The 72,089-nt window shown below is 45.5% G+C and overlaps 1 protein-coding gene across 1 annotated transcript; it reads right to left on the reverse strand.

Annotated features, from left to right (window-relative positions):
• Positions 1-6,923: 6,923 nt before the first annotated feature.
• On the reverse strand, positions 6,924-44,093 carry RRAGC (Ras related GTP binding C). The gene is made up of 7 exons (XM_069757117.1): positions 43,667-44,093; positions 36,438-36,641; positions 31,081-31,280; positions 29,244-29,358; positions 10,640-10,782; positions 9,886-10,034; positions 6,924-9,125 (listed from the first exon to the last, which is right to left on the reverse strand). The coding sequence occupies exons 1-7, from the start codon at positions 43,850-43,852 to the stop codon at positions 8,974-8,976; spliced, it is 1,149 nt and encodes a 382-aa protein (XP_069613218.1). The 5' UTR covers positions 43,853-44,093; the 3' UTR covers positions 6,924-8,973.
• Positions 44,094-72,089: the final 27,996 nt, after the last annotated feature.

Below are 72,089 nucleotides of genomic sequence, written 5' to 3' on the forward strand. Positions count from 1 at the left end.
CTTATCCTTTTTAGGGGCAGGGACCTGGTCTCCTTAAAAAGAGAAAGGTAAACTAATATATATCATCCAGCGTGATTTGGTGCTCCTCCTCCCCATGGTCCGTAGGGGGCAATCCATAGAAGAAACGCTCGTTATGGCTGCTGCTGGAAAAAATGCCGGCCGGCGCGTAACGCATAGGAACAAAACCAGAATTTCAGAAACGTCACTTCCGGTGCGCACGCAGCTTCCGAACAGCAGCGAGGAGGAAGGAGAATGCCGGAGAGTGACAGGAGGACCCCTGTTTGCACTTCACCGCCCTGCTTTACCCCGTGAGGTGCAGAAAAGACGGGATAACGGGTGCCAAGTCACGCGGAGATGGGAGCAGTCACCGGAGGAGAGCTGAGCCCCAGAACTCGACTGCCCGGCCCATATAGGTAACAGCGCTCCAGATCGCCGGCCACGGCAGCACTATCTGGAACCTCTCCATGCCCCATAGGGGACAGGAAAAGCACTGGTAGTTGCAGGAAGGGAAGGGGTATTTAACTTCTTTCTTTCCTGTCCCCTATTAGGGCGGGGAGACATCCTCCGATACTGCTGTCGTGGAAGGTGACTGGAGAAAGATTTATTATTTTAAATATATTGCTTAGTGGGTTACCTTTTTTTGGTTCCTATATACCATATGAGCTCGCACACAGCCCCTCTATATACCGTATCAGCCCACATACTGCCCCCTTTATACCGTATAAGCCCACACACAGGCGCCTATATACCGTAAGAGACCACGCAATCTCCTATGTACAGTATGAGCCCCCACATAACCTCTCTATATACAATATGAGCCCTCACTTTGTATATAGGAGACTATGTAAGCCTTTAGTCTCCTATGTACAATATGAGCCCTCACAGTCTCCTATATAAAATATGAACCCTCAAATAGCCGCATAAATACAAGGAGCCCACACATAGCTTCACATATACAGTATGAGCCCTCATATAGCCGTATATATACAATGAGCATTTACATAGTCTCCTATATACAATATGAGCAATTACATATACAGAATGAGCCCCCACATAACCTCTCTATATACAATATGAGCCCTCACATTGCTGCATATATACAATATGAGCACTCACATAGCCTCATATATACAGTATAATAATAATCTTTATATAGCGCTAACATATTCCGCAGCGCTTTACAGGTTGCACACATTATCGTCGCTGTCCCCGATGGGGCTCACAATCTAAATTCTCTATCAGTATGTCTTTGGAATGTGGGAGGAAACCAGAGAACCCGGAAGAAACCCACGCAAACACAGAGAGAACATACAAACTCCTTGCAGATGTTGTCCAGGGTGGGATTAGAACCCAGGACTCCAGTGCTTCAAGGCTGCAGTGCTAACCACTGAGCCACCGTGCTGCCCAATGAGCCCTCACATAGCCGCATATATACAATATGAGCATTTACAGTATACTATATGCAATATGAGCCCTCACATAACCTCTCTATATACAGAATGAGCTTTACATAGCTGCATATATACAATGAGCCCTCACATATATAGTATGAGCCCCACAACCTCTTTATATGCAATATGAGCCCTCACATAGTCGCATATATACAATATGAGCCCTTAGTCTCCTATACACAATGAGCCGCCGCATATATACAATATGAGCCCTCACATAGCCGCATATTTACAGTAGGAACACTCACACATCCCCCTATATACAGTATGGGCCCCACATAGCCTCACTATATACAGCGTAGCCCCACATAGCCTCTTGTATACATCACCTCCTGTGCCGACACCATTCTAGCTGTGTTGACACTCACTCTCCTGGGGCTCAGGTAAGGTTGTTCCATCACATGAGTCCTGCACCCAATCTGCGCTGGCGTCAGTCTCCACCTCACCTCTCACCGCCTCTTGATTACATATATGTCCGAAGACTGTAACAGTGACGCCAGAACGGATTGGGGGGGGGGGGGATCAGGGCTCACGTAACAATCTCACGTGAGCCCCAGGAAAATGAATGCTGACACCGTCGGAACAGCGCAGGTGCGATAGGGGACTCTAAGTTTTTATTTTATGCTTTTAATTTTTATTTTAACTGGGCCAACCACTCAGATTGAGAAGGGATTGTCCTACTAGTGGGCAACCCCTTTATAGAAGCACCAAATTGTTGTTTTGAAAAATAAATTATGTACCTGCACCCTTATCTTTATGTGATAATATGGTAACTGTGTACAGATCATATACAGTATATAAATAATTTTTATACACAATTACATATATATGTTTAAAAAGTAATTGTGCATAAAAATTATGTATATATTATATTTCTTGCAGTCTTGTAACACCACATATAAAAAATAACTTGAGATCCATCTGATACATTTAAACATCTAAGATTGTGCATGTCTGTGGAATCCAGCATAAAAACACTACTACCAAGATTTCTACCACGGATTTGTATTTGGAAAATCCATACTTTGCGGACAAGGCCTAAGATTGAGAATTTAACAACTAATGCGGGAAACATGAGTCCATATCGGTGTCAGCTTATAGAGGAAGTTATTCAATTGGAAGGACAATAAAAACACTTCTCAAAAAACTGAAGTGTACACTTAAATCACACATCAGAGGCATCTTGATAAATGAATGTTTCAATACTTTACTGATAGTTATAGGTAATTTTTGTTCTCAATGAATTACACAAACGGTCAGTGGAAAACACAATCACCAATTGAGTGCTGGATTCCAAGCCACTGTGGAAATCAAAGTGAAAATAACTAAATTTACAGCAGCTCATAAAGTGGCTCATCAGGGTGTATGGCGCCCACCGGTCTGTATGTACTGCTCACGATGCATGCTGTGACCCCGAGGGTACTGCAACAAGCAAATCGCAAAAAATCAAAGTTCGACTATTTGCAACTTGCTTCTCGTGGTCGCAGTACGCACGAGGTCACAATGCGACCCCAGTCACTTGTATATGTGACACTCCGGAAACTTGACTGCGCAACATGTGTAATTGGAAAAGTTGCTGTGTAGCCCTGGAATCAAGGTTTGTGTTATCTTTCAAGGATATGCCACCCCAGACAAATACTGACCCACCGCCAAACGGCCATGCTGGATGATGTTGCAGGCGGTATGACATTAACCGCTGTCACGGCATTTTGCTAAGTAAACTACAGGCACTATCAGGTTGGCAGTGTTTGAACTGATAAAATGATACGTGGGATGAAGAAATCAGTCTTGTGGTAATTGTGTAATCAGTTAGAATTTTTCAGTTAATCAGTTGCCAGTGCTTCGGGGTGGGACTGTAGGCAGAGTCTCATCTTCCTGCTCTAAGCCAGAGAAACCCAAGGAAAGACCTGCCTACAGGCCGCCCCAAAGCACAGTTTGTCTTTTTCTGTCTCTATGACGAGTAACATGTTTGTGCTTTGGGCTGGCCAGTGGTCAGATCTTTCCTTGGTTCCCCTAGCTTACGGCACCAAGATAGGACTCTGCCTAGAGTCCACCACAAAGCTTGGGCAACTGATTAACTGAAAATGTCTAACACTGATTACCCAAGAACGATTTCTTCACCACAGGTATCATTTTAATCAAAATGAAAAAGGGGAGAAGCCAGTGCTGCTTATGGTCAAAACGCAATACATAAAGTGCACATGCACATATTAATTTCTAACTGTATATCAAAAAGAGACATTTAGCAAACAATTGATCAATTCTTTGAGCCACCCAGCCACGTCACGGCGTTCTCATAATGAGGCAGTCCTACTCTACGTTTTGTATATTCGCTGTGCCATTTTGGCCTCCTAAATGTATTTCTCCCCTTTTTCATTTTAGCATTTTAATCAGTTTAACAATGCCAACCTGACAATGACTGTTCTTTACTTACCAAAATACTGCTGGTCCGTTTACATGGACCGACCAGCAGTACTATAGAGCATCCAATAGGTAAACCTACCAAATTTGTGGTTGTTTGTATGCATGTTTACACAGGCAGACCAAAGCAAATAATGCACACCAAGTGATTTAAGTCTAGAGATCGCTTAGTGCATATAGACCGCCATGGTTCTCAGCAGTGTGAGTCCAGGTTACACAGAATAATACATCATCGAGAACGCTGACCTATTGTGCTGCACAAAAGATCAATTCACCCGATGAACGACCAATTAGCTTTTTCATTGGGTGATTGGCAGCCTGTAAATTGCCGTGTAATCGTGAACAGAGCTCTGTTTAATAATGCACTGTCACGATAATCTTGCAGCGTAAATGCTCCTTTATGTTCCCTCTTCCCTTTGGAAAGGGTACGTTTCACATGCTGTGAAGCAGATTGTTAATTTAGGTGCATGCAGGTAGCTGTAAAAACAATAGTGAGGGTGGAGATAAACCATGGAAAACGTGCCCCTTAATTTTCAATTCCACCTACAGCAAATGCTAGCAGCAAAAATAAGCTGTAGAGATGGGCAACAAAAGGAATAAACTACTTGTGAGCCAAGTGGCACCACCTGCCAAGCACTGCAGACACTTCTAGGTACTTCATAAAGTAGAGAAAAAAAACCCGTTAATGAAAAAATACACTGGCGCTATAACTATGAATGTAAGCTATACAAGTGCTGCTGGTACCTCCGTCGGATGATGTGCCCAATCCGACAACCAAGAATAAAAGACCAATACAAACAAATAGAGAGTACCGCGCTACAAGTGGTTAGGGTTAAGTGCCTTCCGCGATCCTGGAGTAACGATCCGGAACTCCCTATGATCGCAGGTGACAACTACTAATGACTGTCCAATTAGCCAATTTTACATATACTTAGGAAAGGAGAAATACATTAACCTTCCACATGCGTAATACAATCAGTTATAATATTACAAGCTCAGCAGGACAGTTATATCGCTAGACCGCAATAGTAGATAGGGACTAGTGATGTTATGTTACCTATTGAGTGCAGCCGTATGGAGATCCCGGAGCTGGTGGACTACTTGCGTCGGGTTCAGCTGGCTGGTCTGCGCATCTAGAGATCCCCTCTGTCAGGAAGCTGCTTCCGTCCGTTGGGAAGGTAAGTGTGCGGGTGCCAGCCTCAATCGATATCGGCGGTTTTGGGCACTGCAGGTGAGGGCTGTGGTGGTAACGTGTAGCGCCAGAGACGTCCCGGCCGGAGGCGTCCCTGGATACACGTGAAAGAATGGCCGACACTGCGAAGCAGTGAGTGACGTCACTGGCCTATGGGGCCTCAGTGGGATCAAATCTAACCTACGCGTTTCAAAGTGACACGCACTCCTTCGTCAGGGTTCCTGACGAAGGAGTGCGTGTCACTTTGAAACGCGTAGGTTAGATTTGATCCCACTGAGGCCCCATAGGCCAGTGACGTCACTCACTGCTTCGCAGTGTCGGCCATTCTTTCACGTGTATCCAGGGACGCCTGACGAAGGAGTGCGTGTCACTTTGAAACGCGTAGGTTAGATTTGATCCCACTGAGGCCCCATAGGCCAGTGACGTCACTCACTGCTTCGCAGTGTCGGCCATTCTTTCACGTGTATCCAGGGACGCCTCCGGCCGGGACGTCTCTGGCGCTACACGTTACCACCACAGCCCTCACCTGCAGTGCCCAAAACCGCCGATATCGATTGAGGCTGGCACCCGCACACTTACCTTCCCAACGGACGGAAGCAGCTTCCTGACAGAGTGGATCTCTAGATGCGCAGACCAGCCAGCTGAACCCGACGCAAGTAGTCCACCAGCTCCGGGATCTCCATACGGCTGCACTCAATAGGTAACATAACATCACTAGTCCCTATCTACTATTGCGGTCTAGCGATATAATATTACAAGCTCAGCAGGACAGTTATAACTGATTGTATTACGCATGTGGAAGGTTAATGTATTTCTCCTTTCCTAAGTATATGTAAAATTGGCTAATTGGACAGTCATTAGTAGTTGTCACCTGCGATCATAGGGAGTTCCGGATCGTTACTCCAGGATCGCGGACGGCACTTAACCCTAACCACTTGTAGAGAAAAAAAACCCCTTGGGCTCCACTCCCAGGATCCAGAAGTAGCAGCACTTTGGACGCAGTGTATGTTCGCGGTATTCTATTGAACGCAGGTGAATGTGCATGTGATCACTGAACCGTGTGGATTTACCGCATTCAATACATTCTATTGATTAAATCGCTGTTGCAGAGACTAGCGTTTCCACAAGAGAAATTGACATGCTGCGGTCCAGAAAGATGCGCCCAAGTCAGTGTGCACGGCTGATCCGCATGCACGCATAGTGGACATGGGATTTCTACAAATCCCATCCACTATACTGTCACATCTGGACGCTGCATAAATATGCTGTGCCAAAACTGCAGCAATTCCGGATTGTGAGCACATACCCTTAAGCAAATACTCCATTGTTGAAACTTGGCCTGAGTTTTTGATGTTGCATAATTCACGCATAAAACTCCACGTACCCATAAGAGACAAGTTGTGGATTTGAAGGCACAGTAGGCTTGAGATTTCTATAAATCCACTTTGCTGGAACTGTATGGCACCACAATTTTAGAGCAGTGAAACTTCATAGGGTCAAAAACCTCACCAAAATCTCATCATGGGAACTTAACCTTAAAAACGCTTCATTTATGCCCCAGCCCCTCACACCCCTGCAATGGGCATAACAAAAGTGCTCTTTTGCCTTGAGTGGCAGCCGTGAACATCTGTTAAAGGGACATTATCATGTAAAAGGCACAGGTTTATAATATTAGTAAGCCATTAGAAGGATTCACTGCTTAACCAGTTTTTCCACAACAAGTTAAACGGACTGAATGAGTCAACCAGACTGATCCCATTAATTTGTGTTTTGTATTTTTTTTTTTTTAAATCGATGATGGGTGAAGCACAAGTCTCGAAACATGGAAGTATCAAGTTGAAGATTGATTAAACAGACCATCAAAATTCCAATTTTATTATTTTTGTTTTACGTTAATATCTAAGATCAAAAATTTTAAAATATATATTATGATGGTGTCCCTTTAAGCGAGTCACTTAACCAAAGGGTGCCAAATGTACATATTGGTAGAGACACAAGGCAATGTGATTACCGGACTTCTTCACAAAAGATACTTGACCACAGATCTTGTTTCACTAAAAAGGGTGAAGGCTGGATGAGATCTGGGACTAGGAAATGCTTCCATGAGTAAATATGTTTATTAATAACCCTTATTATACATTATTCAATGAAACAATATAAATATATAAGCTTTCCCCCCCCCCCCAACATATTCTGTAGGCTTTCATTCCGGTCCATAGTCACCAAATCACTGATCATTTGCAGAATGCACTCTAGTCAAGCACACAGCGTAAAAGTTCATATACAGACATGTTACAGTGGCACTTTGTTACAGACTGATCCAGCAAGAAAGGGCCTTTGGTACAGCAAGAGGTGCAACGTGATGGAATAACCACCATACTAGAGTACACCAGTGGATTGAAGAAAGCAGAAGAGGAATCCGAAGTATAAGCTGCAACAAGTAGCAAGCAAAAAAAAAAAAAAAAAAAAACATAAAAATACATAAAAAGATGTGCAGGTTACCGTATTTGATTTGTGGTTAATGGAAGAGTAGTGTTACTGAATAAAGGGTTAACTTACCAATAAAGGTACAGGCAGGACATTTACAGCGCGAGTCCCATATACCACACCCAATTCAGTGCTTATGACAGGCAAACTAGCAGGAAGGAGCAGAGCAACCCATAATGGCGTACCACAAAAGCGGTTTTCCAAAAAGATTTATTTATTTCAAATAATTTGAGAAAACATGTTAATATTGCAATTTATAGAATAAGGAATGGCATAGCTTGACTGCTGATGCTCTGCACCTCCTGAGCAGTCACAGTGCCAACTTTCGCCCGACAGGCTGGTGGTTACAGGTCGCATCTGTACCAGCCAGCCTGGCATTATCAGGAGGATAGCTCATACACAAAGCCCTGGCATGGAGTTAACAGGTGCCAAGGATTCTGGTCAGTACTCAAGCCACACTTCTCTTTTAGGTAAAGAAACTCTTTAAACATCTCCATGTAGTTCAAGAATCAGTGCGGCCATTAGCAGCTCTCAATATAATCCGCTTACACCTCACTGTACATTATATAAATCACAGAAAGCAAACAAAAACTGTCAAATTCATGACCAATATGGCACCCTATGCTTACTGTGCGCTTTATTTCACAACAATCTATGTAATCAAATAAAGAAAAAAAAAAAACAAAAAAAATTATGTAGGCACCAGCCCAAAAAGGCATTTGGAATTAAGCTGAAGAACTGCAAGTTTAAAGATTATCTGACTTTGTGTATACAGGTGTGCACCTGACTAAGCAATACAGTGAAACACTACTGAAATAGAATCCTAGTTATTTCCAATTGTCTCCGGGAAGCAAAAAGTGCCGCTTCCCAGTGTATGAGCATTTCTTCAGAAGGTCCTCCTCCTATAGGATGATGCACTTCCCTGGATTTATGCCGGTCTACATCTCAAGCAGAGCAGGAGAACACCTCCTTCTGGAATGTTTTCAGGTTCGGAGGTTGCGTTTTGTGAACCAGGCAACCCCAGGTATTTTGTAATTCCCAAGTTTGATAATTATGGCAATAGAACTGCAATGAAGTCGTCATAAACCAAAAAAAAAAAAAAAAAAAAAAGTATATGAACCAGGTGAGATGGCATGCGGCTTCTCACATGCACACAGTTTTTTTACATTTAACAGAAGAAAACAAATCCAAACCAAAATGATCCTATTAAAATATAAAAGGGGTTGAATCATGGCGGCAATGCAAATATGTCACTATGATCAGACACTTAAAGGATGGTGAACAGCAGACCATGGAAATCCACAAGGTTCCTTCTGTCTGTAGTATCCGGTATCTCTTGCACTGGCCTTGTCACAAGTGACGCACTCCATTTGGTGGGAAGAGCACGTGGGCTACTGGTCGGAAAGTTCACAAGGTTGTCGTTCAGATGGCGTTTGCAGGTGTGCCATTGTGAGTCACTGCATTGAGATTTGGACTGCTGGCTTGCTGGCTGAAGGTCCGATGGGTGGAAGCACCCACCTCAAAAACTTCATGGATGGCTTTTCGAAAGCAGTGGAAATTGTAGTCTATTAATCCTGAAAAAGATATCAAAATATACATCACCTATTTATTGAAGAAGGCCTTTTTGGGGGCTTTATTATTACAAACTCTACTTACTAAAATTTTTCTCATGCTAAAAACTTAAACTTTAATGTTAGACACAAACTGAATTTTGAGATCACTTCTATATCTTTATGTCTGCATTTGATGACGCATCTACATTTAAGCTCGTCGATCATTAGCCCCACTGATCGGATAATTTTTGTTCCTTTAGTAGATGGGTATCAACAATTTGAATGGAGCATTGAGTGTAGCAGCCAATGCCAGCTAGTGCAATACAGCATTTATGTAGGAAAAAAGGAGCGCCGCAACAGATGTTACACCTACAAGGTTTTAAATTGCCAGAGCAAACACAGATTATTGGTGGACGTGTCAGGTGTTGGACCCCACTGATTTGATGATATGACCCATGGTCGGACTACCCTTTCAATGGAGGACAACTTCTAATATTATCACACCATCATGTCTATTGCAAGATGATGGTGATGGATCGGATTTATTAGCCCCCCGAAAATTAAATTAATACACTATACAGTGTATACTCTGGAGTATTCACACGGGGAGCACTACCACCATATCATCAGACCGGTTGGCATGTATGCTTATATACAACAGTCAGCGCCCATCTCCACCCAGAGAGGAGTGATGAATACACCAAAGTGGCGATTCAAGAGGTTAAGGTTTAGTTGTGCTGCAATATAGACCTGGATGTCTCCCGTACGGCAATATGCTTACCTTTCCTCTCAAAGCTTTCTTCCCTAAGAATACAGACAAGAGACAGAAATTTTGTAACTTCTTTTAAATAGAGAACAGTGGTGTTGTTGAGCTTGATAATCGCCATAGACTCCTTGTCATATGCAGTCCCGTTACACTCAGCATGCAAGCTGTAAGAAAAAAAAAAAAAAAACACACACACACACACACACATTAGACATGAAGGTAGAAATGCTTCACTTGTAGGAATAGGAGAGCGGAATATGGAGATTGTTCCACTGACCGTAAAGGAGACCTACCTTTCCTCCAAAATGCTAAGCATTCAATGCCATCCATCAACCTTTATACATATTGTATAGAACAAGACCCATAAGTATGGTCAGTCTACTGTAGGGCTATGCAAAAACCAATAGAAGGGTGTGTGGGCGAGAGGGCTGAAGCCAGGATAGTCATCAGTTACCAGGCCCTGCTGTAAATACCAATCTCGCACTATTCGGACTAGTAGAGAGAAGCACAAGCTTAGAGCCAGGCCCACACATAGCATTTAATGGTCTTTCTTCTGTGGACCTACTGACAAGCCGAGGCGTTGTAATCTGCACCTATACATCTTCTGACATTCTTATGGGGTGGTTTTTCAATAGGGCATCATCTATTTCAGAAAAGGGCCCTGTTGTATTTCCTCTACATATAAGAAAAGTTAAAGAAAACTAACATTGGTTGTTTTTCGCTCAGGGTTTTTTTATACCTGAAGGTTCTACCAGACATGGACATTTACCTGTATATACAAGATACATCTATCACCACATCAATCATATCACAGCACAGCTCGTAGGACTGCATGTCTACAGGAGAACTGTCCGTTGCAATATAGATCTTGCTGACCACATCAAATAAGAAAGCCTTTTCAATGCCAGAATTCTGAAAGAAAAAAAAAAGGAGACAGGTAAGCATTGCATTCGCACGCAAAATATACTAGAAAAATCACAATTAACATATGCCCCCACAAATGGCAAACAAATCTTCGTTTGCAGATAGAATGAAAAATTAAATGGCAAAGTATCGATATTCTAATGCGCATCAGCCATCGCTATGGTAAGCAATGGAGAAGGACTAATAAAACAAACAAAAAAAAAAAAATCATGACGCCCTTAAAAACATGTATGACATATCTATCAGAAAAAAGGGAACAGCACAATAAGTTCTGGCGGCTGCCAGGCCTCCCAGGCAAAAAGTCCAATACTTGCCCAATTTAGACAGAAGAAAAATGAAGGCAGCACTCCAAAACTTTCAAGACGAAAAAAAGTGAATCACTGGCCTTGGAGGATGTTCATTCAGTTGAATAATTTTGTAGGGGAAAAAAAAAAAAAGCAGATCACAGACATGGCACAAAATTAAAATCATTTCAAATGGCAACTTTCTGGCTTTAAGAAACACTAAAAGAAATCAAGAACAAAAAAAAAATGTGGTAGTCAGTAATGGTTAATTTTTTTAACCAACATAGGGGAAAAGTTATGGAAACACTCAATTCTGAGGGGAAAAAAAAAAAAATTATGGAATCGCCTTGTAAATTTTCATTCCCAAAACACCTGCATCAGATTAGATCTGCTCGTTAGTCTGAATCTAAAAAAAAAAAAAAAAAAAAAAAAAAAGAGTGATCACACCTTGGAGAGCTGTTGCACCAAGTGGACGGATATGAATCATGGCTCCAACACGAGAGATGTCAATTGAAACAAAGGAGAGGATTATCAAACTCTTAAAAGAGGGTAAATCATCAAGCAATGTTGTAAAAGATGTTGGTTATTCACAGTCAGCCATGTCTAAAATCTGTACCAATTACAAACAACATGGGAAGGTTGTTAAAGGCAAACATCCTGGTAGACCAAGGAAGACATCAAAGCGTCAAGACCGGAAACTTAAAGCAATATGTCTCCAAAACAGGAAATGCACAACAAAACAAATGAGGAGCGAATGGGTGGAAACTGGAGTCATCGTCTGTGACCAAACTGTAAGAAACCGCCTAAAGGAAATGGGATTTACATACAGAAAAGATAAATGAAAGCCATCATTAACACCTAAACAGAAAAAAACAAAGTTTACAATGGGGTAAGGAAAAGCAATCGTGGCCTGTGGATGACTGGATGAAAGTCATATTCAGTGATGAATCGCAAATCTGCATTGGGCAAGGTGATGATGCTGGAACTTTTGTTTGGAGCTGTTCCAATGAGATTTATAAAGATGATTGCCTGAAGAGAACATGCAAATTTCCACAGCCATTGATGATATTGGGCTGCATGTCAGGTAAAGGCACTGGGGAGATGGCTGTCATTACATTAAATGCACAAGTTTATGTTGATATTTTGGACACTTTTCTTATCCCATCAATTGAAAGGATGTTTGGGGATGATGAAATCATTTTTCAAGATGTTACTGCATCCTGCCATAGAGCAAAAACTGAAAATATTCCTTGACAAAAAGGCATATAAGGCCAATGTCATGGCTTGCAAATAGTCCAGATCTCAATCCAATTGAAAATCTTTGGTGGAAGTTGAAGAAAATGGTCCATGACAAGGCTCCAATCTGCAAAGCTGATCTGGCAACAGCAATCAGAGAAAGTTGGAGCCAGATTGATGAAGAGTACTGTGTGACACTCATTAAGTCCATGCCCCAGACACTGCAAGCTGTTATAAAAGCCAGAGGTGGTGCAACAAAATACTAGTGATGTGTTGGAGTGTTTTTTTGTTTGTTTTTCATGATTCCATAATTTTTTCCTCATAATTGAACGATTCCATAATTTTTTCCCCTATGCTTGGTTAAAAAAAAAAGTAACCATTACTGACTACCACATTTTTTTGTTCTTGATTTCTTTTAGTGTTTCTTAAAGATAGAAAGTTGCCATCACTTCATACGTAAATCAGCAACAATATTAATGCACGGCCTGGTAGAACTTTCCAACACAGAATTTTAACCATGTGCCTCATTTTCATGGGACATTTTCTGGTATCCTAAGTTTGCAACGCTTTCAGACTTGTATCACCATTCCAACAATGGGAATATAAACCATAAAAAAAGGTCCATTAATGCAGTTGCTGCAAAATAGGACTTGTAAGTGGCAGACAAAGCAGGACAGCAGCAGCAAACAACTGTCCGTCTATTGCATATTTTTATCATCATCAACCCTTTTAGTGATGGCCACAGTACAAGTGCAGCAATTGTGCCCTATCGCTATATGGAACAGGTATAGTGCAGGTGCTGGCTGCATTACATTAATTGATGCGATTGGAGCAGCCTCTGATCGCATCACTGTTACCTCTTGTAAGGAATGTGGCATCAGGAAAAGACCTTAATGTAAAAAATTTAAAAAAAAACAAAAACTTATTCCCCCCCCCCCCCTTATTTCTACCTATTTTTTCCTATATTACGAGCAGTATTAAAAATCTTGCAGTTTTCACACTTGCACATCTAATGAGCGTGTGTGAAGGTAGAGGGAGCAGTGACACCAACTAATGTGATTGGCGGATCCTGTGTTATCAGCTGTGTATAAAGGTACCTTCACACTGAGCGACTTAACAACGATATCACTACCGATTCGTGACGTTGCAGCGTCCTGGCTAGCGATATCATTGTGCTTGACACGCAGCAGCAATCTGGATCCTGCTGTGCCATCATTGGTCGGAGCAGAAAGGCCACAACTTTATTTCGTCGCTGGATCTCCCGCAGACATCGCTGAATCGGCGTGTGTGACGCCGATTCAGCAATGTCTTCACTGGTAACCAGGGTAAACATCGGGTTACTAAGCGCAGGGCCGCGCTTAGTAACCCAATGTTTACCCTGGTTACCATTGTAAATGTAAAAAAAAAAAAAAAAACACAAACACTACATACTTACATTCCGGTGTCTGTCCCCTCGCCGTCAGCTTCCCGCACTGACTGAGCGCCGGCCGTAAAGCACAGCGGTGACGTCACCGCTCTGCTTTACGGCCGGCCGGCGCTGAGACAGTGCAGGGAAGCTGAGGACGGGGGACAGACACCGGAATGTAAGTATGTACTGTGTTTTTTTTACATTTACAATGGTAACCAGGGTAAACATCAGGTTACCAAGCGCGGCCCTGCGCTTAGTAACCCGATGTTTACCCTGGTTACCCGGGGACTTCGGCATCGTTGGTCGCTGGAGAGCGGTCTGCGTGACAGCTCTCCAGCGACCAAACAGCGACGCTGCAGCGATCGGCATCGTTGTCTATATCGCTGCAGCGTCGCTTAATGTGACGGTACCTTAAAAGCTGTCACCTGACATTGTAATCTTCCTTCTACCTTTATCCCACTGTGCTACATAGGATCTTCCCCAGGGATCATTGAATAGCTGCATGGGAACTTGGATAGCTGGAGAGCTCCTGATAATCAGCGGTTCGGCTCCATAGCTCCATGTGTCTCGGCTGTGTGACAGTCCGAACACACAGGTACTCCATGCATGCGTGGTGACTGTCACACAGGTGTGACACATGCAGCTATTTAGGAAGCACTATAGCTATTCGGATAAGCTATTAGAAGCTATTCCATCAACCCTAACCTTCCCCTCTGTGTTTGACTTGTGCTGGTGGTGTAGCCAGGTCCATGTTACATGTATGGTGGGAATTCCCATCGTTTGTGGTTTATGGAATTCAATATGGTCACTGTACAACAGTGTCACTGATAGAGTCACACCTTCCCCCCCAAATAGGCCTACCTTCCATTACTCCAGATTCAATCTCAAAAGGCAAAAGATATTCTTAGGCACGTTCTAACAGCTGTTAAGCACATTTTTCCATGTCACTAGAAATCCACAAAAACTCCTTACTCTGGTCGAATGAGTGAAAGAGGTTAAAGGGCCAGTCCAATACTAGGACAGCCCCTTATTGTTCTAAATGCTTGGCCCCGAAAAAATAAAAAGAGCTTATACGCACCTCTCGTGCCAGCACCGTTCCAGCAGTGTCTGCATGCGTGTTTCCGGGGATCTCATGTGGTTGTTATGATACATGAGCCCAGCGTCCAATCAGTGCTGGCTGTCACTGGCCGGGCCTTCATACAAATAGAACAAGAAGGCGTGAGATCAGCCGCAGCCCTATCTGTTCATGGTCAAATTGTACTGATTGGGTGTCGGGCTCACGAGAGCCCCGAGAATGCGTCAGCATGTGAGGGGGAGTATAAGCTATTTAACTTAAATTGGGGCCAAGCGTGTGGTATGAGAAGGGGTTGTCCTAGTAGTGGAGAACCTCTAACAATACAGGGTGGGCCATGTATATGGATACACCTAAATAAAATGGGAATGGTTGGCGATATCAACTTCCTTCATTCTTTTCAAGATGGGTGGTGACCATGGCGGCCATCTTGAAGTCGACCATTTTGGATCCAACTTTATTTTTTCCAATGGGAAGAGGGTCATGTGACAAAAACTTATTGAGAATTTCACAAGAAAACAATGGTGTGCTTGGTTTTAACAGAACTTTATTCTTTTGTGAGGTATTTACAAGTTTCTCTTTGTTTACAGGCATTGACATGTCGCAGAGGTTAACACGTGAGGAACGGATAAAAACTGTTAATGTCTGGTGAAAGCAGTACCCGGGTCATTGCAGCAGATTTCAATGCAAGACTCCCTACGCAAGAAAACCGTCACCATTCTCATGTTATTTAAGTGTATCCATATAAATGGCCCACGCAAAAAAAGTTTGCCTCATCACTGAACATAATAATCTGTGTAAACTGAGGGTCCTGTTCCTCAGTTTACACATGTGTCATATGACCCTCTCCCCATTGAAAAAAATAAAGTTGGATCCAAAATGGCTGCCATGGTCACCACCCATCTTGAAAAGTTTCCCCCCCCCCCATATACTAATGTGCCACAAACAGGAAGTTGATATCACAAACCATTCCTATTTTATTTAGGTGTATCCATATAAATGGCCCACCTTGTATACTGAAAATGGAAAACATGATTGCACGTGATAATCACATCGAAGCTTTTCATTGCCAATGGACATGTTGGATATTATTCAGTGACGGGAATTACCTCACTGGTTTCAGTAAGTCATATTTTTCTTTTTTTTTTAACCCCTTTACCCCCAAGGGTGGTTTGCACGTTAATGACCAGGCCAATTTTTACAATTCTGACCACTGTCCCTTTATGAGGTTATAACTCCGAAACGCTTCAACGGATCCTGGTGATTCTGACATTGTTTTCTCGTGACATATTGTACTTCATGATAGTGGTAAAATTTCTTTGATAGTACCTGCGTTTAATTGTGAAAAAAACGGAAATTTGGCGAAAATTTTGAAAATTTCGCAATTTTCAAACTTTGAATTTTTATGCAATTAAATCACAGAGATATGTCACACAAAATACTTAATAAGTAACATTTCCCACATGTCTCCTTTACATCAGCATAATTTTGGAACCAATTTTTTTTTTGTTAGGGAGTTATAAGGGTTAAAAGTTGACCAGCAATTTCTCATTTTTACAACACCATTTTTTTTTAGGGACCACGTCTCATTTGAAGTCATTTTGAGGGGTCTATATGATAGAAAATGCCCAAGTGTGACACCATTCTAAAAACTGCACCCCTCAAGGTGCTCAAAACCACATTCAAGAAGTTTATTAACCCTTCAGGTGTTTAATAGGAATTTTTGGAATGTTTAAATAAAAATGAACATTTAACTTTTTTACACAAAAAATTTACTTCAGCTCCAATTTGTTTTATTTTACCAAGGGTAACAGGAGAAATTGGACCCAAAAAGTTGTTGTCCAATTTGTCCTGAGTACGCTGATACCCCATATGTGGCAGTAAACCACTGTTTGGGCGCATGGGAGAGCTCGGAAGGGAAGGAGCGCTATTTGACTTTTCAATGCAAAATTGACAGGAATTGAGATGGGACGCCATGTTGCGTTTGGAGAGCCACTGATGTGCCTAAACATTGAAACCCCCCACAAGTGACACCATTTTGGAAAGTAGACCCCCTAAGGAACTTATCTGGATGTGTGGTGAGCACTTTGACCCACCAAGTGCTTCACAGAAGTTTATAATGCAGAACCGTAAAAATAAAAAATCATATTTTTTCACAAAAATTATATTTTTGCCCCCAATTTTTTATTTTTCCAAGGGTAAGAGAAGAAATTGGACCTCAAAAGTTGTTGTCCAATTTGTCCTGAGTACGCTGATACCCCATATGTGGCAGTAAACCACTGTTTGGGCGCATGGGAGAGCTCGGAAGGGAAGGAGCGCAGTTTGACTTTTCAATGCAAAATTGACAGAAATTGAGATGGGACGCCATGTTGCGTTTGGAGAGCCACTGATGTGCCTAAACATTGAAACCCCCCACAAGTGACACCATTTTGGAAAGTAGACCCCCTAAGGAACTTATCTAGAGGTGTGGTGAGCACTTTGACCCACCAAGTGCTTCACAGAAGTTTATAATGCAGAACCGTAAAAATAAAAAATCATATTTTTTCACAAAAATTATATTTTTGCCCCCAATTTTTTATTTTTCCAAGGGTAAGAGAAGAAATTGGACTTCAAAAGTTGTTGTCCAATTTGTCCCGAGTACGCTGATACCCCATATGTGGCAGTAAACCACTGTTTGGGCGCATGGGAGAGCTCGGAAGGGAAGGAGCGCCGTTTGACTTTTCAATGCAAAATTGACAGGAATTGAGATGGGACGCCATGTTGCGTTTGGAGAGCCACTGATGTGCCTAAACATTGAAACCCCCCACAAGTGACACCATTTTGGAAAGTAGACCCCCTAAGGAACTTATCTGGATGTGTGGTGAGCACTTTGACCCACCAAGGGCTTCACAGAAGTTTATAATGCAGAGCCATAAAAATAAAACAAAATTTTTTTCCCACAAAAATTATTTTTTAGCCCCCAGTTTTGTATTTTCCCTAGGGTAACAGGAGAAATTGGACCCCAAAAGTTGTTGTCCAATTTGTCCTGAGTACGCTGACACCCCATATGTGGGGGGGAACCACCGTTTGGGCGCATGGGAGGGCTCGGAAGGGAAGGAGCGGCATTTGGAATGCAGACTTAGATGGAATGGTCTGCAGGCGTCACATTGCGTTTGCAGAGCCCCTAATGTACCTAAACAGTAGAAACCCCCCACAAGTGACACCATTTTGGAAAGTAGACCCCCTAAGGAACTCATCTTGATGTGTTGTGAGAGCTTTGAACCCCCAAGTATTTCACTACAGTTTATAACGCAGAGCCATGCAAATAAAAAATATTTTTTTTTCCACAAAAATTATATTTTAGCCCCCAGTTTTGTATTTTTCCAAGGTTAGCAGGAGAAATTGGACCCTAAATGTTGTTGTCCAATTTGTCATGAGTACGCTGATACCCGATATGTGGGGGGGAACCACCGTTTGGGCGCATGGGAGGGTTCGGAAGGGAAGGAGCGCCATTTGGAATGCAGACTTAGATGGAATGGTCTGCAGGCGTCACATTGCGTTTGCAGAGCCCCTAATGTACCTAAACAGTAGAAACCCCCCACAAGTGACACCATTTTGGAAAGTAGACCCCCTAAGGAACTCATCTTGATGTGTTGTGAGAGCTTTGAACCCCCAAGTATTTCACTACAGTTTATAACGCAGAGCCATGCAAATAAAAAATATTTTTTTTTCCACAAAAATTATATTTTAGCCCCCAGTTTTGTATTTTTCCAAGGTTAGCAGGAGAAATTGGACCCTAAATGTTGTTGTCCAATTTGTCCTGAGTACGCTGATACCCGATATGTGGGGGGGAACCACCGTTTGGGCGCATGGGAGGGTTCGGAAGGGAAGGAGCGCCATTTGGAATGCAGACTTAGATGGAATGGTCTGCAGGCGTCACATTGCGTTTGCAGAGCCCCTAATGTACCTAAACAGTAGAAACCCCCCACAAGTGACCCCATATTGGAAACTAGACCCCTCAATGAACTTATCTAGATGTGTTGTGAGAACTTTGAACCCCCAAGTGTTTCACTACAGTTTATAACGCAGAGCCGTGAAAATAAAATATCTTTTTGTTTTCCCACAAATATTATTTTTTAGCCCCCAGTTTTGTATTTTCCCAAGGGTAACAGGAGAAATTGGTCCACAAAAGTTGTTGTCCAATTTGTCCTGAGTACGCTGATACCCCATATGTTGGGGTAAACCCCTGTTTGGGCACACAGGAGAGCTCGGAAGGGAAGGAGCACTGTTTTACTTTTTCAACGCAGAATTGGCTGGAATTGAGATCGGACGCCATGTCGTGTTTGGAGAGCCCCTGATGTGCCGAAACAGTGGAAACCCCCCAATTATAACTGAAACCCTAATCTAAACACACCCCTAACCCTAATTCCAACGGTAACCCTAACCACACCTCTAACCCTGACACACCCCTAACCCTAATCCCAACCCTATTCCCAACTGTAAATGTAATCTAAACCCTAACCCTAACTTTAGCCCCAACCCTAACTGTAGCCCCAACCCTAACCCTAACCCTAGCCCTAACCCTAGCCCTAACCCTAGCCCTAACCCTAGCCCTAACCCTAGCCCTAACCCTAGCCCTAACCCTAACCCTAGCCCTAACCCTAACCCTAACCCTAGCCCTAGCCCTAACCCTAACCCTAACCCTAGCCCTAACCCTAACCCTAATCCTAGCCCTAATGGGAAAATGGAAATAAATACATTTTTTTTTATTTTTCCCTAACTAAGGGGGTGATGAAGGGGGGTTTGATTTACTTTTATAGCGAGTTTTTTAGCGGATTTTTATGATTGGCAGCCGTCACACACTGAAAGACCCTTTTTATTGCAAAAAATATTTTTTGCAATACCACATTTTGAGAGCTATAATTTTTCCATATTTTGGTCCACAGAGTCATGTGAGGTCTTGTTTTTTGCGGGACGAGTTGACGTTTTTATTGAAAACATTTTTGGGCACGTGACATTTTTTTATCGCTTTTTATTCCGATTTTTGTGAGGAAGAATGACCAAAAGCCAGCTATTCATGAATTTCTATTGGGGGAGGCGTTTATACCGTTCCGCGTTTGGTAAAATTGATAAATCAGTTTTATTCTTCGGGTCAGTACGATTACAGCGATACCTCATTTATATCATTTTTTTATGGTTTGGTGCTTTTATACGATAAAAACTATTTTACAGAAAAAATAATTATTTTTGCATCGCTTTATTCTCAGGACTATAACTTTTTTATTTTTTTGCTGATGATGCTGTATGGCGGCTCTTTTTTTGCGGGACAATATGACGCTTTCAGCGGTACCATGGTTATTTATATCTGTCCTTTTGATCGCGTGTTATTCCACTTTTTGTTCGGCGGTATGATAATAAAGCGTTGTTTTTTGCCTCGTTTTTTTTTTTTTTTTTCTTACGGTGTTTACTGAAGGGGTTAACTAGTGGGACAGTTTTATAGGTCGGGTCGTTACGGACGCGGCGATACTAAATATGTGTACTTTTATTGGTTTTTTTTTTTATTTAGATGAAGAAATGTATTTATGGGAATAATATTTTTTTTTTTTTTTTCATTATTTTGGAATATTTTTTTTTATTTTTTTTACACATTTGGAAAATTTTTTTTTTACTTTTTTACTTTGTCCCAGGGGGGGACATCACAGATCAGTGATCTGACAGTTTGCACAGCACTCTGTCAGATCACTGATCTGACATGCAGCGCTGCAGCCTTCACAGTGCCTGCTCTAAGCAGGCTCTGTGAAGCCACCTCCCTCCCTGCAGGACCCGGATCCGCGGCCATCTTGGATCCGGGGCTCGAGCAGGGAGGGAGGTGAGGAGACCCTCGCAGCAACGCGATCACATCGCGTTGCTGCGGGGGGCTCAGGGAAGCACGCAGGGAGCCCCCTCCCTGCGCGGTGCTTCCCTGCACCGCCGGCACATCGCGATCATCTTTGATCGCGGTGTGCCAGGGGTTAATGTGCCGGGGGCGGTCCGTGACCGCTCCTGGCACATAGTGCCGGATGTCAGCTGCGATAAGCAGCTGACACCCGGCCGCGATCGGCCGCGCTCCCCCCGTGAGCGCGGCCGATCGGCTATGACGTACTATCCCGTCCAGGGTCAGATAAGCCCAGGGCACCTCGACGGGATAGTACGTCTAAGGTCACAGAGGGGTTAATATACTTATTCTAATGTTTAACGATGACTGTTGTGAATATCAAGCTAACTTTTTTTCCCCCTTTATTATTATTGAACGCAAGTGAAATGCTCTGGTTTCATGTCAAGGTTGTTAAAACCCAATAAAAATATTTAAAAGTAATCCTACTTCTGATAAGGAGCCTGCCAAAGACTCTTTAACCCCAATGGTGGTTTGCACGTTATGGACCGGGCCAATTTTTACAATTCTGACCACTGTCCCTTTATGAGGTTATAACTCTGGAACGCTTCAACGGATCCCGATGATTCTGACATTGTTTTCTCATGACATATTGTACTTCATGATAGTGGTAAAATTTCTTCGATATTACTTGCGTTTATTTGTGAAAAACACAGAAATTTGGTGAAAAATTTGAAAAGTTCGCAATTTTCCAACTTTGAATTTTTATGCCCTTAAATCACAGAGATATGTCACACAAAGTACTTAAGTAACATTTCCCACATATCTACTTTACATCAGCACAATTTTGGAACAAAATTTTTTTTTTTTGTTAGGGAGTTATAAGGGTTAAAAGTTGACCAGCAATTTCTCATTTTTTTTTTCCCAAATAAATTTTATTGGGAATTATAACTTTTTAACCGGGTAGGAAACGTTAGGGAGGGACGGAGGGGAAGGGTGGGATATGGAGGTAGGGGAAAACAAGCCCCTATAGCAATAGGGGAGACAGGCGAACATATAGTAGATTAGTATAAACATAATAGCTTAAAATGATGTACGTAGTAGGCTATAAAATAGCATAAAGTGTTGTGGAGATTCGCTATGTACATGAGTAATGCTTTGAACAGATTCGCTAAATAAACATTTGAAGGTAGGCTATAAAAATGGCGTAATTAATGCTTTGTGTAGATTAGCTAAGTAAACATCTAGTAACCAGTAAGTAGTAGAATATGAATGCCCGTCATGAACTTCAAGCTTGATGTATGGTAGATGGTAGCTTGTCATTTACGGGAACACCCTTGGGTGATCCTGTGACTATGTGGGCCGCAAAAAGTCTGGCTCAATATCAAGGCTAATTATTGGGAAGAAATAGATAAATGTTATTATGTATAAGGCGGAACTGCAAATCAAGTAGGACCATTGGAGGCTCTAGAAGGAATCAGACCATGTCGCTGCAGAAAGATCATACCCTCCTCCGGTGTTGCAATATGTACAGTTCCGGACAAGAATTTCACCAATAGAGTGGAGGGAGGCGACCAAGAATAAGCAAAATGGGACCTCCGGAGCTCACGTGTGACGGATGAAAAATCTCGTCGCTTTTTCAAAGTGTCTTTAGACAAGTCTCTGAAGAATGTTAGGTGGCCATATGAGGAGAGCAGAAAACTTTTCGGTGGAGAGTTCAAACAGCTTACCCCTAAACCCAGGCTGGAAAAAAGGAAACAATGATGTCTCTTGGCACATCTGATGGGAGGTACACAGGTCTTTTAATTCTGTAGACTCTTTCTATAATGTTGGGTTCGTTGAGATCAGGAAAGAATTTAGAGATCATTTTGTGAATATAATTTTTTAAGTGAGGGGGTTTAACGGATTTCGGGACGCCCCTAATCTTCACGTTGTTTCTACGTCTATGATCCTCGAGAGTTGCCAAGTTACATTTGAGTGAGTCTATGTCTCTTTGCATACCATCTAGTAAGGCTGAGGACATAGTAAGAGTTGGAAGGGTATCTGAGTGGGGAAGATCCCAGTCCCCAGGGGAAGAGTCCTCCACACTACTGTCCGAAGAGACTACTGAGGGTTCGTATGAATCAGGCGTAGATGAAGAATAACGAGAAGATCCTGAGGAAGATGAAGATGGGGAGGAACCCAAGCTTTCGGCAATAGATGTCAGTGCATCCTTTATGTATGACTCTGATGCTGTATCCGAATAGGAAGATCCAGAATTTGGCGGGTTAAAAGAAACTTTATCTTGTATTAGGAGTAGTTCCTTCAATTTTTTGTTAAAGATGTCGCAGAAATCATTCATCATATTGTCTATAGACAGTATAGTGAGAGCATTCACCTCCTCCATATCAGGGAATGAGCATGATGACTCTGTGATGGGATCTCCCCCCCTCTTGTTGGAGCAGACATTAGGACTCTGCACTTGTGCATTTTGTGTGTTATAATTAGAATATAGTGCACCTTCTTGTTTGGCTGTGAATGTTTTTGGACTGACAGTTTTAAGCCCCTCCATCATCTGGGGACTGGGATGGGGCACAAACTCTGGGGCATCATAGTTTAGTGCACGGCTGACAGCTTTTTTCCTTGCATCCCTGCTGTATGCTGTGTGCTGAATAGTGGGCGGGGTTTCCTCCCTTCCCCTGCTCCCCCTCCCCGCCGGCATAGATGAAGCTGCCGCTGTGTTCTTTGTTGTTGTGCCGGGCTGGGGCGGAGGGTCTAAGGGGCTTCAGCGTGGGCGACGCTCCTTTCAAGAGCTCACCTGTCTCTCCCCCCGCAGCTGCGACAGTCCTCTCCTCACCGGGAGCGGTATCGCCGCTAGCCGTGGGCGGAGTTGTGGGCGGGGCTTCATCTCCGTCTCTTCTCCTTGGCCTCTTCGGCGCGTGCAGCGCTGCAGCTCCCGCTCTGAACCCGGGAGTCGCGCTGACCTGGGAGCGGTAAACGGAGGGTCCCGGGAGTCCTGCAGCTCCAGGTGAGCGAGGCGCCGGCTCACCCGATGTCTTCACCGCTGTCTGGTTGCGGCTCCATCCTCTGGGGGCGGTGTCGCCATGCATCGTGGGCATAGCTGTGGGCGTGGTCTCTTTCCCTCTCCTGCTTCCCGGCCTCGCCAGCTTTCTGTGAAGGAGCCGCTGTGGACGGGGGCCTGTCCAGGGATCCTCCTGTGGACGAATCTGTTCTGGGGCTTGATAGCACTGATGAGTGCAGCCTCTTGTCCCTCAGTTTGTGCAGGCCTGCAGCAAGGCCACGGCTGGGGACCGAATGTCCCTGGGCTGCTTGTGCCTGCTTTAACCCCTTTACCCCCAAGGGTGGTTTGCACGTTAATGACCGGGCCAATTTTTACAATTCTGACCACTGTCCCTTTATGAGGTTATAACTCTGGGACTCTTCAATGGATCCCAGTGAATCTGACATTGTTTTCTCGTGACATATTGTACTTCATGACAATGGTAAAAATTCTTTGATAGTACCTGCGTTTATTTGTGAAAAAAAACGGAAAAATGGCGAAAATTTTTTCGCAATTTTCCAACTTTGAATTTTTATGCAATTAAATCACAGAGATATGTCACACAAAATACTTAATAAGTAACATTTCTCACATGTCTACTTTACATCAGCACAATTTTGGAACCAACATTTTTTTTTTGTAAGGGAGTTATAAGAGTGAAAAGTTGACCAGCAATTTCTCATTTCTACAACACCATTTTTTTTTTAGGGACCACATCTCATTTGAAGTCATTTTGAGGGGTCTATATGATAGAAAATACCCAAGTGTGACACCATTCTAAAAACTGCACCCCTCAAGGTGCTCAAAACCACATTCAAGAAGTTTATTAACCCTTCTGGTGCTTCACAGGAATTTTTTGAATGTTTAAATAAAAATGAACATTTAACTTTTTTTCACAAAAAATTTAATTCAGCTCCAATTTGTTTTATTTTACCAAGGGTAACAGGAGAAAATGGACCCCAAACATTGTTGTACAATTTGTCCTGAGTACGCCAATACCCCACATGTGGGGGTAAACCACTGTTTGGGCGCATGGCACAGCTCGGAAGCGAAGGAGCGCCATTTGACTTTTCAATGCAAAATTGACTGGAATTCAGATGGGACGCCATGTTTCGTTTGGAGAGCCCCTGATGTGCCTAAACATTGAAACCCCCCACAAGTGACACCATTTTGGAAAGTAGACCCCCTAAGGAACTTATCTAGATGTGTGGTGAGCACTTTGACCCACCAAGTGCTTCACAGAAGTTTATAATACAGAACCGTAAAAATAAAAAATAATATTTTTTCACAAAAATTATCTTTTAGCCCCCAATTTTTTATTTTCCCAAGGGTAAGAGAAGAAATTGGACCCCAAAAGTTGTTGTACAATTTGTCCTGAGTACGCCGATACCCCATATGTGGGGGTAAACCACTGTTTGGGCGGATGGCAGAGCTCGGAAAGGAAGGAGCGCCGTTTAACTTTTCAATGCAAAATTGACAGGAATTGAGATGAGACGCCATGTTGCGTTTGCAGAGCCCCTAATGTACCTAAATAGTAGAAACCCCTCACAAGTGACACCATTTTGGAAAGTAGACCCCCTAAGGAACTCATCTAGATGTGTTGTGAGAGCTTTGAACCCCCAAGTGTTTCACTACAGTTTGTAACGCAGAGCCGTGGAAATTAAAAAAAATCTTTCCCCCAAAAATTAATTTTTTAGCCCCCAGTTTTGTATTTTCCCGAGGGTAAGAGGAGAAATTGGACCCCAAAAGTTGTTGTCCAATTTGTCCTGAGTACGCTGATACCCCATATGTTGGGGGGAACCACCGTTTGGGCGCATGGGAGGGCTCGGAAGGGAAGGAGTGCCATTTGGAATGCAGACTGAGATGGAATGGTCTGCAGGCGTCACATTGCGTTTGCAGAACCCCTAATGTACCTAAACAGTAGAAACCCCCCACAAGTGACCCCATATTGGAAACTAGACCCCCCCAGGGAACTTATCTAGATGTGTTGTGAGAACTTTGAACCCCCAAGTGTTTCACTACAGTTTATAACGCAGAGCCGTAAAAATAAAAAATCTTTTTTTTTTTCCACAAAAATTATTTTTTAGCCCCTAGTTTTGTATTTTCCCAAGGGTAAAAGGAGAAATTGGACCTCAAAAGTTGTTGTCCTATTTGTCCTGAGTACGCTGATACCCCATATGTAGGGGTAAACCCCTGTTTGGGCACACGGGAGAGCTCGGAAGGGAAGGAGCTCTGTTTTACTTTTTCAACGCAGAATTGGCTGGAATTGAGATCGGACGCCATGTCGCGTTTGGAGAGCCCCTGATGTGCCTAAACAGTGGAAACCCCCCAATTATAACTGAAGCCCTAATCCAAACACACCCCTAACCCTAATTCCAATGGTAACCCTAACCACACCTCTAACCCTGACACACCCCTAACCCTAATCCCAACACTATTCCCAACTGTTAATGTAATCTAAACCCTAACTGTAACTTTAGCCCCAATCCAAACTGTAGCCCTAACTCTAACCCTAGCCCTAACCTTAACGGGAAAATGGAAATAAATAAATTTTTTTAATTTTTCCCTAACTAAGGGGGTGATGAAGGCGGGTTTGATTTACTTTTATAGTGGGTTTTTTAGCGGATTTTTATGATTGGCAGCCGTCACACACTGAAAGACGCTTTTTATTGCAAAAAATATTTTTTTGCATTACCACATTTTGAGAGCTATAATTTTTCCATATTTTGGTCCACAGAGTCATGTGAGGTCTTGTTTTTTGCGGGACGAGTTGACGTTTTTATTGGTAACATTTTCGGGCACGTGACATTTTTTGATCGCTTTTTATTCCGATTTTTGTGAGGCAGAATGACCAAAAACCAGCTATTCATGAATTTCTTTTGGGGGAGGCGTTTATACCGTTCTGCGTTTGGTAAAATTGATAAAGCAGTTTTATTCTTCGGATCAGTACGATTACAGCGACACCTCATTTATATCATTTTTTTATGTTTTGGCGCTTTTATACGATAAAAACTATTTTATAGAAAAAATTATTTTTGCATCGCTTTATTCTCAGGACTATAACTTTTTTATTTTTTTGCTGATGATTCTGTATGGCGGCTCGTTTTTTGCGGACAAGATGACGCATTCAGCGGTACCATGATTATTTATATCCGTCTTTTTGATCGCGTGTTATTCCACTTTTTGTTCGGCGGTATGATAATAAAGCGTTGTTTTTTGCCTCTTTTTTTTTTTTTTTTTTTTCTTCTTCTTCTTACGGTGTTTACTGAAGGGGTTAACTAGTGGGCCAGTTTTATAGGTCGGGCCGTTATGGACGCGGCGATACTAAATATATGTACTTTTATTGTTTTTTTTATTTAGATAAAGAAATGTATTTATGGGAATAATATTTTTTTTTTCATTGTTCAGGAATATTTTTTTTTTTTTTTTTACACATTTGGAAAAAGTTTTTTTTACTTTGTCCCAGGGGAAGACATCACAGATCGGTGATCTGACAGTGTGCACAGCACTCTGTCAGATCACTTATCTCACTTAGAGCAGTACAGCCTTCACAGTGCCTGCTCTGAGCAGGCTCTGTGAAGCCACCTCCCTCCCTGCAGGACCCGGATCCGCGGCGATCTTGGATCCGGGTCTGGAGCAGGCAGGGAGGGAGGTAAGACCCTCGCAGCAACACGATCACATCGCGTTGCTGCGGGGGGGGCTCAGGGAAGCCCGCAGGGAGCCCCCTCCCTGCGCGATGCTTCCCTGCACATCGCGATCATCTTTGATCGCGGTGTGCCAGGGGTTAATGTGCCGGGGGCGGTCCGTGACCGCTCCTGGCACAGTGCCGGATGTCAGCTGCGATAGGCAGTCGAATGACGGTATAAATAGGAATGGACTATATAAGCAAGATATAAATAAAGATAAATAAGATTGGACCACAATAAAGATAACATATTTTCCGGCGTATAAGATGACTTTTTAACCCCTGAAAATCTCCTCAAAAGTCGGAGGTCGTCTTATGCAATGGGTGCGGAGCTCTCAGGTTATCGCATATGGTGCGGAGAGTGGTCCTGATGACGAGGTGCCTCACTGGGAAGGTGTAAATGAATCAAGCCGGCCCTTGTATCCTATTACCTCCTTCTTTCACCCGTCTGGCTTGCCCTTCTCTGCCTTTCAAATCTCGTGGGGATGGAAGTGATGCGGTGCAGAGAAGGGCGGGCCAGACAGGTGAAAGAGAAGGAGGTAATAGAATACGAGGGTGGGCTTGATACACTTACACCTTCCCGGTGAGGCACGTAGTCATCGGGACGGCTCCCTGCACCATATGCGACAACCAGAGAGCTCCGCACCCGCCGTATAAGATGACCCCCGGACTTATACGGCGAGTATATCCCAAACTCTATATTTTAAATAGAAAAGTTGGGAAGTTGGGGTCGTCTTATATGTCCAGTCGTCTTATACGCCGGAAAATACGGTACCTATTTTCATCTCCCGTGCCGATGCTGTTCCACTGGTGTTGGCATTCGCGGTCCCGTGGCTCACGTGAAATTGTTAGAGCCCTGCGTCCATTCAGCACAGGTGTCACTCTCCCCTAGTTATCAAGTGGTAGGGAGAGCGGTGGCTGGCCGTACATCTGAAAGCAGAGTGACACCAGTGCCCTAGGAACGGGAGATGAGGATACGGGCTTTTATTTTAACCGGGGCCAAACATGGGGAGTGAGAAGGGGCTGTCTTGGTAGTGGACAACTCCTTCAAGGATGAAAGGTTAGCAATTTTTTACATGGGTTTTAACAGCTGCTTATAGAAATTGTCTCTTCAGAGACGAAGAGGACTAAAACTCTATTGTCACCTATTGGAAGTAGCAATCCTAGCAGTCAATATGGACCCTGTAACGAGCCTTGTTACAGGACTTGGGATAAAAGCCAAAACCAGAATTTTAATTTGTAGACACAGTTTCAGGGTGCCGCCCCTCATCAGTGCAAAGTGTGAGATCTGGTTTGGCTGGATAAGAGGCGTTTGACCGGGATTTAAGGGATAACGTTTCTCCTTGGAGGAGGAGAGTGACATGCCAAGGTGAGGAGACTTAAGCCTTGCAATGCTCCTCTGGGAAATTAAACAACAAGTGTCTGCAAATTGAGATTCTGGTTTGGCTTTTATCCCAAGTCATGTGGCAAGCCTCGTTAAACGGTTGATTTTTAGGATTGCTACTTCCAATAAGTGGCAATGTGGCACTAGAGTTCTATCATATTCTTCTCAGAAGAGACAATTTGCATATTTAATTTCCCAGAGGAGCACTGCAAGGCTTAAACATCTCCTCACCGTAGCATGTCAGGCTTGACATGTCATTCTCCGCAAGGAGAAACATTATCGCTTGAATCAACAGCTTCTTTCAAAAGTTATGTGCACACAGGAGTGTATGAGTATTATAGTGTTGTATTGTGGAAGCAACTTTGCACTTCAAAGGGTGAAGAGTGTGGCAAATAAGCAATTAAATACTCAATTTCTGAATTCACACTCATAATTATTCCCTTTAGATCACTAGAATTCCATGAAGAAACGAGAATAAAATATACTCACAGATATGAAAATGTTTAGCAAGTTTTCTAATGTTGGCAATTGAGGAATAAGTTTCTGCACAACTTTGCTGAAAGCTTCAAATATTGAGTGGTCATAAATACTTGTCAGGTAGAAGCTGCAGGAAAAGAAAACCAGTAATGTCATAAAAAGCCATCAAAATAGCTGAGGAATGCTTTAACGGGCTTGGCCACATTATTTTGACAAATGTCCTGTGCACATGATTCTGTGGCACTCACTAGTATCTAGGTATTTTAGGCTTGTCTCCTTTGGGAAACTTCGCCTGCCTGTTAGCTATGAGTTTGGTGGGAAGGCTGCACTATCAAGTGCCCAACACATTTGATACAATAAAGGGACCAACCGCTTTAAAAAAAAAATGTACAGCTGTAATATCAATGAGGGATTACACTTTGGAAGCCTGAAGCATTTTCTTGGAGGCTTCATTGGACGGGGGAAGCACAGAAAACCATAGGTGAAATTTGCTGCCACCTGGAGGCTGGCACTCACAGCACACCTCTCCAAAGGTCTACGCCTGGCTTTACGACACCCAGCTACTACCCACTTTAGCTTGGTGTCACCTGGGAGACAGACACAGGTCAGAACAGCAGCCTGGTTTTGTCCCTGGTTACGGTCATGGAACATCTAACTTTCCAGAGTGAGTCAGACCCAACCAAAGAGGCATCACATCCGGGTAAATCCTGAAAATGACCCTGGACCTCCCAAGATGCTCCCCGGACCACCTGCAAATGTGAGTCAGTCGTCCCCCCCCAGCAGAAACCTTACAGCAGAGGAAATTCAGCAGGTGGCCCTACAATCCAAATGCTTCTCGGACTACCTAACAGAATTATTTGGACCCACCATTAAAAAAAAAAAAAAGTCTGGACCATTAAGTTCCCCTCTCAGTATCACAATACTCTGCCTACTCTCTCCCAGAAAGGTCCATTGGACATAACATTGCAAACAAACCTGACTGTACTCTTGACAAGTTTCCAAGTCAAACTGATCTCTTCCTCAAGGCGTTGACTTGCCTCTTAAAAATAATTAGTGCTACTTATTCAGAAACTGTTGTTAGTACAGAGCATCGGGGCACATCAATTACCTGCAACTAATTACTGTTGATCAAGGGACCAAACTAGATTTGGACAAGAGTCACTGCAGCAGTGCCCGGGTTCATCTTTTTAATGAATCTATTCTTACTATCAGCACTAAGACGGCCATCATTTAATATAACTGGATGCCTGCTGCCCTATGAAGCACTTTTCCCTATTCTTTTCAATTAGCCCTGACTATATGGCAAGCTCATATAGACATCTGCGGTCATACAGAACAACAATGGGTCATGTCGGATTAAACATGTCTGATCTTGTTCCCAATGAGATCGATAAGAGGGGTCTGACAGAATGACTGCAAAAATGTGTGTTCGCAAAATGGAGTGTGGCAGTCAGGGGAGACAGCTGTCGGCTGACAGTCATCCACTCCCTAAAGCGGACCATATACATTATACAGGCTAGCAGCAGTCTTTCCCTACTCCCCACTGACCTGAAGGCTCTGCTCAGCATACAGTTGCTGTGCTCTCTATGGGAGAGACACTGTCAGAATGATCTAACAGCAAAAGGATCAGCGACCGAATCCCTACTGGCCAATCCTCCCGTGCCCTGACCTAATCTAGGGAGTACTGATGGGAGTCCCGCATACACATAAGATGGTCAGCCAAGCCTGCAGAAATTGCTGGGGTCAGCAGACTTACTCATCGGCTATCGGGCCTTTTAGACCATCCCACTTCAGTACATTGCGGAGTTTAGGGGATAGGATGGGCAGCTTGCCATCAGTAGTAACGCACCTTAAGTGAAGTTTTTCCAGTCCAACATCAGCCAGATCATCATTAGCCCTCTGGTGAATGTCCCTCTGAGTTTCTATCTTGTGGTCATCGGACAAACCGTCTACTTTGTGAATGAAAACTTCAAAATTCATGTCAGGATTTGCTTTATACGCTTTAGAGACTGTAACATGGAGTCTTGATAGGGCTTCCATGTAATCGTCCTGCAAGGACACAGCAATGAGAAGACAAGTTAGACATGGACAAGTGCTGAGCTTTGCATGTAGGGAATGATCAAGAAATTCATCAATGCCGCGATTGAGAATCCATATGCACTTGTGTACCATGGCTGCCCTGCGAAGGGTATATGCAACAATTCCAAGCTGTGGAAGCCCGTAATGTCAGACACAACAGTCACATTGTGTTGTGGCCTCCAGGGCTGTGGAGTCGGAGTCATGGAAATTGAGGAGTCGGAGGTTTGGCTTACCGGCTCCACAGCCCTGGTGGCCGCTATATGTGCGCTGTGTTCTCCAGGATGCACATGGACGGCATTGTTCAGTAATCACTTCTGGCTGGGGGGCACATTTGTATACAATTGTGTAGTAGAGAAGTAGCTGTAGAAAATAAGTGCATAAAAGGTACCGTCACACTAAAACGATGCTGCAGCAATACGACAACGATGTTGATCGCTGCAGCGTCACTGTTTGGTCGCTGGAGAGCTGTCACAGAGACAGCTCTCCAGCGACCAACAATCCCGAAGTCCCCGGGTAACCAGGGTAAACATCGGGTCACTAAGTGCAGGGCCACGCTTAGTAACCCGATGTTTACCCTGGTTACCAGCGTAAACGTAAAAAAACAGTGCAGGGAAGCTGAAGGCGAGGGACATGACCAGACACCGGGAATGTAATTATGTAGTGGTTTTTTTTTTTTTTACATCTACACTGGTAACCAGGGTAAATATCGGGTTACTAAGCGCGGCCCTGCGCTTAGTAACCCCATGTTTACCCTGGTTACCAGTGAAGACATCGCTGAATCGGCGTCACACACGCCGATTCAGCGATGTCAGCGGGAGATCCAGCGACGAAATAAAGTTTCAAACGATCTGCTACGACGTACGATTCTCAGCGGGGTCCCTGATCGCAGTAGCGTGTCAGACACAGCGAGATCGTAAGGATATCACTGGAACGTCACGGATCGTGCCGTCCTAGCGACCAAAGTGCCACTGTGTGACGGTACCCTAAGGGTATGTGCACAAGTCAGGATTTTCTAGCAGAAATATTCCTGACAAAAACCGGACATTTCTGCCAGAAATCCACATGCGTTTTTTTATGCGTTTTTGACACGCGTTTGGTGCGTTTTTTCCTAAAATGCATAGAATAGCGGGAAAAACGAAGAAAATCCACAAAATTAATGAACATGCTGCTTTTTTTTAACCGCGATGCGTTTTTTTTGTGAAAAAAAAAAAAAACGCATCATGTGCACAAAAATTGCAGAATGCATTCTAAATGATAGGATGCATACCGTATGTCTGCGGTTTCTAATGCGGTTTTATCGCGTTTTTGTAGCAAAAAAACGCAAAAAAAACCTGAACGTGTGCACATACCCTTATAGTACAGAAATAGTTTATTGACACTGAACATGGTTAAAAATCCGTGGGGTCGTTTTCTCTGGAACAGTCTGCTGGAAAATGCAGTATGTGATGCAACTACAATGAGCGCTGTGCAGGAGCAGGGGTCCCCACACCGACCGTCCGTGTAGAGAAGAACACGCTACAGTATCCATGAGCGCTGTGCAGGAGCAGGGGTCCCCACACCGACCGTCCGGGTAGAGAAGAACACGCTACAGTATCCATGAGCGCTGTGCAGGAGTCCCCACACCGACCGTCCGTGTAGAGAAGAACACGCTACAGTATCCATGAGCGCTGTGCAGGAGCAGGGGTCCCCACACCGACCGTCCGTGTAGAGAAGAACACGCTACAGTATCCATGAGCGCTGTGCAGGGGTCCCCACACCGACCGTCCGTGTAGAGAAGAACACGCTACAGTATCCATGAGCGCTGTGCAGGAGCAGGGGTCCCCACACCGACCATCCGTGTAGAGAAGAACACGCTACAGTATCCATGAGCGCTGTGCAGGAGCAGGGGTCCCCACACCGACCGTCCGTGTAGAGAAGAACACGCTACAGTATCCATGAGCGCTGTGCAGGAGCAGGGGTCCCCACACCGACCGTCCCTGTAGAGAAGAACACGCTACAGTATCCATGAGCGCTGTGCAGGAGCAGGGGTCCCCACACCGACCATCCGTGTAGAGAAGAACACGCTACAGTATCCATGAGCGCTGTGCAGGAGCAGGGGTCCCCACACCGACCGTCCGTGTAGAGAAGAACACGCTACAGTATCCATGAGCGCTGTGCAGGAGCAGGGGTCCCCACACCGACCGTCCGTGTAGAGAAGAACACGCTACAGCATCCATGAGCGCTGTGCAGACCAAGCTCCTGCACTCCTCATTGTGAGCATGCACAGGCAGTGACTTCATTAAAGGGGCCTAATGAAGAGGTACACGTCACTTAATGAATCAGTGGCATCTTACCAGTCAGGCACTGAAGTACACTTCTGCAGCGAGTTACATAGCCAAAGTGGCGGAACATTGCACGAATTACCTGGGCGGGCCCTAGACATGCACCAACCCACCCACTTTGGTGAAGCTGGATGGTACTAGTGTGAAAACGTCAAGAGTTTTAAAATTTGAGAAAATTTCAAGTTGCACAAAAATTGGCAACTTTTTAAAGGGGTTTTATGCCCAATTTCTGGGTAAACGCCTTATTGAATATTGGTAAAGCCTATTTTGACATTGTTTTTTTCCATGAAGTCAGCAAAATAGGGTAACCAACCCCATTACAAAATATAAAATAGTTATTTTTTAACCCCTTCACCCCGAAGCCTGTTTTCGCCTTCCTGACCGAGCCAATTTTTACAATTCCGACCACTGTTACTTTAGGAGGTCATAACTCTGGAAAGCTTCAATGGATCCCACTGATTTTTTGCGGGACGAGTTGACGTTTTTATTGGTACCATTTTCGGGCACATTACATTTTTAATCATTCTATTCCAATTTTTGGGAGACAGAATGAACAAAAACCAGCAATTCAAGAATGACTTTTTGTTTATTTATACTGTTTCACGTGTGGTAAAATTGATAACGTAGTTTATTCTTCGGGTCAGTACGATTACAGCGATACCCTTTTTATATAGTTTTTTTTGTGTTTTGTCACTTTTACACAATAAAAGCTATTTCACCGCTCTGCTTTCCGGCCGCTGGGCTTACACAGGGCAGAGAAGCACAGCGCCGAGAGACAGACAGCGGAATGTAAGTACAGGTCCTTCTCAAAAAATTAGCATATAGTGTTAAATTTCATTATTTACCATAATGTAATGATTACAATTAAACTTTCATATATTATAGATTCATTATCCACCAACTGAAATTTGTCAGGTCTTTAATTGTTTTAATACTGATGATTTTGGCATACAACTCCTGATAACCCGAAAAACCTGTCTCAATAAATTAGCATATCAAGAAAAGGTTCTCTAAACGACCTATTACCCTAATCTTCTGAATCAACTAATTAACTCTAAACACATGCAAAAGATACCTGAGGCTTTTATAAACTCCCTGCCTGGTTCATTACTCAAAACCCCCATCATGGGTAAGACTAGCGACCTGACAGATGTCAAGAAGGCCATCATTGACACCCTCAAGCAAGAGGGTATGACCCAGAAAGAAATTTCTCAACAAATAGGCTGTTCCCAGAGTGCTGTATCAAGGCACCTCAATGGTAAGTCTGTTGGAAGGAAACAATGTGGCAGAAAACGCTGTACAACGAGAGGAGGAGACCGGACCCTGAGGAAGATTGTGGAGAAGGACCGATTCCAGACCTTGGGGAACCTGAGGAAGCAGTGGACTGAGTCTGGTGTGGAAACATCCAGAGCCACCGTGCACAGGCGTGTGCAGGAAATGGGCTACAGGTGCCGCATTCCCCAGGTAAAGCCACTTTTGAACCATAAACAGCGGCAGAGGCGCCTGACCTGGGCTACAGAGAAGCAGCACTGGACTGTTGCTAAGTGGTCCCAAGTACTTTTTTCTGATGAAAGCAAATTTTGCATGTCATTCGGAAATCAAGGTGCCAGAGTCTGGAGGAAGACTGGGGAGAAGGAAATGCCAAAATGCCTGAAGTCCAGTGTCAAGTACCCACAGTCAGTGATGGTGTGGGGTGCCATGTCAGCTGCTGGTGTTGGTCCACTGTGTTTCATCAAGGGCAGGGTCAATGCAGCTAGCTATCAGGAGATTTTGGAGCACTTCATGCTTCCATCGGCTGAAATGCTTTATGGAGATGAAGATTTCATTTTTCAGCACGACCTGGCACCTGCTCACAGTGCCAACACCACTGGTAAATGGTTTACTGACCATGGTATTACTGTGCTCAATTGGCCTGCCAACTCTCCTGACCTGAACCCCATAGAGAATCTGTGGGATATTGTGAAGAGAAAGTTGAGAGACGCAAGACCCAACACTCTGGATGAGCTTAAGGCCGCTATTGAAGCATCCTGGGCCTCCATAACATCTCAGCAGTGTCATAGGCTGATTGCCTCCATGCCACGCCGCATTGAAGCAGTCATTTCTGCCAAAGGATTCCCGACCAAGTATTGAGTGCATAACTGAACATTATTATTTGATGGTTTTTTTGTTTGTTATTAAAAAACACTTTTATTTGATTGGATGGGTGAAATGTGCTAATTTATTGAGACAGGTTTTTTGGGTTATCAGGAGTTGTATGCCAAAATCATCAGTATTAAAACAATAAAAGACCTGACAAATTTCAGTTGGTGGATAATGAATCTATAATATATGAAAGTTTAATTGTAATCATTACATTATGGTAAATAATGAAATTTAACACTATATGCTAATTTTTTGAGAAGGACCTGTATGTAGTGTTTGTTTTTTTTTTAACTTTTACGCTGGTAACCAGGGTAAACATCGGGTTACTAAGCGCGGCCCTGCGCTTAGTAACCCGATGTTTACCCTGGTTACCAGCGAAGACATCGCTGAATCGGTGTCACACACGCCGATTCAGCGATGTCAGCAGGAAGTCCAGCGACGAAATAAAGTACTGGACTTTCTGCAGCGACGAACGACATCACAGCAGGATCCAGATCGCTGCTGTGTGTCAAACTGAATGATATCGCTATCCAGGACGCTGCAACGTCACGGATCGCTAGCGCCATCGTTTAGTGTGACGGTACCTTAACACAAACTGTGGGCACACTAATACAATACAGCATAGTGCTACAGACGCATGTGTTAGCTATATGTGGCATATCACCTGGGCATCTATCACATAGATTAATGCTCCCGTCCCTCTGAAAATCATTTCATAGTCAAACGTAGGGTCGAAAAAATCCACTTGTCCTGGAAAATCCCAGATCTGAAAGTTGACAAAAGAACTATTGGAGATGTCATCCTTGTAGATCTTGTTGGTGCTCTCCAAAAACAAAGTTTCATTAGGTGACATCTTGTGGAACACCACCTGCAGGACAAAACATAGGAACAGTTACATGGATGATACCAACAGCTTTAAAAGCAGCAGTGTTTGGTTTCTTGCACACCGCTGGAGTGGTGCTTTAAGACAATGCCATAGACATATTGTGCCATGCTAAATTCTTTACATTACAGTGTGCAGAAATTAGTAAAGTACCGTACATAGGTCTGTGCATCCAAACCTAGGGATGGCAATGATTTGGGGAAGAATGTTGACATTAGTCAGACAGGACGTATCTTCACATCACGGCTGGGCTGTGGATGGATGACTTGCTCCATATGGTAAGGGTTGTGTCCAGGAAGCGTACCAGAGACTAGAAGGACCCATTTAAGCAGGCTGACATTAATATAGCACCGACATGAGAGATGATCTGTGGTCAGGTGGAGCATTTACAGTGAACAGGCTGCACACACAAAACAAATAAAACTAAAACATTTTCCCGTTTCTACAGTCTGAATTCCATCTGCTGAAGATACTGTAGGAAATGACGCTCAACCGGGACGCTTCACCCACTCTTAAAACCCCTTCATGAAGCAAAAAAGCATTTTCAGGAGTACTAGAGAGCATGTTTTGAGCACCTTGTCTTTACTACTCTAAAGAATGGCATACAACAAGGTAGTTCTAGACAAAAGGAACAACCTACCTCCCAACATTTACACAGTGCCCGTCAATACATCACATCAGAAAGTAGTTCCTTATGGCCGACACACCAATCTGTGACATTATAACACCCTTCATGTCCGGTCCCTGGGCGTCCCCGGATAGTGTGAGCACTAGTGATGAGCGAGTATACTCGTTGCTCGGGTGGTCTCAGAGTATTTCGGCATGCTGGGAGATTTAGTTTTTGTTGCCTCAGCTGCATGATTTACGGCTGCTAGCCAGGCTGAATACATGTGAGGAATGCCTGTTTGTTAGGGAATCCCCACATGTATTCAGCCTGTCCAGCAGCTGTAAATCATGCAGCTGGGGCGACGAAAACTAAATCTCCAAGCACTGCAAATACTCGGAGACCACCCGAGCAAGGGTCACTAGTGAGCATACAATGCCTGAACGATATAATAAGCTCTGGTCACATTACTCAGGTTCTGCCATATCTGGTGGAACACACTGACACTTTTAGGCCCCATTCAGATGCCAGTGAACAGCAAGTTTCAGCAATGTTTAGTCAGCGTGTCCGTTTTTACCATCAGTGATTTTCACATATGGATGAATGAAATTCTTCTATCCATAAGGCCATGTTCAGTCAAAACCAGGAGTGGGTGATAAATACAGAAGTGGTGACGTGTTTCTGTTAGACTTTTCCTCTGGTTGTTCCTCTCCTCAGTCCTGGCCGTACTAGTCATTTTCAGTTATGCACAAAACGTGGCTAATCATGATTGGTGTACTTACTATGAAAATCCTTGCTGAACGACTACATAAAAGCCGTTGCTATTGTGCTAGGTAGCATCTGCAGGTATCTGGCGCGGGCAGCTAGAAATCATTCATGGATGGATAGGTGAAGCATGCCAACACCGCATCTTCTAGGCAGAATCGATGACGGACTTTTGCCTCAGCACCACGGGCAGATTTCTCCTGCCATCATACTACACAATCACAAGTGGTTTCTATTCCACATTTCACAACCTCTGTGTAGAGAGCAATGATCACATTAAACCCATGTACATTACAGGACATACTGAAACCCAAAGAGGAAATAGCACACCATTAACTATTTGGGGTGATACTTCTGGAAACACCCAGCCCGGTGACTAACCTTCAAAGCCATATTCAAATAACAGAGCTTCCCTGAAATAAAGTGCTGTGTCCCCTGGCATCAGAGCTGGCGCTACCTCGGCTTCCACGGCTGCCAGCGATACAACACATCATAAAGCCTCCTTAATGATGACTCGGAACGCTCACGTGTGGGCCAAAACACAACGGGAAGTTTAATAAGCATAAAATTCTGGATTTGGATCCAAATTAAAAAATATTATTATTATTATTAAGGGCTACATAGCCTGCCCTAATTGAGGTGTTTGATCTCTAGAAATGGGGAACTGATAAGAGGCTCAAAATCGTTGACATGCTCCATTTTTGGCACATGATTTGTGATGAGTGAACGTGCTTGAATAAGGTGTTAACCGAGCATGCAAGGGTGCTGACTGTGTTCGGCGTGCTCGATGAGCCACAACATATGCCAGGATTGTCTATCAAACATGCAATCCCTGCTTGTGTTGCACCGGTCCAAGTTTGGCGAGAAGTGCAGGCGCGGGGACTCGAACATATTATTCAAGCACGCTGAAGACACTCAATTAGCACATGAGCACGCCCAGGTAACACGTTACGCGAGCACCTTCGCATAATACAAGTGTAAATGGACACCAGCCAAGAGGGGTCCTAAGATGACCCAGTATGTCTAAAGGTACCGTCACGATCCGGATCGCTGCAGCGTCGCTGTTTGGTCGCTGGAGAGCTGTCACACAGACCGCTCTCCAGCGACCAACGATGCCGGTAACCAGGGTAAACATCGGGTAACTAAGCGCAGGGCCGCGCTTAGTAACCCGATGTTTACCCTGGTTACCATCCTAAAAGTAAAAAAAACAAACACTACATACTTACCTACAGCCGTCTGTCCTCCAGCGCTGTGCTCTGCACTCCTCCTGTACTGTCTGTGTGAGCACAGCAGCCGGAAAGCAGAGCGGTGACGTCACCGTTCTGCTTTCCGGCTGACCGACGCTCACAGCCAGTGCAGGAGGAGTGCAGAGCACAGCGCTGGAGGACAGACGGCTGTAGGTAAGTATGTAGTGTTTGTTTTTTTTTACTTTTAGGATGGTAACCAGGGTAAACATCGGGTTACTAAGCGCGGCCCTGCGCTTAGTTACCCGATGTTTACCCTGGTTACCAGTGAAGACATCGCTGAATCGGTGTCACACACGCCGATTCAGCGATGTCTACGGGGAGTCCAGCGACCAAATAAAGTTCTGGACTTTCTTCCCCGACCAGCGACAGCACAGCAGGGGCCTGATCGCTGCTGCCTGTCACACTGGACGATATCGCTAGCGAGGACGCTGCAACGTCACGGATCGCTAGCGATATCGTCTAGTGTGACGGTACCTTAAGGAACTGCACTAAAAGGATTATGGCTCCAGCCACGGTGATAGACTTTTCCCTAATTGGCACCACTTTTAGTGTCTTGTAAATTGATGCCCACCATTACAATAGTCCCTTCAAAAGGACAAACATAGGAGTAGGCCTCAGTAGCCATAACACCAAGGCATCAGCGCCTATAAGCAGAAACTTGCCAGAGTTCCATGGGGCAGTAGTGGCTACAGCTGGCAGAGTAAGTCTATGGGCCACAGCCTTCTAAAAAATGCTGTGCCATGGAGACGAGCGGACAATTCTACAGACCCCAATCTAGAACATGAAACTGGCTAAAATGCAAGAACTCTTTGGCCGTCCACATGCTGGGGAGTTGTTTTACTCCTGAAGTGGTTATTGGAAGCCAGGTGAAGAACGGTCAGGTCACTTCACAACTTTTGAAGCTTGAAAGGTGGTATAAAAAAAAAAGTAAAAATAAAATAAGGAACAGATGTGAAGCAAGTGTTTTTTCATTGCTGTGTGTTAAGTTTATTGAGCACTTTCTATGGCGGATTCCAGGCAGAACCCTCATAAAAAAGGCTGCGCGTGCACATACCCAAACGTGCAGTGCATTTACAGAATTAATTTACAGATTGGTGCAGTTTGTTTTTGTCCCAGATTAGCCCACAAATACAAACTGCTGTTAATTCCCCGGGAGGGAAGATTTGAAGCCCGCCTGAATAGGTGGCACACCACATGCAGATTGGCACCACCGAACAGGTCCTATCCATATGCAGATCCACTAAACTGCAGAAATGCCATAGTCACCTGCAAAACCCACTTGGCATTCCCAGCAAATGTTTTCTTGATGGAGCCTACAATACCACCATGTGTGGCGTAAGGAGAGCCTTGCTGAAAATTACATGATTGATTCCATTCACTAACAGCAAGCAGCGATGAAAAGTGCAAGAAACTGACATCAGCAATTTGCAGAATCTGGCATTATTCAACAAGTGTGTTTCAAAGGGGCTGCCCACTACTACAATACTGATGACCAGCACCAGGCCCCCCATTAATCAGCTCTGGTGCCGGAATAGCAGAGCTCAGCACACTGCGTACTGGCCATTCCCGAGTACTGGCACTCAGCTGCTACTCACATCAGTACCAGAGACTGGACACTACACACTGAACAGATCCAAGCTATTCCGGGAGCGACATGTCTGCCCCCACTCATCGATAGCGATTTTCCAATAATGGGTCTAAACAAAAGCAGGCCACACTTCAATCCACAATGCAAAAAAGCAGGGCACAGTATTGGCAGAGGTGTGAGCAGTGTTTCAGCTCCGGAGCCTGCACCCACTGTTTCCATGGCGCCATTTTGCAGTTAGGACATAGGTTGGGTGATCCGTTTTTATAGTAATTGACAACTCCTTAAAATACATAAAAGCCAATATACCACTAAAGCATACACGGATTTCCTAGAAAGTTAGAAAGCGCATTTTGTAACAATAATAGTTATCCAGCCCTGAAATGGACAAAACTTCTGGTCACTACTCGGATCAGTATGGGAGAATTACAGAGGTATTCTCAAGTTTGGAAGTGGTCCCGTCTGTAGGACAGCGGATAACTTCCTGATCACAGAGGGTCCGAGGGCTGAAACTCCCACCAGACCTGAGACTGGTGCGCTCAGAGCCCCAGTAGAATAGAGTGCTGGTCAATCATGTGCTATGTATGCATCCATTCACAGGAGTGCCAAGGACCAGCACTCCGCTATCTCAGGAGGTCCCATAGAGAATGAATCGCGTGGCAGAGAACATGAGTGGGGTCTGACTGCTGAGACCCCACCAAATGGGAACTTATCTCCTACCCCATGGATTAATCACAGCTTTATTCACAGAGGGCCCTTCAGAGACATGTTTCTCGGGATCAGTGGGGGTGCCAGCAATCAGGATATTATACCCCATCACATGGATAAGCCACTACTTCATTCACAAAGGGATCTTCAGAACCCTGGCTCTCGGGATCAGTGGGGGCCCCAGGGGTCAGGAGCTTATTCCCTAGCCCCTTCATACACAGCCCTGGCTCTGGGGATCAGTGGGGGTCCCGGTGGTCGGGAGCTTATTCCCTAGCCCCTTCATACACAGCCCTGGCTCTCGGGATCAGTGGGGGCCCCAGGGGTCAGGAGCTTATTCCCTAGCCCCTTCATACACAGCCCTGGCTCTGGGGATCAGTGGGGGTCCCGGTGGTCGGGAGCTTATTCCCTAGCCCCTTCATACACAGCCCTGGCTCTGGGGATCAGTGGGGGTCCCGGTGGTCGGGAGCTTATTCCCTAGCCCCTTCATACACAGCCCTGGCTCTGGGGATCGGTGGGGGTCCCGGTGGTCGGGAGCTTACTCCCTAGCCCCTTCATACACAGCCCTGGCTCTGGGGATCGGTGGGGGTCCCGGTGGTCGGGAGCTTACTCCCTAGCCCCTTCATACACAGCCCTGGCTCTGGGGATCAGTGGGGGTCCCGGTGGTCGGGAGCTTATTCCCTAGCCCCTTCATACACAGCCCTGGCTCTGGGGATCAGTGGGGGTCCCGGTGGTCGGGAGCTTATTCCCTAGCCCCTTCATACACAGCCCTGGCTTTGGGGATCAGTGGGGGTCCCGGTGGTCGGGAGCTTATTCCCTAGTCCCTTCATACACAGCTCTGGGGATCAGTGGGGGCCCCAGGGGTCAGGAGCTTATTCCCTAGCCCCTTCATACACAGCCCTGGCTCTGGGGATCAGTGGGGGTCCCGGTGGCGGGAGCTTATTCCCTAGTCCCTTCATACACAGCCCTGGCTCTGGGGATCAGTGGGGGTCCCGGTGGCGGGAGCTTATTCCCTAGTCCCTTCATACACAGCCCTGGCTCTGGGGATCAGTGGGGGTCCCGGTGGTCGGGAGCTTACTCCCTAGCCCCTTCATACACAGCCCTGGCTTTGGGGATCAGTGGGGGTCCCGGTGGTCGGGAGCTTATTCCCTAGCCCCTTCATACACAGCCCTGGCTCTGGGGATCAGTGGGGGTCCCGGTGGCGGGAGCTTATTCCCTAGTCCCTTCATACACAGCCCTGGCTCTGGGGATCAGTGGGGGTCCCGGTGGTCGGGAGCTTACTCCCTAGCCCCTTCATACACAGCCCTGGCTTTGGGGATCAGTGGGGGTCCCGGTGGTCGGGAGCTTATTCCCTAGTCCCTTCATACACAGCCCTGGCTCTGGGGATCAGTGGGGGCCCCAGGGGTCAGGAGCTTATTCCCTAGCCCCTTCATACACAGCCCTGGCTCTGGGGATCAGTGGGGGTCCCGGTGGCGGGAGCTTATTCCCTAGTCCCTTCATACACAGCCCTGGCTCTGGGGATCAGTGGGGGTCCCGGTGGTCGGGAGCTTACTCCCTAGCCCCTTCATACACAGCCCTGGCTCTGGGGATCAGTGGGGGCCCCAGGGGTCAGGAGCTTATTCCCTAGCCCCTTCATACACAGCCCTGGCTTTGGGGATCAGTGGGGGTCCCGGTGGTCGGGAGCTTATTCCCTAGTCCCTTCATACACAGCCCTGGCTCTGGGGATCAGTGGGGGCCCCAGGGGTCAGGAGCTTATTCCCTAGTCCCTTCATACACAGCCCTGGCTCTGGGGATCAGTGGGGGCCCCAGGGGTCAGGAGCTTACTCCCTAGCCCCTTCATACACAGCCCTGGGGATCAGTGGGGGTCCCGGTGGTCGGTAACGTGTTCACAAATATCCCTACCGTCTGGAACATTGCCGTTTCCATGGGAGCCCTGAGGACGCGGCTCCTTCTCGGCGCTCCCACGGGAAGTGACCAGCCCCCCTCACACGGACACCACCCGCTCACACCGGGGATGGAGCCGGCCGCACCGCACGTCTCCTGGCAGGAATGCCAATGTGTCCGCATAGGCACTGCCTGCTGGGAGCTGTAGTCCCCGCCTCACCTTCTGGATGGAGGACTTGCCGCTGCGCCTCATGCCCATGAGGAGAATCCGGGGCTTGCTGTCTGACGCTGTGGAAGTCTCGTCCATTTCCGACTCATCAGCCCCGTAACCAAAGTCCTTGGGGAAAGAGTCGGCAACCCCGTAGCTGCCGGACATCGGCTCCTCCACAGAGTACTGAATAGACATTGCGGGCTGTTATAGACGCAGGCGCCTTGTTCCGGTCACCATAATCCGGCCAGCACTGTCACGTGACGCGCGGCTCCCGGTAGCCCGTTCTCCGCAGACCTGCTCCGCCTGGCGGCGAGTGGTAGGATAGCTGATCCGAGCCTTCTCGTATTGTTATTCTCGTACCGGGAGATAATTACTCCGCTCTCGGTTTCTTTTTCCTATAGCTAGTAGCTACCAAACCCTCAGAGGAGCGCACGCCCAGTTTTTTGCGTAGCGCCTCCTCATTGGTCAGTGGCTCACGGCTTGCGGCTGTCTGATTGGTTGACAACTCTAGTCATTCACCAAAGTCCCTGAGCAAACTAGGTTGTATCAGGATCATGTGGCTGGCAATCACCTGACCGAATGCACAGTGGCGGGGGTGAGGGTGTCACACGTGACCTTTAACCTAGATGATCGGCACTATTAAGTGCAGAGTAAGCAGCGCCCATTGTGAGGGTCACGTGTGCCAGCATGCTGCGTGTAGGCCGTACTACACATAGTATATATACATAGTATCCCTGATAGCAGCGAGGAGCCCGGTCTCAGAAAGTCCTGGTCACTCGTGTCCCCAGTGATAGCTGCACCCAGCCATAGTGTCCCAGCTCCCCTCCCCCACACTATACATAGTATCCCAGAGAGCCTGGTCACTCCTGTCCCCAGTGACCAGCCATAGTGTCTCAGTACCCCTCCCCCACACTATACATAGTACCCCAGAGAGCCTGGTCACTCCTGTCCCCAGTGACCAGCCATAGTGTCCCAGTACCCCTCCCCCACACTATACATAGTATCCCAGAGAGCCTGGTCACTCCTGTCCCCAGTGACCAGCCATAGTGTCCCAGTACCCCTCCCCCACACTATACATAGTATCCCAGAGAGCCTGGTCACTCCTGTCCCCAGTGACCAGCCATAGTGTCTCAGTACCCCTCCCCCACACTATACATAGTATCCCAGAGAGCCTGGTCACTCCTGTCCCCAGTGACCAGCCATAGTGTCCCAGTACCCCTCCCCCACACTATACATAGTATCCCAGAGAGCCTGGTCACTCCTGTCCCCAGTGACCAGCCATAGTGTCTCAGTACCCCTCCCCCACACTATACATAGTATCCCAGAGAGCCTGGTCACTCCTGTCCCCAGTGACCAGCCATAGTGTCTCAGTACCCCTCCCCCACACTATACATAGTATCCCAGAGAGCCTGGTCACTCCTGTCCCCAGTGACCAGCCATAGTGTCTCAGTACCCCTCCCCCACACTATACATAGTACCCCAGAGAGCCTGGTCACTCGTGTCCCCAGTGACCAGCCATAGTGTCCCAGTACCCCTCCCCCACACTATACATAGTACCCCAGAGAGCCTGGTCACTCCTGTCCCCAGTGACCAGCCATAGTGTCTCAGTACCCCTCCCCCACACTATACATAGTACCCCAGAGAGCCTGGTCACTCCTGTCCCCAGTGACCAGCCATAGTGTCCCAGCTCCCCTCCCCCACACTATACATAGTACCCCAGAGAGCCTGGTCACTCCTGTCCCCAGTGACCAGCCATAGTGTCCCAGCTCCCCTCCCCCACACTATACATAGTACCCCAGAGAGCCTGGTCACTCCTGTCCCCAGTGACCAGCCATAGTGTCCCAGCTCCCCTCCCCCACACTATACATAGTATCCCAGAGAGCCTGGTCACTCCTGTCCCCAGTGACCAGCCATAGTGTCTCAGTACCCCTCCCCCACACTATACATAGTACCCCAGAGAGCCTGGTCACTCCTGTCCCCAGTGACCAGCCATAGTGTCCCAGTACCCCTGCCCCACACTATACATAGTTTCCCAGAGAGCCTGGTCACTCATGTGTCCCCAGTGATCAGCCATTACTGTCCCTGTACCCCTCCCCCATACAAAAAAACCACATGTAATAAATCAGAATCCTAAGAAAAAAACAAGAAAACAACAAGGATCCCTAAAATATAACTTTTAATAGAAAAAGTTAAAAGACTCTATTATTCATAATAATGTTACAAAAGTAGGAAGACAATTAACGTACCTCAAAAAGACCCTAAATCGTACTACAATGTATGGTGCCTGACAGTGGAGGTTGGCACCCTAATTTACTGCGGTAGGCGCCCCCACTCCTCGACGGCTCACCCTTTAAATCCCTAAAGCAGCGGTTCTCAACCTGGGGGTCGCGACCCCGAGGGGGGTCGAACGACCAAAACACAGGGGTCGCCACCAGAGAGTCCTGTCCAGCCTCACTAGCCCTGTCCAGCCTCACTAGCGCTATTGCACACGGATCTACCGCTCGATCCGTTCCCCGCTCGTCTGCTCCTGTCTGACCAGCAGTTCTTGCTCTGCGCTCGTCTTCCTTCCCTGTCGCCTGGCAGCTGCCCCGGAAGTTGTCGCCGGGGCCGGTTCAGCTCCGGTAAAGTCACCGCTGGACACCGCGGGCCTCGTAGCGGGCGGCAGGAAGACTCCAAGGCTCAGCGTTGGTAGAGTAGCAGGGCGTGAATGAAGCTCCTGGAGGAGAAGCCCAGGAAGGTGAGCGGAGCACCCGGCAGCCAGGACATTAGTCTCTGTTTTGATGAACCCATTCGCTGTGTGTGGCCGCTGAGCCGGCCCTCGGCATGCGATCTGGGGGCGGTGGTGGTCGGCAGCTGTGTTGTTGTGTCTGGCAGTCCTGGATGGTGCGGAGCCATGATGTCTGCCCTTATACCGGGGGCTCCTAGCAGGCAGCAACCTGTGGCCCTGAGCCCCTGTCCTCACATGACTCCGCGACACGGTCGCCCCCTCTACACATGGTCCAAGGTGGTACTGAAGGGGGTGAGGGTGCTGCTGGCCCTCCTGGAGCATTGGGGTCAGTTGTGTGCTGTCCGGTGTCTGATGAGACGTTCTGCACCGTCCGTCCGGCCCAAGCTGCCATTGCTCATACGTCCTATCAGGGGATATGGATGTTATAGGGGCGGCAGCGGTCAGGTTGGACCCCTCTCTAGCTGGTCACTTTTGCACCTTTGCTCCGTGCTAGCAGATGATCCCCGTGGGGGGAGAGACGTCTGTGGACACTTATTAGATGGGGGTCGTCTCCATGTTGTACGTGCCATCCCGACAATGCCGCTCACATGCTGCACCCAGGGGTCCCGACCGTCCCCCGCTGGCTCAGGCAGACTGCACTCATCTATGCAAAAATCTGCCCAAGACTCATCAGTGTTCTTCATCAGAGTTTGGGCTTTGTTCCCGCACGTTTTCTTGGATTTAAAAAATGGAGGTTTTTCATCCGAGCGCTGTTGGATCTTTTTTTTTTCACGGACCCATAGATTTGTATTGGAGAGTTTGATTTGAGAGTGGGAACATGTCGGTGACTCCGTGACCTGGACGAGTGAAGAGCCCCATTGTATAAGGATGCTATTCACTGCACCCACAAGGTAATGGCAGCAGCTTCATAGGGTCAAAGGGGGTGACAGGTGCGCTGTAAGCATGTGAATACGGCCTCCTGGTCATAGTAATAGGTGTGTAATAGAAAACAACACAGGGAATAGTAAATAATAGGAAACTTTAACAAGCTCTTTAGACGCGACCATCTTTTTTTTTTTTTTAGGAAACCGTCTCATGACAATGAATCGTGTAGAAAAGAATATTAAGAAAAGAAAATACACTGATACAATGCTCTGCACCGTTGCCCCAGATAGATACTCCACATAAAGCTGTGCCATATATACAGTGCTCTGCACCGTTGCCCCATAGCTCTGCCATATAGTGCCCTGCACTGTTGCCCCATAGCTCTGCCATATAGTGCTCTGCACCATTGCCCCACAGCTGTGCCATATAGTGCTCTGCACCATTGCCCCACAGCTGTGCCATATAGTGCTCTGCACCATTGCCCCATAGAATGCTCCACATAAATCTGTGCTGCTGCAATAAAAAAATAAAAAAACACATACTCACCTCTCTTGCTTGCAGCTCCTTGGCGCCATCTTCCCGGCGTCTCTCCGCACTGACTGATCAGGCAGAGGGCGGCGCGCACACTATATGCGTCATCGCGCCCTCTGACCTGAACAGTCAGTGCGGAGAGACGCCGGGAAGATGGAGCGGCGCCCGGCGTGTGGAACGAGGGAAGGTAAATATGACATACTTACCTGCTCCCGCCGTCCCGCTCCTTCCCCCGGACAGCTGATCTTCGGTGCCGCAGCCTCCTCGAGTATATACGGTAATTGTTTTTGTGATTATTTATTATGTTTGATTTGTAGCAATGAGAATACAATACATAATGCATATCAGATATTTACATTCCGAATCATAACTAATAAAATTACAGTTTTAAAGTAGCCACCAAAATTATTTTTTGGGTTGGGGGTCACCGCAACATGAGGAACTGTATTGCAGGGTCACGGCATTAGAAAGGTTGAGAACCACTGCCCTAAAGAATCCCACAATCGTCTTATTTAAGGAGCTCCTTTATTTTTTACGTGGCTGCTGAACCCCTGATGAACCCCCATCATTCCCAATGGGGGGGGAAATGCGTCGGGACCTCCTAAAAGACATTGATCATTGCCGTTTCTACTATCCCATCTTTACACCTGGGTTTTGTGGATAACAGGATGGGACACCGCAGCAAATAGATGAGTACAGATTTGACATGTTGCATTGCTTCCTTCCTTAAATAAGACGATTGTGTCTTTCCAATAGACATTTGCTGTGTTGGGGGGCTTTTTTCAATATTTTTTCCATCATTTATTTTCTTGGTATCTGGAAAACCCATCTATGGCTATTATTATTGGAATAATCTCTGGTAAATTGGTCACATCCTGTGGTGGTATAACAGACGCCGACTAGCGCTTGGTCTATTATCTTATCCCTATATTGGACCGTTTCGGTAAACAGGATGGGACTTTGCAGCAAGTAGATGGGTGCATGTATCTAATTTATAAACATTTGTGACTGGATGATTGTACCTTCACATTGTGCACTCTTATGCTGTAAAATATCTCGCTGGGACAAAATTTTATATATATGCATTCTGCTTACCCGTCTAGTTTTCTTGGGTCAAGTTGCTGAGTTTTGTATCAGCTTTTTTCTGGTTATTATTACTCCCTGAGAGATATCTGAATTATTATTTTTTGTTTTGTTACTTTTTTGATTGTTTTTTTCATTTTTTTCTTTTTCTTCTTACGGGTACCAGGGTGTTGTTGGGACATTGCTTTTGTCTATCTCGGTTGTAGGGACTGTAAGGGACCCTAGGGTCAGCCACCGCTGAGTGGGGGCACCTATCCTCATTTTTTAGGGTGTCGACCTCCACTGCCAGGCAGGTGTTACTATAGGGATGCGCTGTAGGGCTCACCAGGTGAGCAGTCAAGGAGTGGGGGCGCCTACCGCAGTAAATTAGGGTGCCAACCTCCACTGTCAGGCAGGATACATTGTAGTACGATTTAGGGTCTTTTTGAGGAACATTAATTGTCTTCCTACTTTTTTAACATTATTATGAATAATAGAGTCTTTTAACTTTTTCTATTAAAAGTTATATTTTAGGGATCCTTGTTGTTTTCTTACCCCTCCCCCATACAAAGCTCATTCACACCGCCATATACTGCACGGTGTCCACATCGCCACTGTACAGCGCTGGGCTGAGGCACAATTCTTACCATACAGCGCTAACTGGCATCACTCACCAATACACACCCCAGACAGGGCATAATGTGGTTCTCCAGCTTTACAAAATGCAGTCTGTGTAAGAAACTTGGTGCTGCTTCTCCGCTGTTGGTTCACATGACAGCATCGGTGACATCACATCTACAGTGCACGTGACCGCTGCAGCCAGTCACTGAGCTCAGGAGTCTTGTGATACCTACTATGGCATAGCCAGTGGGCCCAGTGATTGGCTGCAGCAGTCATGTGCTTTACTCACGACATCACAGTCGCTGCTATGTCAACGTATATTACATATACTCATATGCACTCTCTTCCATATTGCATCTGCAGCATCAAGAAGGAAAAGTTATGGCACTATGGAAGTCACAGGATAGATAGACTTTACGAATATGTAAACAATAAAAAAAAGGAATTTTATTCATCATCAAGAATAAAATCCTTGCACTTAACCCCTTCATGACCGGGGGATTTTTCGTTTTTCCGTGTTCGTTTTTCGCTCCCCTCCTTCCCAGAGCCATAACTTTTTTATTTTTCCGTCAATTTGGCCATGTGAGGGCTTATTTTTTGCGGGACGAGTTGTACTTTTGAACGACATCATTGGTTTTAGCATGTCGTGTACTAGAAAACGGGAAAAAAATTCCAAGTGCGGTGAAATTGCAAAAAAAGTGCAATCCCACATTGGTTTTTTGTTTGGCTTTTTTGCTAGGTTCACTAAATGCTAAAAATGACCTGCCATTATGATTCTCCAGGTCATTACGAGTTCATAGACACCAAACATGACTAGGTTATTTTTTATCTAAGTGGTGAAAAAAAATTCCAAACTTTGCTAAAAAAAAAAAAAAAAAAAATTGCGCCATTTTCCGATACTCGTAGCGTCTCCATTTTTCATCATCTGGGGTCGTTGAGGGCTTATTTTTTGCGTGCCGAGATGACGTTTTTAATGATAGCATTTCGGTGCAGATACGTTCTTTTGATCGCCCGTTATTGCATTTTAATGCAATGTCGCGGCGACCAAAAAAACGTAATTCTGGCGTTTCGAGTTTTTTTCCCGCTACGCTGTTTAGCGATCAGGTTAATACTTTTTTTTATTTGATAGATCGGGCGATTCTGAGCGCGGCGATACCAAATATGCGTAGATTTGATATTTTTTTTTATTGATTTATTTTGATTGGGGCGAAAGGGGGGTGATTTAAACTTTTATGTTTTTTTTTTTTTTCACATTTTTTTAAAGTTTTTTTTTTAACTTTTGCCATGCTTCAATAGCCTCCATGAGAGGCTAGAAGCAGGCACAACTCGATCGGCTCTGCTACATAGCAGCGATCTGCTGATCGCTGCTATGTAGCAGAATTGCACGTGTGCTGTGAGCGCCGACCACAGGGTGGCGCTCACAGCGACGGGCAATCAGTAACCATAGAGGTCTCAAGGACCTCTATGGTTACAATATACAAGCATCGCCGACCCCCGATCATGTGACGGGGGTCGGCGATGACATCATTTCCGGCCGCCCGGCCGGAAGCGGTAGTTAAATGCCGCTGTCTGCGTTTGACAGCGGCATTTAACTAGTTAATAGGTGCGGGCTGACATGTCCCGGCTTTGGTGCGGGCTCACCGCGGAGTCCTGCATCAAAGCAGGGGAGCCGGCATCGGACGGTATAGTACGTCCGATGCCGGTAAGGGGTTAAACACCTTGGCATATTATCAATGAGGTTATTAATGATTGTCAGAGGAATGATCTGCTACGCTGAATGTACTTGTGCAGGCAAATCATCAAGATCCACTTCCGGCAGCTGCCTTTCTAATTACCGACCAAGAACATCCTAGATGGGAGATAAGTCCGGAGAAGCTGCAGACCGTGGTAGCATGTTTATCCCACCAGGCTGCGCACAGTAGCACAATAACAAGTAGCCTGGAGTTGCCATGTTGGAAAACAGCTCATGATTACATTCTGTCAGAAGTGCCTCTTCATGATGTTGCCCACATGGTCCTCAGATCCATCTATGGCCATCATTACATCCAAGGGAAAAGCAGGACTCGTCACTGAAAAGCATAGATCATAACTCCAGCCTCCATTACGGTCTTGCTCTGCAATATTTTAGTCTTTCAGAGTGGTGATATGAGGTCAATGGAACACGTGCAGCTGAACGTTAGGCTTGTACCTCAGTGTCGTGCAAACAACATCTGAACAGTTGTGTAGGCACTAGTTGATGCCTTAGGCTTGATGCGTGATTTCCAATTTCACTTGAAGCACAGAAAAGATGACTATGCACCATTCTTCTAATCTGCTGAGATCACATAGACAATCCCATCAAGAAGCCATCACGAGGGACCATCACACTAGTCCTATTCCAGAGATTATGGCAAGATGTATGGTAGCCAAGCTCCTCTAGTCTTCATTTCAGGTATGCTAAAAGCTCAGATTTACATTGACTTGGTGGTGGAACCAATGGTACAGCCATTTCTCCAAAGTGTCCTAGAAGGCACTTTTCAATATGACAATGGTGGGCTGCAGGTTGCCGGTGCTACTGTGAGCAGCCTGTGTTGCCTAAACGTGCTCCCATGGTCTGCAGCCTCTCTGGGACTCGTCTCCCATTAAGCACATCTCGGACATCCTTGGTCGGCAATTACGAAGCGAGCAGCAGATCTTAAAAACGAAGGCCTCTTTCACACTTCTGTTTTTTGCAATACATCGCTATCCGTCGTTTTGGGCAAAAAACGGATCCTGCAAATGTGGATGCGGTTTTTGCCCATAGACTTGTATTAGCGACGGATCGCGACGGATTGCCACACGTCGTGTCCGTCGTGCGATGGATCTGTCGTGTTTTGGCGGACCGTCGTCACAAAAAAAGTTCAATGTAACTTTTTTGTACGTCGCGTCCGCCATTTTCGATCGCGCATGCGCTGCTGAAGCTCCGCATCCTCTTCCCCAGACTGCACATTGGGCAGCGGGGATGCGTCGGAAAACTGCATCCACTGCCCACGTCGTGCAGTAAATGCACAACGTCGGTCGGTACGTCAGCCCGACGCATTGCGACGGACCCGTACTGACGGAAGTGTGAAAGAGGCCTTATGTGCCCAAATGCATTCAGCATAGCAGAACCTTCCTTAGACAACCAATGACTTCTTGCATCAAATTAATATGGAATATGATCAATTCTTGGCACAACCTCTGGAGTTGTGCAATAGATTGCTAACCAAAGGCTATGATGAGAAAACAATTTTTGATGCTTTTGCTAGAGCTATGCATCAGGATGGAGCAAATGTTCTATACAACAGATGAGCCAGAATGTTTTCTTTTTAGTCAATTGTTGGATGACATTACAAGAGCAATCATTGGCACATTATAGCAATAGCAACAAAAGGAGAAATCAGGTAGTCCTCAATTTCATTTTGTTTCAGAAGGGCAAAAACCTCACGGATAAACTGGTTAGAGGACGCAGCTAAGAAGCTATAAAGAATTAGTTAAAGGGAGTAATCCAATTAATTGCTTTACATGTGTGTTTCTGTGGGCCCTATGTAGCATACTACACTGCTCAAAAAAATAAAGGGAACACTTAAACAACAGAATATAACTCCAAGTAAATCAAACTTCTGTGAAATCAAACTGTCCACTTAGGAAGCAACACTGTTTGACAATCAATTTCACATGCTGTTGTGCAAATGGAATAGACAACAGATGGAAATGATTGGCAATTATCAAGACACCCTAAATAAAGGAGTGGTTCTGCAGGTAGGGCCCACAGGCCACATCTCAGTACCAATGCTTTCTGATTTGGTCACTTTTGAATTTTGGTTGTGCTTTCACACTCGTGGTAGCATGAGACGGACTCTACAACCCACACAAGCAGCTCAGGTTGTGCAGCTCATCCAGGATAGCACATCAATGCGAGCTGTGGCAAGGAGGTTTGCTGCGTCTGTCAGCGTAGTAGCCAGAGGCTGGGGGCGCTACCAGGAGACAGGCCAGTACTCCAGGAGAGGTGGAGGGGGCCGTAGGAGAGCATCAACCCAGCAGCAGGACCACTACCTCCGCCTTTGTGCAAGGAGGAACAGGAGGAGCCCTGCCAGAGCCCTGCAGAATGACCTCCAGCAGGCCACAAATGTGCATTTGTCTGCACAAACTGTTAGAATCCGACTCCATGAGGATGGTCTGAATGCCTGACGTCCACAGATGGGGGTTGTGCTCACAGCCCAACACCGTGCAGGACGCTTGGCATTTGCCACAGAACACCAGGATTGGCAAATTCGCCTCTGGTGCCCTGTGCTCTTCACAGATGAAAGCAAGTTCACACTGAGCACATGTGACAGACATCACAGAGTCTGGAGACGCCGTAGAGAGCGATCTGCTGCCTGCAAAATCCTTCAGCATGACCGGTTTGGCAGTGGGTCAGTAATTTTGTGGGGTGGCATTTTATTGGAGGTCCGCACAGCCCTCCATGTGCTCGGCAGAGGTAGCCTGACTGCCATTAGGTACCGAGATGAGATCCTCAGACCCCTTGTGAGACCATATGCTGGTGCGGTTGGCCCTGGGTTCCTCCTAATGCAGGACAATGCCAGACCTCATGTGGCTGGAGTATGTCAGCAGTTCCTGCAAGATGAAGGCATTGAAGCTATGGACTGGTCCGCCCGTTCCCCAGACCTGAATCCGATGGAACACATCTGGGACATCATATCTCGCAACATCCACCAACGTCACGTTGCACTACAGACTGTCCAGGAGTTGGTGGATGCTTTAGTCCAGGTCTGAGAGGAGATCCCTCAGGAGACCATCTGCCGCCTCATCAGAAGCATGCCCAGGCATTCTAGGGAGATCATACATTCACGTGGAGGCCACACACACTACTGAGCATCATTTCCTTGTCTTGAGGCATTTCCACTGAAGTTGGATCAGCCTGTAACTTCATTTTCCACTTTGATTTTGAGCATCATTCCAAGTCCGGACCTCTGTGGGATATTAGCTGTGATTTACGTTGATCATTTTTAGGTTATATTGTTCTCAACACATTTCTCTATGTAATGAATAAAGGTTTACAACTGGAATGTCATTCAATGATATCTAGGATGTGGGATTTTAGTGTTCCCTTTATTTTTTGAGCAGTGTATAAAGGAACTAATTTTAGGTCTGATTAGATTATTTATGTATTGTTTTGTCACTGCAAATTTTTCTATATAGGAAATTCATACGGCCACTATGTGTCAGTTAAGGAGCACATAGATACTGTCTTAACTAGAGTAGATCATATGAAGGAGGTCCATAACCATAATCCAGATCTTTTACTCTTTGAAGACATACAGTAATGAGCATTGCCACATGACGGTAAAGATAAACAGATAATTATTAAAACATGAAGCAGAGATGATCATCGGAACCAAGACTTTAGCACCATGAGGTCTGAGGGCAAGTTCAGACAAGTGTGTATATAAAAAAAAAAAGTTCAGTTTCATCCGGAAAACTCAACAATTTTTTTTCTCCCTTATCATTCATGTGCAACCCATTTTTAGTTTATTTTTACCCCAGCAACTAATCTTTAACAGTTTCCTATGTTACAGAATTGCAATGTAAAAATCAGATGCTATAGTGTGGCTACGCATGTCATCCGATTTTTTTTTTTCACACACCCATAGACTTGAATGGGCAAGTCATCCAATTTCCGGAAGAAACTAGTGCATGCTGCAATTTTTTTTCTCCACACTCAGATTTGGTCAGTGAAAATAATAATAATAATAATAATAAAATAGTTTATCTGTACTCCCCTGTTGAATAACATTGGTCTGAGACAGAAGCGGCACAGGCCATGACACTATGTGAGTGCAGCAGCAGTATCCGTGCGGAAGTGCAAGAGTTACCAATTGTCATATCTTGATTGACAGTACTGAACTCCATCTAGAAAATACAAAGGTGGCTGACAGTACTCACTCATTGGGGCGCCCGTTCTATGTCCAGGGAACCTTCCTGGATATCCCAGATAATATACTCCAAAGTGAATGAACAGCGCTCCAGCCGGGTGTAGTAGTATCGTAAAAGTATTTATTCAGCCATGGTAAAGCGACGTTTCGACCACAATTTGGTCTTTTTCAAGCATACAAAATAGTACAAATGGCTGGCTTAAATAGTGTGGATACCACACAGGGCACCAATCACCATCAAGTCACAGCCAATATTAAAATACTGTACACAAATACAACACATAACAGACATCAGACATACGTGGGTTAACAAATCCCCAATAATAATATATCCACCATATAAATCAATCAAACAATCCATATATAGAAATAAATAAAGCACAGATTTACCTTATATCCTGCAAATCCCCTTGATGCATCATCGTTTCCATAGAGATCTTCACCCAATAGGTCCATTTACATTGTGGGCTTCCTGGCCAGCCAGGTCCAATAGAAAATAGCGGCGCCAAGAGGAGAAACAACCTATCCATTCAATATATCATAGCGCCTCTCAAATAGCCAATCCGGCATGTCCTTCAATACTTAGTATACCTGCATCATCGCCATGCGTCCATAACTCGGCATCACCGCTGCGTCGCAGATCCTCGTAGAGACCACAGCGCAGGAGCGCCACATACCAGCCGTGCCCCCATCACATGATCGCCCAGCAATGACGCACACATACGTCATACAGAAGCGGTCCCATGTGATCGCGACTCAGACCGGTTACCCGGGAGACGTCAATAAGCAACGAATGCATAGTTCACAGAATGGAAAGAACCTAAAAACGGAAAGAAACCTAAAAAGGGAACATATTTTGTAGAAACAGGGCTGCAGTATATCATGATAACGCAAACAATGGAAAAGATATGATGATGGATAAAAATGAAAAAACGAGGCAAACATAATGGGACAGTCGGCAGACAGACAAGAGACAATATAGTCAAAACAGATATAACATATCCATGTTTTATATACGATATATTCAATGTACCAATTGTGCACATAATCCAACTCTTGAATTGTCCTAAACCCTCCGTCCACCGACTGTCACATTCATTGCCTATATCCAACAAGACAAAAACATACAGGTCCTTCTCAAAAAATTAGCATATAGTGTTAAATTTCATTATTTACCATAATGTAATGATTACAATTAAACTTTCATATATTATAGATTCATTATCCACCAACTGAAATTTGTCAGGTCTTTTATTGTTTTAATACTGATGATTTTGGCATACAACTCCTGATAACCCAAAAAACCTGTCTCAATAAATTAGCATATTTCACCCATCCAATGAAATAAAAGTGTTTTTTAATAACAAACAAAAAAAACAACAAATAATAATGTTCAGTTATGCACTCAATACTTGGTCGGGAATCCTTTGGCAGAAATGACTGCTTCAATGCGGCGTGGCATGGAGGCAATCAGCCTGTGACACTGCTGAGATGTTATGGAGGCCCAGGATGCTTCAATAGCGGCCTTAAGCTCATCCAGAGTGTTGGGTCTTGCGTCTCTCAACTTTCTCTTCACAATATCCCACAGATTCTCTATGGGGTTCAGGTCAGGAGAGTTGGCAGGCCAATTGAGCACAGTAATACCATGGTCAGTAAACCATTTACCAGTGGTGTTGGCACTGTGAGCAGGTGCCAGGTCGTGCTGAAAAATGAAATCTTCATCTCCATAAAGCATTTCAGCCGATGGAAGCATGAAGTGCTCCAAAATCTCCTGATAGCTAGCTGCATTGACCCTGCCCTTGATGAAACACAGTGGACCAACACCAGCAGCTGACATGGCACCCCACACCATCACTGACTGTGGGTACTTGACACTGGACTTCAGGCATTTTGGCATTTCCTTCTCCCCAGTCTTCCTCCAGACTCTGGCACCTTGATTTCCGAATGACATGCAAAATTTGCTTTCATCAGAAAAAAGAACTTGGGACCACTTAGCAACAGTCCAGTGCTGCTTCTCTGTAGCCCAGGTCAGGCGCCTCTGCCGCTGTTTATGGTTCAAAAGTGGCTTTACCTGGGGAATGCGGCACCTGTAGCCCATTTCCTGCACACGCCTGTGCACGGTGGCTCTGGATGTTTCCACACCAGACTCAGTCCACTGCTTCCTCAGGTTCCCCAAGGTCTGGAATCGGTCCTTCTCCACAATCTTCCTCAGGGTCCGGTCTCCTCTTCTCGTTGTACAGCGTTTTCTGCCACATTGTTTCCTTCCAACAGACTTACCATTGAGGTGCCTTGATACAGCACTCTGGGAACAGCCTATTTGTTGAGAAATTTCTTTCTGGGTCTTACCCTCTTGCTTGAGGGTGTCAATGATGGCCTTCTTGACATCTGTCAGGTCGCTAGTCTTACCCATGATGGGGGTTTTGAGTAATGAACCAGGCAGGGAGTTTATAAAAGCCTCAGGTATCTTTTGCATGTGTTTAGAGTTAATTAGTTGATTCAGAAGATTAGGGTAATAGGTCGTTTAGAGAACCTTTTCTTGATATGCTAATTTATTGAGACAGGTTTTTTGGGTTATCAGGAGTTGTATGCCAAAATCATCAGTATTAAAACAATAAAAGACCTGACAAATTTCAGTTGGTGGATAATGAATCTATAATATATGAAAGTTTAATTGTAATCATTACATTATGGTAAATAATGAAATTTAACACTATATGCTAATTTTTTGAGAAGGACCTGTATATTAATAATAAAAAACACGTAAAAACACCACTGTCTTAAAAACATCATAGAAATAATGACGACATCAACCTTAAGAGAGAGGAACCATCCTATTAAGGGGTACACATCTGCAAATTAAAGTCTATATTTAGGCCCCTTGGTTGTAAAGAGCCCAGGGTGTAAATCCATCTAATTTCCTTTTTTTTTTAAGTACCGTATATACTCGAGTATAAGCCGACTGGAGTATAAGCCGACCCCCCTAATTTTGCCACAAAAAAACTGGGAAAACATAATGACTCGAGTATAAGCCTAGGGTGGAAAATGCCGCAGCTACTGGTAAATGTCAAAAGTAAAAATAGATACTAATAAAAGTAGAATTAATTGAGACATCAGTAGGTTAAGTGTTTTTGAATATCCATATTGAATCAGGAGCCCCATATAATGTTCCATAAAGTTTATGATGGCCCCATTAGATGCTCCATATTAAAATATGCCCCATATAATCCTGCATAAAGGTTAATAATGGCCCCATAAGATGCTCGATAGACATATTTGCCCAATATAATGCTGCACAAATACTGATTATGGCCCCATAAGATACTCCATAAAGATATTTCCCCCATATAGTGCTGCACAAACGTTGATTATGGCCCAATACAGACACTTGCCCCATATAGTGCTGCACAAACGTTATGGCCCCTTACAGTGCTGCACAAACGTTATGGTCCCATACAGACACTTGCCCCATATAGTGTTGCACAAACGTTATGGCCCCATATAGTGCTGCACAAACATTATGGCCCCATATAGTGCTGCACAAATGTTATGGCCCCATATAGTGCTGCACAAACGTTATGGCCCCATATAGTGCTGCACAAACGTTATGGCCCCTTATAGAGCTTCACAAACATTATGGCCCCATACAGTGCTGCACAAACGTTATGGCCCCATACAGTGCTGCACAAACGTTATGGCCCCATACAGTGCTGCACAAACGTTATGGCCCCATACAGTGCTGCACAAACGTTATGGCCCCATACAGTGCTGCACAAACGTTTTGGCCCCATACAGTGCTGTACAAACGTTATGGCCCCATACAGTGCTGCACAAACGTTATGGCCCCATACAGTGCTGCACAAACGTTATGGCCCCATATAGTGCTGCACAAACGTTATGGCCACATATAGTGCTGCACAAATGTTATGGTCCCATAGATGCTCCATACAGACACTTGCCCCATTTGCTGTGATAAAAAAAAAAAAATCACATACTCACCTCTCCGTCGCTCAGGCCCCCGGCCCTTTCAATTTTCATGTGCTCCTCGTTCCAGCACCGCTCCATCTTCAGCACTGGCGTTCAGGCTGAGGGCGCGCACTAACCACGTCACCATGCCCTCTGACCTGAGCGCCACTGCTGAAGATGGAGCGGCGCCGAAACGAGCAGGTGAGTATCGTGCAGCGCTCCCCCTCCCAGTTATACTTACCTGCTACTGGGGTCTGTGCAGTCCCTGCTTCCCCGTCGCTGCAGCTTCTTTCTGTAGTGAGCGGTCACCGTTACCGCTCATTACAGTAATGAATATGCGGCTCCACCTCTATGGTGACCTCTATGTGACCGCTCAGTACAGGAAGAAGCTGCAGCGCCGGGGAAGCAGGGACCTGCAGGGCCCGCGCCAGGAGCAGGTGAGTATAATTAGACAGCCCCCGCTCCCCCGCCGACCCCTGGGTATGACTCGAGTATAAGCCGAGAGGGTGACTTTCAGCCCAAAAAAGTGGGCTGAAAATCTCGGCTTATACTCGAGTATATACGGTATCTGTAATCTATCCCTTCCCCTCCTTAGGGTTGGAACACTGTCTGTAACTCTAAATCTCAGTTGGTTTACCGAATGTTTACTCTCTACGAAATGCTTGGGGACCGGTAATTCAGTAAGTCCCGTCCTGATGGTACTTTTATGTTTACTGGGACGGGCTCTCACTACCATAGTGGTCTCCCCTATATAGGTCAGACCACACGGGCAAGTGATCATATAGATAACATAACTCAATGTACAGGTGTATTTCTCTTTCAAGTAAATCTTCTTCCCGGTATGGGGATGACAGAAAAATTCCCCTTTCAACAGGTTATTGCAACAGGCACAGTCAAGACATGGAAAATTCCCATTTCTTGGCGCACTCAAACTCTGTTGACATGAAATCTTTGATGTACCAATATCTGATCTAACCAATTTGTCACCCAAATTACTTCCCCTCCTATATGACATCATAAGAAGTGATTTGAAACCTGTAACTAGAGGTAAACCACGTTGCAAAAGGACCCAATGTTTTTTTAGGATCCCACTAATGCGATTACTAGCTGAGTTGTAAGTTGACACAAACGGGATACGTTCACAAGAGCGTTTCATAGAGGTTTTCTTACGGACACTCTCACGTGAGGAATTTTGAGCCCTTGCTTTAAACTTATCCACTCCTTCTTTAGGATATCCCCTCGCTATAAACTTGGAGCACATATCCTCTAGCCGTTGATCGACCCTGTTTTCATCAGACGCTATTCTCCGAACTCTTAATAATTGACTCCAAGGGAGTGAATCCACCATCCTCCTTGGATGATTGCTGTCAAACAACAGCAAACTATTCCTGTCAGTCTCCTTCACAAAAATATCGGTTTTCAATCTATCCCCATCCTTGTAAACCAGAGCATCTAAAAATTGTATTTGAACTGTTGAATGTGTCAACATAAATTGTAATTCTGGATATACTCCATTGAGGTTATTATGAAAATCCCCCAGTTCCATCAAATTTCCATCCCATACCAAAAAAATATCATCGATATAACGCCAATAGGCTCTGACGTGGTGTCAGAGGTTGGAATGGTACACAAACCTGTTGTCGAATACCGCCATGTAGATGTTGGCATACATGGGGGCCACCTTGGACCCCATGGCGGTACCTCTCAACTGCAGGTTGCAGTGAGGGCCCGTATCAGTAAACATAAAAGTACCATCAGGACAGGACTTACTGAATTACCGGTCCCCAAGCATTTTGTAGAGAGTAAACATTCGGTAAACCAACTGAGATTTAGAGTTATAGACAGTGTTCCAACCAGGCTCGGACTGGCCCACCGGAGAACCGGAGGTTTCTCCGGTAGGCCCAGGCACTGACACAGGGCACCCACTGCTCCATGCCCCCCCCCCCCACTCTCACCTGCCTAGAGTCACAGTGTATATAGTCAAGGGATTATAGAGTCACGGTGTATATAGTCAGGGGTTATAGAGCCACGGTGTATATAGTCAGGGGTTATAGAGTCACGATGTCTATAGTCAGGGATTATAGAGTCACGGTGTCTATAGTCAAGGGATTATACAGTCATGGTGTCTATAGTCAGGGATTATAGAGCCACGGTGTATATAGTCAGGGATTATAGAGTCACGATGTCTATAGTCAGGGATTATAGAGTCTTGGTGTCTATAGTCAGGAGTTATAGAGTCACGTTGGGCCTGGATGAGTATGAGGGACGGCGGGACGGGGGGGGACAGGGGGATGAAGGAGGACATAAGCCGGCGCGCCATGCGGGAGCGGGGGGGGGTTGTGGAGAGAAGCCATGCATACAGGAGGGGGGAATATGAGCCAGAGCCATGCATACAGGAGGGGGGAATATGAGCCATGCATTCAGGGGGGGGGATATGAGCCAGAGCCATGCATACAGGAGGGGGAATATGAGCCATGCATTCGGGGGGGGGGGGGGAATATGAGCCAGAGCCATGCATACAGGAGGGGGGAATATGAGCCATGCATGCAGGAGGGGGGAATATGAGCCATGCATTGAGGGGGATATGAGCCAGAGCCATGCATTCAGGAGGGGGCAATATGAGCCATGCATTGGAAAGGGGGGGGGGATATGAGCCAGAGCCATGCATACAGGAGGGGGAATATGAGCCATGCATTCAGGGGGGGATATGTGCCAGAGCCATGCATTCAGGAGGGGGGAATATGAGCCATGCATTCAGGGGGGGGGGATATGAGCCAGAGCCATGCATTCAGGAGGGGGGAATATGAGCCATGCATTGGGGGGGATATGAGCCAGAGCCATGCATACAGGAGGGGGAATATGAGCATTGCATTCGGGGGGGGGGGGATATGAGCCAGAGCCATGCATTCGGAGGGGGGGCAATATGAGCCAGAGCCATGCATACAGGAGGTGGAATATGAGCCATGCATACAGGAGGGGGGATATGAGCCGCCATGCATAGAGGAGGGGGGTCATTATACAGTATTGAGCATCATTTGGGATCATTATACAGTATGGAGAACTGTGTGTGGCCATTATACAGTATTGAGCATCATGTGTGGCCGTTATACAGTATGGAACATCATGTGTGGCCGTTATACAGTATTGAATATCATGTGTGGCCGTTATACAGTGTGGAACATCATGTGTGACCATTATACAGTATGGAGCATCATGTGTGGCCGTTATACAGTATGGAGCATCATGTGTGGCCGTTATACAGTATGGAGCATCATGTGTGGCCGTTATACAGTATGGAGCATCATTTGTGGCCATTATACAGTATTGAGCATTATGTGGGATCATTATACAGTATGGAGCACTGTGTGGCCATTATACACTATGGAGCATCATGTGTGGCCATTATACAGTATTGAGCATCATGTGGGATCATTATACAGTATGGAGCACTGTGTGGCCATTATACAGTATGGAGCATCATGTGCGGTCATTATACAGTATGGAGCACTGTGCGGCCATTATACAGTATGGAGCATCATGTGTGGCCATTATACAGTATGGAGCATCATGTGTGGCCATTATACAGTATTGAGCATCATGTGTGGCCATTATACAGTATGGAGCATCATGTGTGGTCATTATACAGTATGGAGCATCATGTGCGGTCATTATACAGTATGGAGCACTGTGCGGCCATTATACAGTATGGAGCATCATGTGTGGCCATTATACAGTATGGAGCATCATGTGTGGCCATTATACAGTATGGAGCATCATGTGTGGCCATTATACAGTATGGAGAACTGTGTGTGGCCATTATACAGTATGGAGCATCATGTGTGGCTATTATGTGTGGCCATATTTCTTTTTGTTTATAATTATTGTATATAAAACAGTGTGATCAGCAGTGCTAAATGGGTGTGGTTGGGACGTGGATATGGGTGTGACTAGTTATGAAATAGGTGTGGTCAGAGGCGTGGCCTAAAATTTGCAAACTTTATACCTCCTTCCCTTCTTCAAAAGTTGGGAAGTATGGTACCACATTTGCCAGATCACGGCAAGTGCTGCAAATCCCATAGGGAATGAATGAGGCCGAATGCAGTGTTGCTGTAAGTGATCTGTTACACGGCAGAAGCGGAAAAACTGCCGGATCTGCTGCAAAAGGCGACTTTCACATCAGCGATTCTTGCCAAAGTCACTGCCGATAGTGTCATACTCACCAAAGGGGGAGGCAGCACTGAAAGTGCCTAGGGCAGCAGAAACTCTAAATACGGCCCTGGGGGGCTACATTATATTCTGTGGGGGGACTGCATTATACTCAGAGTACTACATTATATTATGGGGGGCTACAGTATACTCTATGGGGGGGCTGCATTATATTCTGTGGTGGAACTGCATTCTCTCAGGGGACTGCATTATATTCTGTGAGGGGACTACCTCAACCCTTGCTACATTATTAAGACGTGAACTACCTTATATTATACCCTGATATTAGCGCTTTTTACAGCACAATTGGTGGTCTTTTATCTATTTCTATGTAGCTACATAGTGGGCCCCAAGAATGATTTTCTCTAGTGGGCCCAAGGTGCTCCAGTCCGACGCTGGTTCCAACCCTAAGGAAGGGAGGTGTTGTGAATTCTGTTGTCGGGCTCCCTCCTGTGGTCATGAATGGTACTTCGGCTGGTTCTATCCATGGAATTCCTCTGGTGGCTGTGGGTGTTTCTGAGTTTCCTTCCACAGGTGACGAGGTTAATTCGCTACCTGGCTGCTCTATTTAACTCCACTTAGATCTTTGCTCCATGCCACCTGTCAATGTTCCAGTATTGGTCTTGTTCACTCCTGGATCGTTCTTGTGACCTGTCTTCCCAGCAGAAGCTAAGTGCCTGCTTGTTTTTCTCTGGTTTGCTATTTTTTCTGTCCAGCTTGCTATTTTGTTTGTTTTCTTGCTTGCTGGAAGCTCTGGGACGAAGAGGGAGCGCCTCCGCACCGTGAGTCGGTGCGGAGGGTCTTTTTGCGCCCTCTGCGTGGTCTTTTTGTAGGTTTTTGTGCTGACCGCAAAGCTACCTTTCCTATCCTTGGTCTGTTCAGTAAGTCGGGCCTCACTTTGCTAAATCTATTTAATCTCTGTGTTTGTATTTTCATCTTTACTCACAGTCATATGTGGGGGGCTGCCTTTTCCTTTGGGGAATTTCTCTGAGGCAAGGTAGGCTTTATTTTTCTATCTTCAGGGCTAGCTAGTTCCTTAGGCTGTGCCGAGTTGCATAGGGAGCGTTAGGAGCAATCCACGGCTATTTCTAGTGTGTTGTGATAGGCTTAGGGATTGCGGTCAGCAGAGTTCCCACGTCCCAGAGCTCGTCCTATATTATCAGTAACTATCAGGTCATTCCGTGTGCTCTTAACCACCAGGTCCATTATTGTCCTGACCACCAGGTCATAACAGGGAGGGGATAGATTACAGATACTTACAAAAAAGGAAATGAGATGGATTTACACCCTGGGCTCTTTACAACCCAGGGGCCTAAATATAGACTTTAATTTGCAGATGTGTACCCCTTAATACAGACCTGGGCAAGATGCGGCCCGCGGGCCGCATCCGGCCCGCCTGATGATTTTTAACGGCCCGCCAGCTAGCTGTCAGTTCTGACAGCCGCCGCCGGCACCGCTCGGCCAGCCGCCAGATGCTTATGAGGGCTGGCGGCTGGAGTGAAGGCCCCGAGGTCATCCACACGCTGCGCATTGGAGCGCATACAGTTCCTCCATACGGGAGTCCTCCAGGGTCAGGATGTGATTGACACAGCATCAGGAGCCATTGGCTCCTGGCTGTGTCAATCATTCTTGTTTCCGGAGGCAGCATTATGCCACCGGTCACAAGAGGCTGCGCTCCGCATCGGCCCTGTACGTCACGTGCGTACGTCACCTGCGTACGTCACTCCACGGCCGCGCGGGATGCTGCGGCGAAGAAAGTTGCTGGCTGATGGTCTCCATCCTTCGGGTGAGTATCAGCGGTGGTCTCAGCAGTGGCGTATCCAGGGGGCCCCCGGGCGCAGCACTATATGGGGGCCATAACATTTGTGCAGCACTATATGGGGGCCAAACTGTTTGTGCTGCTGTATATGGGGCCATACTGTTTGTGCTGCTGTATATGGGGCCATACTGTTTGTGCTGCTGTATATGGGGCCATACTGTTTGTGCTGCTGTATATGGGGCCAAACTGTTTGTGCTGCTGTATATGGGGCCATAATGTTTGTGCTGCAGTGTATGGGGCCATAATGTTTGTGCTGCAGTATATGGGGCCCATACTGTTTGTGCTGCAGTATATGGGGCCCATACTGTTTGTGCTGCAGTATATGGGGCCCATACTGTTTGTGCTGCAGTATATGGGGCCATAATGTTTGTGCTGTAGTATATGGGGCCCATACTGTTTGTGCTGCAGTATATGGGGCCCATAATGTTTGTGCTGCAGTATATGGGACCATAATGTTTGTGCTGCAGTATATGGGGCCATAATGTTTGTGCAGCACTATATGGTGCAAGTGTCTGTATGGGGCATTGCCCATCATATGTATCATGGAACCCGCCAGCTGTAATGCCCCATGCAGATGGCCTTATTATATATATGTATACTACAGTATTGGGTAAAAATGAGTTAATTATATTAGTCCGGCCCTCTAAAACCATCCAAATTTCTCATGCGGCCCCATGGCAAAATTAATTGCCCACCCCTGCCTTAATAGGATGGTTCCTCTCTCTTAAGGTTCATGTTGTCATTATTTCTATGATATTTTTAAGACACTGGTGTTTTTTATTATTAATATATGTTTTTGTCTTGTTAGATATAGGCAATGAATGTGACAGTCGGTGGACGGAGGGTTTAGGACAATTCAAGAGTTGGATTATGTGCACAATTGGTACATTGAATATATCGTATATAAAACATGGATATGTTATATCTGTTTTGACTATATTGTCTCTTGTCTGTCTGCCGACTGTCCCATTATGTTTGCCTCGTTTTTTCATTTTTATCCATCATCATATCTTTTCCATGGTTTGCGTTATCATGATATACTGCAGCCCTGTTTCTACAAAATATGTTCCCTTTTTAGGTTTCTTTCCGTTTTTAGGTTCTTTCCATTCTGTGAACTATGCATTCGTTGCTTATTGACGTCTCCCGGGTAACCGGTCTGAGTCGCGATCACATGGGACCGCTTCTGTATGACGTATGTGTGCGTCATTGCTGGGCGATCATGTGATGGGGGCACGGCTGGTATGTGGCGCTCTTGCGCTGTGGTCTCTACGAGGATCTGCGATGCAGCGGTGATGCCGAGTTATGGACGCATGGCGATGATGCAGGTATACTAAGTATTGAAGGACATGCCGGATTGGCTATTTGAGAGGCGCTATGATATATTGAATGGATAGGTTGTTTCTCCTCTTGGCGCCGCTATTTTCTATTGGACCTGGCTGGCCAGGAAGCCCACAATGTAAATGGACCTATTGGGTGAAGATCTCTATGGAAACGATGATGCATCAAGGGGATTTGCAGGATATAAGGTAAATCTGTGCTTTATTTATTTCTATATATGGATTGTTTGATTGATTTATATGGTGGATATATTATTATTGGGGATTTGTTAACCCACGTATGTCTGATGTCTGTTATGTGTTGTATTTGTGTACAGTATTTTAATATGGGCTGTGACTTGATGGTGATTGGTGCCCTGTGTGGTATCCACACTATTTAAGCCAGCCATTTGTACTATTTTGTATGCTTGAAAAAGACCAAATTGTGGTCGAAACGTCGCTTTACCATGGCTGAATAAATACTTTTTCGATACTACTACACCCGGCTGGAGCGCTGTTCATTCGCTTTGGATTAACACTGAACTCCATCGGCACCTCCGCCACGTGTCATTGCTGGCTTTGGCTATCTTTAGTTCTGTGAGGGCTTGTTTTTTGCATTACGAGTTGTACTTTTGAATGACCGCATTGGTTTTACCATGTCGTAATAGAAAACAGGAAAACAATTCCAAATGCAGTGAAATTGCCAAAAAAAGTGCAATCCCACACTTGTTTTTCTCTTTTTTTTTTTTTACTAGGTTCACTAAATGCTAAAACTGACCTGCCATTATGATTGTCCAGTTCATTACCAGTTCATAGACACCAAACATGACTAGGTTATTTTTTATGTAAGTGGTGAAAAAAAATCCCAACTTTGCTAAAGAAAAAAAAATTGCGCCATTTTCCGATACCCGTAGCGTCTCCATTGTTTGTGATCTGGGGTCGGGTGAGGGCTTATTTTTTGTGTGCCAAGCTGACTTTTTTATTGATACCATTTTGGTGCAGATACGTTCTTTGGATCGCCTGCGTTATTGCATCTTTATGCGATGTCGCGGCGACCAAAAAAAAGTAACTCGGACGGTTCAAATTTTTTTTATCGCTACGCCGTTTAGCGATCAGGTTAATCCTTTTTTTTTTTATTGATAGATCGGGCAATTTTGAATGCGGCGATACCAAATATGTGTATTTTGATTTAATTTTTATTGTTTTATTTTGAATGGGGCAGAAGGGGGGGTGAGTTAAAACTTTCATATTTTATTTTATTTATTTCATATTTTTTTAAATATTTTTTTTTTTTTTTTTTTTTTACTTTTGCCATGCTTCCATAGGCTCCATGGGAGGCGAGAAGCTGGCATAACCTGATCGGCTCTGCTACATAGCAGCGATCATCAGAGCTCTCCTATGTAGCTGAATTACAGGCTTGCTATGAGCGACGACCACAGGGTGGTGTTCACAGCAAGTCGGCATCAGCAACCATAGAGATCTCAAGGAGACCTCTGGTTACTATGCCGACGCTTCGCTGACCTCCAATCATGTGACGGGGGTCGGCGATACGCGCATTTCCGGCCAGAAGCGGTAGTTAAATGCCACTGTCAGCGTTTGACAGTGGCAATTAACTAGTTAATAGCGGTGGGTGGATCGCGATTCGACTCGCCGCTATTGCGCGCACATGTCAGCTGCTCAAAACAGCTGACATGTCGTGGCTTTGATGTGGGCTTACCGCCGGAGCCCACATCAAAGCAGGGGATCTAAACTCGGACGTACTGTGCTGAGATAATCTTATAAATGTCCCCTGCTGTGTACTGTGTAATGGCTTTGTCTGACCGTACAGGGACATGGTCTGATCATAGCACAGCTCCTGGGCAGGGGAGGACGTAAGAGACTCTTTTTTTTTTTTTTTTTTTTTAAACACCCATTCGTGGGAATTATTCTCCTAAGATCTATTGATTAAAATGAACTGTAGAATTAACTTTGTTCATGGGAAAACCCCTTTATTCACATTTAAATGCCAAATGGATTCAGACCGTTGTCTCGAGAGGTCCCACAGGCTTTGAGAAGCATCATGTGAACACGAAACAGCTGTAGGACAACCACGCACTATATTCCTACCTGCTTCGTGTACTGATTAAAGTGGATTGTCTGCCAACCTGGTGAATGCTGTGGATATCTGTGTTTGTTTTTGGAGGCAGGATTATCATAAAAGGTAGCACTCACACGATCCACCAATTACAGCAGGCAATATCTCAGCTCGCCCTACTTTTCCTCCTTTTACAATGACCTTTGTACACTGCAACGTCTTCAATATAAAAAATAGAATTACACTTACTGGTAATTCAGTTTCTAAGACCCTCCACGACAGCACAAACAGGAGGTTGGCTCTCCTTCCCAATTAGGGACAGGAAATACAAGAGGTTTAAAGGGAACCTGTCCCCCCCCCCCCCCCCACGCGCGTTTGAAACTAATAGAGCCACCTTGTGCAGCAGTAATGCTGCATTCTGACAAGGTGGCTCTTTTAGTTATTGGTGCTATAAATGCAGAAATAGTCCCCTTTTTAATTTGTCCGAAATACCCGTCTTCAGTCCTGGAGGCAGGTCTTTCCCCTCTGCTGCAGACTCCTCACAGCCGTCACTCCAGTCTTCTTGGCGCCGGGCGCCGCCTCCTCAGCGCTGTTTGTTTTGAAATCTGCCGGCGCCTGCGCTCTTTTGTCTTGCCTGGGGAAGGCGCAGTGAGCGCTGCCCATCTGTCCTCATATGCAGTCTCGCTGACTGCGCCTATGCGGCCGCCCTGCCTGTGAATCCTAGCCCCGCAGTGTCTTCTGATTTATTCACACTGCGAGGCTGGGATTCCTGGGCATGCGCACTACATGTCTAAGCCACTCACCCAGGTCGCAGTGCGCATGCCCAGGAATCCCAGCCCCACAATGTGAATAAATCATAAGACACTGCGGGGCTGGGATTCACAAGCAGGGCGGCCGCACAGGCGCAGTCAGCGAGACTGCATATGAGGACAGACTGGCAGCGCTCACTGCGCCTGCCCCAGGCAAGACAAAAGAGCGCAGGCGCCGGCAGATTTCAAAACAAACAGCGCTGAGGAGGCGGTGCCCGGCGCCAAGAAGACTTTAGTGACGGCTGTGAGGCGTCTGCAGCAGGGGGGGGGGGGGGGGAAAGACCTGCCTCCAGGACTGAAGACAGGTATTTCGGACAAATTAAAAAAGGGGATTATTTCTGCATTTACAGCACCAATAACTAAAAGAGCCACCTTGTCAGAATGCAGCATTACTGCTGCCCAAGGTGGCTCTATTAGTTTCGCCTGGGGGAGGGAGGGTGACAGGTTCCCTTTAAATAGCCCTCCCTCCTGTGTTTTTCCAAGTACCACACAGAATGAATACTTGAATTTTTTTATCAACACCTCAACACCAAGAATCAAGTGAACATCACGTTCTTAGGGGGAGAAATTACATGTGCTGTTGTGGAGGGTCTTAGAAACAAAATTACTGGTAAGTCTAATTCTATTTTCTCTAATCCCCTCCACAACAACACACTCACAGGAGAAATGCTAAAGAATAATGCTGAAGGAGGGACAATAGCCTGGAGGACTTTCCTGCTGAAGGCTAGATCTCTTACAGCCATTAGGTCTAATCTATAATGCTTAGTTAGGGCAGTCCCACACGTCCAGATAATTCCGGTACCGGAAAAATCGGTACCGGAATTATCCGTGTCCGTGTGCCCGTGCGTTTCTGTGGCACATCAGTGCGGCACACGTGTGCCCACTGGGTACCACACGCACCGTGCAGGAGACAGCACTAAAGTTTAGCGCTGTCCCCTGCATCTGGTGCTGAAGCCGCCATTGATATCTTCTCTGCAGCAGCATTTGCTGTAGAGAAGATATGAATAATCCTTTTTTTTTTTTGTTTCTCGTGTTTAAAATAAAAATCCATGTCCCCATCCCCCTCCCACCGCCTGTGCGCCCGCCCGCTGTTCTTAAAATACTCACCCGGCTCCCTCGCTGGCTGGCACTGCTTCCTGTCCTGGCCGCACCTTCTAGTGTATGAGCGGTCACGTGGGGCCGCTCATTTACAGTAATGAATATGCGGCTCCACCCCTATGGGAGGTGGAGCCGCATATTTATGACTGTAATCGGCGGCCCCACGTGATACGTGTTTTACACGGACCCATTGACTTTAATGGGTCTGTGTAATCCGTGCGCTCCCACAAACACTGACATGTCTCCGTGTTTGGCACACGGAGACACGGTCCGCAAAAAAAATCAATGACATCTGCACAGATGCATTGATTTCAATGTCTCTACGTGTGTCAGTGGCTCCAGTACATGAGGAAACTGTCACCTCACATACTGGAGCCACTGACGTGTGAAACCGGCCTTAAAGGTATGGACTGAGGACCAGGTAGCAGCTCTACAGATCTGCTTGATGGGAGCACTTGGCCTTTCAGCCCAGGAGACTGCTCTACTGGAATGAGCCCTTAGCTATTCAGGAGGAGATAAATCTTGATTTTTATATGTTTACATGACTGCTTTTTTTAATCCAGTTTGCCTTAGAGCTCTTGGAGGCTTTCTTCTCCTTATTGGGTCCACTGTACTGGACGAAAAGGTTTTGATCTTTTCTCCAAGGTCCCGTTTGACTTTAGTAAGAGGATGGTTCTCTGAGCATCTAGAGAATGAAATTCTGCTTCTCTATTGTCTTTTGGGTTCACACAGAAAGGAAGGATGAATTATTTCCTGGGACCTGTGAAAGTCAGATGATACCTTTGGAAGGAAGGGTCTAGGGCCGTCTTCCAGGATAGTTTGTCCATTTGGACCTGGTCTATAGGTTCAAATGGTAGGATATTAAATAATTCACAGTACTTATCTGCATCTCAAAATCATTTCTAGAATTCGCCATTTCCTTACTTTCAAACAAAAAAAAAAAAAAGAGAGAGCAAGAAACCGAACCAACAGCTGGTTATTGTCACCTGCACACACTCTTTCTATGTCCTCATGATGCGTGAATGCCCATGCAGATATCGGGTGCTCACAATGAAAAAAAATCAAAACATGAAGTGCAACAGTCTTATAGAAAATGCGAGCACTCACCATCCGCTAAAATCCACTTTTTTATTATGACATGTACTATGCAGCTAAGAGAAATTAATATAAAATATAACTTTTATTAATATATTTCTAAAAAACTACCCCCAAAAAAACAAAAACAATAAAGACGTGATATAGTGCATACTAAAATCTCACTTTATCAGCAGAAGCGTCCATCCGGACTAACATATCATAGGGATATAGTACCTCTTACACACAAGAGTCCCTAAAAGTACAAAATAACCACTTCTGATTAGATAGGATGCCTAATCAAAAAATAGTAAGTAGACCGTGAATTTATCAA

The sequence above is a fragment of the Ranitomeya imitator genome, chromosome 3, assembly GCF_032444005.1.
Source record: "Ranitomeya imitator isolate aRanImi1 chromosome 3, aRanImi1.pri, whole genome shotgun sequence".
Classification (NCBI taxonomy): Eukaryota; Metazoa; Chordata; class Amphibia; order Anura; family Dendrobatidae; genus Ranitomeya; species Ranitomeya imitator.

What these genes read in the sequence shown, in the direction of transcription:
- RRAGC (XM_069757117.1), bottom strand. Translation starts at nt 43,852, where the DNA reads ATGTCTATTCAGTACTCTGTGGAGGAGCCGATGTCCGGCAGCTACGGG. An exon ending in CTGGAAAAACTTCACTTAAG is followed by an intron (nt 29,359 to 31,080) that starts GTGCGTTACTAC and finishes CTTTTCCTGCAG; the next exon opens with CTTCTACCTGACAAGTATTT. An exon ending in TGCTAAACATTTTCATATCT is followed by an intron (nt 10,783 to 29,243) that starts GTGAGTATATTT and finishes TTTTTCTTTCAG; the next exon opens with AATTCTGGCATTGAAAAGGC.